The sequence below is a fragment of the Sceloporus undulatus genome, chromosome 3 (assembly GCF_019175285.1).
Source record: "Sceloporus undulatus isolate JIND9_A2432 ecotype Alabama chromosome 3, SceUnd_v1.1, whole genome shotgun sequence".
In the NCBI taxonomy this organism is placed as follows: Eukaryota; Metazoa; Chordata; class Lepidosauria; order Squamata; family Phrynosomatidae; genus Sceloporus; species Sceloporus undulatus.
Genome location: NC_056524.1, coordinates 189,501,405 through 189,573,493, shown reverse-complemented (window position 1 = coordinate 189,573,493; position 72,089 = coordinate 189,501,405). Strand labels below are relative to the sequence as shown.

Genomic DNA, 72,089 nt, shown 5'->3' with positions numbered 1-72,089 from the left:
GCTCCTCATAAAGCATGGTTTCCCAGTCTTTCGCCATTTTGTTTGCCCCACTCTGGACACACTCCAGCTTGTCAATATCCTTGCTGAATTGCGATCCCCAGGACTAAACACAGTATTTCAGGTGACATCTGACCAAAGCAGAATAGTGTAGTCTAGACACTACACTCCTACAGATGCAGCCTAGGATCATATTAGCTTTTTTAGCTGCCACATCACACTGTTGACTCATGTTCAGCTTGTAGTCTATTAAGACTTCCAGATCTCTTTCACATGTACTACTGTCAAGGAGGTGTTCCCCATCCTATATCTGAGCCTTTCATTTTTTCTGCCTAAGTGTAGTACCTTATATTTCTTTCTGTTGAAATTCATTTTGTTAGTTTTGGCCCAATTCTCTAATCTGTTAAGGTCATTTTGAATTCTCATGCTGTCCTCTGGGTCCCAACAATATGACTTGACCATGGCCCATTACCTTGATTAAGAATGGCTGGCCTTAAAATCATCTCCACCTGCTTTTCCTGCTACTGTAATGAGATAAAGTTGTGGCCAAGTGTTTTAACCCTAAAGATCCCAGTCTTTCTTTCTCATTTTGTCAGGCATGAAAGTGCATTGTGCTGAAGGTGCTTTCAAGTCTTCTCATAAAAAAGTGTTGTAAAAATGTAAGTTTATTGTTATTAATAATTATTTGGACATGAAATCCCTTGCACAGCACTAAGCAGTGACATTTAGAATTTTCCACAGGAATAAATTGATTTTGTAGATATTACTCTGGATGAGTTTTACTTCTCTCTAGCCCGAAGGTACTTTCAAAGAGAGAAGAGACTGATTATTGTCTCAGTGAGATGTTTGTTTTATTGATTGTAATTTGTAATTTCTGATGGATTTGGGTGGTTGCGTTAAGATTGCCTTCAAGTTATTTATTTTAAAGCAATGTGAAGTCACAGAAGGAGGCCAAAGAAAATTTATATTTCCCAGCATTTCTTAATAAGTACAAAATATTGGGAGAAAATAAGATAGTGATCAGTCAAACACATCTACCATCTTTTACACAAGCGTTATCCTATATTAGTCGAATTAATAATTCATAACATTAATAAACTGCCTTTCTTTTTCTCCCTATGTATGCAATTGCTTTGTACTTTTGATAGGCATGTTGCATGAAAAATCATTATGCAAAAACAATCACACCATATAAACAGGCTTGTGATCACTCTTGAAAAATAATTCATGAACATGGAATAATAAACTTGGGGTTGGAAGAAATCCTCCTGACACTTAACACTAATATTTAACAGCTTTAATTATAATTGACATAAAATGAATTTTAATTGTTCAGTGCATCACTACAGCAAACAATAACAAGGGGGAGTAGTTAAGCAATCAAAGAAACCAACAGACAAGTCACACAGCCAGACAGAGAGAGAGACTGAGAAAGGGGAGAGAGGGAGTTTAAGTGAACAAAGTTTTGGACCAGGTTCAAACCCTAAATGAATCATTGGCGCGTTACAAAGTGCCGAAAAGCGGCGTTCTGCCTGCGCTGTCATTAGCTGCGCTGAGAAGCCCCAGCGGCCAAACTGCGAGGCTTCCTGGTGCAGCTAAAAAGAAGCGCCAAAATGGGGCTTAATTCTTGCGTCGCGGAAATGACGTGACAAGGCGCCAATGGCGCACTCGACGTGTCATTTTCGTGACGCTACGTGTGGACGCTAAGCATCCAGCACATAAAAATGGCCACGCCCATTTGTATAGGGCGCAGCCATTTTTACGCCCCCGTCACATGCTAGGGGTGAGGCCGATATGGACGCTAGGTCCTCGGCCAACCCCTAGCACGTGACGGGGGCGCCGCAAAGGCCCATGTGGAACGGGCCTTTGTGAAACCTTCGGCCAGTTACTCCTTTTCCAACTCACCTCCCTCACAAGGAGGATAAAGATACGGATACATTTAAGAGATGCTGTGTATGCCATCTTGACCTCACTATGAGAAAGGTGAGATGCAAATATAGCAAATCAATAAATCAATAAAAATCAGTTTGTTAAGGGAAGCTGCTTTGTTAAGAGCAAAATAAAAAGGACTGCTCTTTTTCTATGTTTTCCACTATGTTTGCATGCATGTAAACAAAAAAGAAACAAAAAAGAGGAAAGAAAGACATAATAAGCATGAAACAATCATACTTATACATATGGAAGAACCCTGGTGGTGCAGTGCTTAAATGCCTGTACTGCAGCCACTCACCCACAAATCGTAAGGTTGTGAGTTCAATACCAGCCAGGACTCAGGCTCAACTCAGCCTTGCATCCTTTTGAGGTGGCTGAAATGAGTACCCAGCTTGTTGGGGGCAATTAACGTATACACTGTAAACTGCTTAGGGGATGCTTAGGTGCACATGATTGTGTATGTCCTTTCAAGTCACATGTAGACTCATGGCAGCCCCATGAATTTCATGGAAAATTCCCACTCTGACTTGATAGCACAGAAAATTGACGACGATTTGGCTTTTTTAGTGATTGGTAGTAATATTGTTGTTGTTTTACCAACTGTATTTTTAGATAATATTGTATTTTACATTGTATTGTGGTTTTTATTCTTTGCTGTAATCCCACCTCGATCCGCAGGGAGAAGGAGGAAATACAAATAAAATTATTATTTATTATAAGTTTATCTTATGCAAGAAATACTCAGGTGCTGTTTGGCCAGTTGTTTCCTCTGAAAAGCAGCACCTGGTATTCATTGGCAGTTTCGCATCCAAATACTAACCAGAGCTGGCCCTGCTTAGCTTCCAAGATCAGATAGGATCTGGTGATGTTAGGACATTTAGGCCAATGGATTAATGTACACAGATCATATTCCAAAAAGGGTTCTAAACCACTGTCAGCTAAACTTTGAGAAGTCATGAGAATGATGAGACTGTTGAGTGATAGATGCTGTCTCTCTTTCCAATGCTGAAGCATGTGTCTCTTTGACACTATAAGGACTCTGTCTCTTTATAAAACTCCACATTTCAGGAATGTAATTTACACACCATTTTAAACAAACAAAATCAATAAAACCAATCTAATATAGTTAGTCATATGTTACTTGAGAAGCCAGTGTGGTGTAATGGGAATTGGACTGTGACTCAGGACACCAGGGTTCAAATCCCCACACAACTATGGAAACCTACTGGGTGACCTTGGGCAAGTCATATGCTCCCAGCTTCAGAGGAAGGCAAAGACAAACTCCCTCAGAATAAATCCTGCCAAGAAAACCTCATGATAGGTTTGCCTTAGGGATGCCATCAATTGGAAATGACTTGAATGCACACAACAACAACAAAAAATTAACTCAGTGCATGAACACTCAGGAAGAATAATCTTTGAAAGACAACGTGAATACGAATAACAATTTCTAATCTAAAATTTCTATTCCATCACATCTTTAATATATATGGCCAAACTAAAATATGTTCCTTAAGAAGTGTTATGATAGCTAATAAGCCCCCAATATTAATTTTTTTCCTAAACAAATCTCAATTTTAACATGGAAACTGAGAGTGCATTCCATTGATTATGTTATATAAGACATACCACATCTCATTCAAATCTAAACCCTTGAATGCCCAATTTACTACATTCCAACATTTTTAGACATGCATTGTTGGTTAAGATTTCTCTAAAGATCCAGTTATTACCTGTAACAGTACAAGAGATGATGAGGTGCTCAAAGTTGATGGCCCATAAATGGAAACTAAAATGTGCTATACCTGTAACTGCAAATTCTACAATTGAGTCCTGGTGGGTAAATTGTATATAAATTGTCTTGAACCTATTAGCTGGTCTAAGTTTCAATCCCATGTCCAACACATTTTTTTTCTATTAAAAAAAGTACTGCTTTTCTAGTTTCAGGTCTGGGTTATCCCAGAAAACATGTAAGATCTTTATAAGACCCTAAAATTAACTTCAGTTCAATCCTATACATGTTTACTTAAATATATTTGTTGCTTGTTGTGTGCCTTCAAGTCATTTTTGACTTACTGTATGGTGACTCTAGAGTGAACCTATCATGGGGTTTTCTTAGCAAGTTTCTTCAGAGAAAGTTTGCCATTGCCATCCTCTGAGGTTGAGAGAGTGTGAATTGCCCAGGGTCCCCCAGTGAGTTTCATGGCTGACTAGGGATTAGAATCTTGTTCTCCAGAATCATAACACAGTGCCCAAACCACTACATCACATTGGCTCTTACACCACAGTTATAGTTGTTTTATACAATTTTAATGGCTCCATCCTATGAAATCCTGAGGTGTGAGGTTTGCTTAGGTACTTTGACTTCTGCTGAAGAACACTAATGAACACCCTTGAACTACACCACTCAAACTCTCCTTAGGACTGGAGCGCGGCTTTTGCATGGCTTCCGACCTCTTAGGATGCATGCATCATTTAAACAGCATACCTCCAAAGTGACCTGAAGCAGCTTTATTTTGGCCTGTCTGTTTGGGCCCATAGATAGATAACCTGTCTCACTGATTGTGTGCATTATGACACTCCCCAGAAAGTGGGATTAGGAATACTGTCTTTTGGGGTGTAATTATGGGTGGGGAGGGGCAAAATGAGGGCTTTGCTTCCAAATGAAAGTCCTGCCTCCCTGCTATGCATTTTTCGAGCAATCCCCAATTTTCTAGCATTGCAGACAGTGATACATGAAAAGGCGTTCACCCTGAGAATTTTTTTTATTTTCTGTGCCTTGTTTATGGACTGTTCTCCTTAGCTTTTATGTAGTTGATCCAGCTGCAACTTTTATGCAGCATAGTGATCCAGTCATTCTTCTGATGTTTGGACTTCAGTCCCCAGAAGCCTTAACTATCTTGACCAATATTCCAGGATTCTGGGAGCTGAAATCCAAAACACCTGGAAGGCCAGAGTTTGGGAATCACTACACCATGCTGTCTCTGTCATTACAGAGAGTCAGTCTTAAACCTGCCTTGTAGGTGATAAAACCAGTTCTACATGCAATTGATAGAAAGATTGGTGGCTGCTGAGATGTATATCTGATAGATATATGTATCTCCTTTCCCCTTTTAATTATAATGCAGAATGGTTCAATACTATCTCTTGTTCTTTAATTGACCTCTAATGTCTCCCTATAACAACCCAAGTGCCTTTCTAGAACTTAACTCATTCCAATGCATTCTCCTTTTTCTATCTTAAAAGCCATTCCATAGATTACTTAGCAGTGAGCCTGGGTTGGCAGCATACACCTGACTGAATGTCGCAGCCAATTAAGGCTCTTTGATGAGTGGATCATAAAAATTAAAAATTAATCACATTTCTTCCCCACCTTTTCTATAATGGACTTGTGTAATGCAAGGCTCTCCTCCTTTCCCTCCGTATTTTTACAACAAGCCTGTGGGTCAGGTTCAGATGCGAGTGGTGCCTGGCTACTCTACAAGTTTTGTGGCTCAGTCAGTCTTGAACCTGGGTCTCTCAAATCCCAATTAAATGCTCTAACCACTGCACATCAACAGTCCTTTTGTTTTTAGCCTCCGTTTGGTTTATAGGCATTTTAAGCTTTTAGAGGTCCACTTTGTAAAATGTTAGGTATACACCTAAAAATGCAATGCATGGAAAGGCTCTGTGCCTTTATATTAACAGCTATTGTGTGTTTGTGTTTGCCTTCAAGTTTTCTCGGCAAGTTTCTTCAGAGGGGGTTTGGTATTGCCATCCTCTGAGGCTGAGGCTTGCCCCAGGTCACCCAGTGGGTTTTCATGACCAAGCGGGGATTCAAACCCTGCTCTGCACATGCACAAAGCTATTTAGCTCAGTGCTATGTGAGTTTGGTGTAGTGGTTAGAATATCATATCTGGACTGGAGAGACCTGGGTTCAAATCCATGCATTCAGCCACAAATCTTGCAGGGTAACATTACATTTGTCACTATCTTCATCTACTTCATAGAGTTGCCATATAAATAAAACTGGAGATGTGGATTTCTTTAGTGGAAAGACAGCATAAAGAAATCTAGTAAAATATAAATAAATCAAAAGAAAAGGAGTAACTGTAGCATCAGATTATTGTCAATAGAATTTACAAATGCTGAAACTTCACTCCCATTCTTAGTAGATTCATGTAGCAGGTTTTCCTTTCCCCTCTGGCTAAAAGGTGGAAGGAAAGGAAAAGAATCATTTCAGGTCAGCGTAGGATGGTGTCTCTTTCCCCAGCAGGCATCAAACAGCAATCGTTCATTGTGTGATTGCCAGCAGAAGGTCATTTCTCGAAGAAAATATGAGATTAAAGTTATTTTAAATTTAGCCACAGCAATTGACCACAGGAACAGGAGAACTATGTCAACATCAGTTGCAGCAAAAGAAGAGAATTTGATTTAAATAGCAGTCTTGGGTATGGGAATTAACCAAGCAGATGACAAGCCGGATTGCTGGAATTACAGCCACTCAGGCACAGGAAGATGAATCAGTGAAATCAAAGAGTAATGGGCAGAGCGGAAGAACAGGAGGGCAGAAGTAATACAGCAGGCCAGCTTTTTTAGTGGTTCGAATGTAACTCTGGAAGACCAGGCTTCAAATCTCTGTTCAGCGATGGTAACCTACTGGGTTACTTTAGACAGGTCACACTCCATTAGAAGAAGGCAATGGCAAAGCTCCTCTGACAAAAACCCCTATGACAGCGTTACCAAAGGTTGGAGCTGACTTGAAAAAATAAAACTTCTTCTTCTTCTTCTTCTTCTTCTTCTTCTTCCTCCTCTTCCTCTTCCTCTTCTTCTTTTTCTTCCTCTTCCTCTTCTTCTTTTATTTACTTATATCCCATCTTTCTCACAATATAGGGGTTCAAGGTGACTAACAGCAATTCCATTTGGTGGGGTACAAAATTATTATGGGGGAGAATCTCTTCATTTTGCCCCCTCATCAGTGAAGAATGTTAGGAGTTACAATTGGAGGGGGTTGCCCAATTCCCACCCTTAATGTATGCAAAACTATTTGATGTTATCTAGAGATGTGAATTAACTGGAGATATTAATTGGAAATACTGTATTTCAACCTCCATTCAGTTGCACAGGGCAGGCTTCAAATGCAGCCCCATTTAGCCCATTATGTGTGTGCCTTCGAGTCATCTGTTGACTTATAGTGATCCCATGAATTCTATAGGGTTTTCATAGGCAAAGAATACTCTCAGGTGGTTTTGCCAATTCTTCCCTCTGAAATATAGCCCACAGCACCTTGTTTTTACTGGCAGTCTCCCACCCAAGTACTAACCAGTGTTGACTATTAAGCTTATTGCACAGGCCCTTGAGAACGCAACCGGAGCGGAATGGAAGGGAGCAGGAAGGGAACAGAATGGGGAAATAATGCATATCACCACACGGGAGAACACCGCTGATGCTGCCAGAAGTCCCTGATCAATTCCCCATCCATCCCACAGCAGCTGATTTTCAAGAACTGTTCAGAATTGTTCTTGAAAATCGGCTGCTGTGGGACGGATCGGGAACGGATCGGGGACTTCTGATGGCATCGGGGGAGTACTCCCACATGGTAATATGTGTTATTTCCCCATTGCATTTCCTTCCCACTTCTTCCGTTCTGCTCCAGTTGCATTCCCCAGGGCCTGTGCAATAAACTTATATGTTTAGCTCCACAGATCAGATACTATCTGGTGCCTTTAGGGTATTTATAAAAGTCTAATTGGGAGGTTACCACTGCATGAACTATGTGGCTAGGTTATTTGTGACCAGGAAAAGCCATAGCTGATGCCAAGTACTCCAAGGCACAGTGACAATGACATCTTTGCCTTTGCCTTTATCTTTTATTGGTTTAGGTCCTTTATACTGGAAGTGGGTGACTATAGTGGGTTTAGGACGGTCCTGCAACTCATTTGAAAAAGTTAATACTGTTGGAGTCTTCCAGGAGAGACCTCTAACTTCCCTTTTGTAAGAAAAAGGTAACCTGAGGAATTTAGAGGGCTTGAAGTTTACAAAAATAGTTTTGGGGGCCACATGCAGGACTTGCCTTATGTTCAAATGACCATATATCAAAGTGTTGAAGGAAAATAATTGCACAGAATAGAACTAGCTAAGAATAGACTCCTGGTGTGTTTCCATTCAGAAAATCAAAACAGATCCCAAATAAATCCCATAGCAATAGAAAGATGAACACAATTATGGTATCAACATTTTGTGGAAGACATTCTACTTCATTGGCAGTATCTATCCCTCCAATTGCCTGGAGGGAATGCAGCCCCACAATTCCTGACATTTGTCTGCCTCTGGTGTAAATATATGCAAAGGCAGTAGAGTGACTATTTTGAAATGGATCATTTCAGGATTGGCAAGTAAATTAACCATTTCTGTATTGGGAATTGTCTCTTTTCAAATCCAAATGCAGTGAATCAAATTTTTAAACATTTCTCTCCCCCCCCCCATTTTCTCTTTCTCCTTTTTGCTCTGGAGTCTCCCTCGGAAATTCCTCTATAAGAAAAGGGCAGCTATGCAGGGTTGCAGGCTAGTACTGCTTTCAACAGAGCCACATCAAAGTTGTAACAGCATGTCCTATGTAATTCAAATGAATTTTGAAATATCTCCAGATCTGATGTTGGAATTTTGACTGCTGATCCTTTTTTCTTGACACTGACCTGCTGTCTGTATGGAGATGACAGAAGGGTGCTGCTGGCAGGTGACTAAATATGCTGGAAGATGAGCAGATGCAGTTGATGTGAATAGTGTTGCCAAGACAGATATGAGGGACAGAGTTGGCATCTGCAAAGTTTCTAAATCAGACATGAAGCCCAGTTCTGTACAACAGTACCAACAGCACAAATGAAAGAACAGAGATGAACATTCTTTTTTATGTATTGCATTCTTGGCAGCCAATATTTTATATTTCAACCAGTGGCAGACAATGGTTTTCATATCAGTGGGTCCGTGAATCTGTTCCAGGTTTTAGTTTTAAGATACTGAATCCAATCCATAAAATAGTTCTTTAAAAAGTTCAGACTAGAACATGGAATGGATTTACCATCCCACAGACAAGGAAGACAGCAATTGGCACTAATTTCAATCAATTATTTATCACTCTAGATGTGCAGCATATTTTAGCCAGGATTTATTATCATCATTGTCATCATATGGTCATTTCATAGAATCACAGTGTTGGAAGAGATCACAAGGGCTGTCCACTCCAACTCCCCAGCCATACCAGTAATCAGTAGCATCATGGGGGTGGTGGTGCAGGGTGTGTGGGCTGCACTGGGTGACATCTCAGAAGAGGGGTGACACAAAAGAATAGGGTGTGACACCCAGTCGGTCAGCCACCCTGCGCAGGGCCTTTCCAGGGCCTTGGGTGCCTTGTCCAGGCCACCTCGAGGCCTTGGGTGCCCCCTCTGGGCCACCGTGAGGCCTCGCATGCCACCTCCTGGCCACCTTGTGCGCCACCCCATCTGGCTTGGGGGTGGCATCAGGGCACGTGCCATCCAAACACCATCACCCCATGCCACCCCCCCAAACCAGCACTTACTGCTGGTCTGTACAGCCTGTCAGTGGCTGTTACCACCCGCTGGAACTCCTTCCCTGTTTTCTTTTCACCAGCAAGCAAAGACCTTTTTGTTTAAGTCGACTTTTAAGGAATAAGCAGGGAAGCTGTTTTACTGGGATGTTTTATCTTTTATTTTAAACCTTGCATGGCTTTTAATTAATTGTATACTGTTTTATGTGATGATTTTAATTGTTTTTTAAATATTGATTGTAACGACTTTTTAGTGATTCTGAGAGCTGCCTTGGATCCCACTTTGCATAAATAAATAAATAAATACATAGAGGAAGGCATAACATGTCAGACTGGTTGTCAGGCCTCCCCCAAAGGAACTGAGCCCTTCCCAGAAAGGCATCTGGTCCATCTGGCCTCTGAGGGAGAGAGTGGGGTGGGCCAATCCATCAGAGCCTCCCCAAAGGAACTGAGCCAGGCATCTGGCTCCATCCTCCACTCCCTTCCCCTTTTGTGTCATGTCTTTTTAGATTGTAAGCCTGAGGGCAGGGAACCGTCTAATTAAAAGATTGTATGTACAGTGCTGTGTAAATTTACAGCGCTATATAAATAAAGTTTAATAATAATAATAATAATAATAATAATAATAATAATAACAACACTGCAACATTTTGTTGTGGCTTCCATTGGTTTTAAACGTACACTTTCCACTCTAAAACTGAGGTTTGATTTCTTCCCTACCATGTGAAGACTATCCATTCAGAGTATCCCTTTGCAGTGATATGTTGTCCTGTACTTCTACATGAGAGGGCAAGCATCCCAGATTTATTGGAGAGAGCTGTTACTTTAAAGTTGTATTAGACTAATTCATCACTACAGTTAGCTGTTGCTCTAATGATATATTAGTGTAATAATCTGAGCCAGGCACATTGATGATATATTACTGAAAATATGGCACCATGTACAGAAGTGAGGTTCCAGGAAACTATTCAGTATAATTACAGGCTGTTGGCTGACTTTTACTGGAATTAAAGTCAGCCAATACACATGGTATAATGGCATCTGCTTTCCCAAAATGGGAATGTGACAATAATATAACACATTTTCAGTACTGTTGGACTTCCATAGAAAGAGGCTGAGCTGTTTTCCTTCTGCAGAAACAGACCTGGGTATTGGTCAGGAAACAAACTAGATTACAGCTCCTTCTAGCTGTGTTTCCCACACAAATAATTCTCCTTTACATCCATCATCTCTCCCTCTGTTATGCCCACCTCAGAAGCTGTTAATACTAAGGGGAAAAAATGTTTTGCATCATATCTTTATAGGGCTAGCCATAATGTTGGGCAGAGTAAAGTGGCTGCCTCAGGCACCTCCATGAAATAGCAGCTTATTGTTAGTTATTTACTTTGTAATGTTTATACTTTCAGAAATGGAGAGAGTCGATGGTGGAATTTGATGCCTTGCATGCCAGAATAATTTGGCTGGCTTTATGACACTATGTGCTTTGACTTGATTGGGCGAAGTTGCCATTTTCTGCTTTGGCTTGGTCAGCAAAATATCTCAGGGCCTCTCTTGGATCATTAATTATCCTGTGTTGTGTTGAAAAGTGTGTTGGAATGGTATGGAAAACTTGCTTTGCAATCCATGAACATCTCAGTCACAGCAGTGATAGTGGGTAGTTTCCATGTCACTGGGGCACTGAATTTGTTTTGGGGTTTTAACTTGAACATTAAGGGAGATGTTCAATATGCTGACCTTACTCCCACACCACCTTCAGCAATTCCTTAAAAGTTCAGTTTAAAACCCAGAGAAGATTCTCTGCCCCACTATCATGGGAACCACTAGCCACCATTTAATAAAAATCTCCCACCATTGGAAGCAATGGCAGCCCAACTCTGACTGACAATGATTAAAAACAGATTTCTTTGGTTCCTGACAGGTATCTATCCAAGGACGTAGCTAGGATTTTAGGAAGGGGGGTGTCCAGACTAAGTGCCACCATTATAATGGGGCTTGGGTGCGGCGGCGCAGAAGCACACACCATTCATTTTTCTAATGGAAGGGGGGGTCCCGGACCCCAAGAACCCCCCCCCTTGGCTACGTCCCTGATTTATCACCCCACCTTCCACGAGATACCATGAATTAAGCCTACATCCAAAGCACCTATTCTGTCACTGAAGAGTGCCACTCTTCTGCCAGAAGTAAGCCAACTATTCCAGCATTTCGTATGCTTCTGTTATTGGAAGGCCAAAGGTACTTAGCCATTAAGGACATAACTGGTCATACAACACTCAAAATCCTCTTTCTCCACTGCTAAGGAATACCTGTGATCTTGGAGAACAATTTTTGGGAGAACAGGAGAGGAGTGCTTCCATTTTGTCTTTTATTTTAGAGCCAGCATGACTAGTACTGTTTGAACAAAAGCTGAGAGATAAATGTAACAGATAAAAAAAAATTAAATATCACCACATTCTTCTATAACAGGAAATGGAATAATAAAGGATGACAGCTGAGGTTCTTTCCACTTTTCCCCTCCAATGGCCCACTTCTAAGCAATTGGTTTCATTTTGTTTGCACTGATTAATGGATGGAATGGAGACTTCCCATTTCCTAGTCTAATTTTACTTCAATTATGCACTGAATGGCATTCCATGCTGGTTTCCCCCCTTGAGGTAGAAATGATCATACCATGATGTAGCTTAACACATTTCTTTGTACAAGTAATATGAGCACAAATGTTGATGGAAAGAATGTTATTTCAGGGAGGGAAATGTGTGTGTTTTATTTTGTTTTCAAGGAGCAAAGTAATCATTCTAGGTACTAAGAAGTTTTAGAAGTAATTTGGATCCTTGCTTGTGCCCCAGAACATTGCTGGAAAAACACACATTTGTAGGCCTCCAATGGACAGAGGCCATGTTAGCAACATCAGCAACATGGTGCAGGACACCATGACGGAGAGTGTGGGAAGGGAAGCCAGAATCTTTAAAGGCTCCTAGCACCCCCTCCTCTTCCTTTTTTGGATCTTCATCATTGGAGCAAGTGGATATTGAAGACTGAAGTGAGTGAGCAATGTGGAGAGTTTCACTGAATGGTCTGAAGCATTTGGGCCTGGTGGCGTTGCGGCATTGCTACACTCGGTTCTGCCACATGATCCAGCTCATTCTGATTTTATTTTAAATAAAAAAATATTTCAATTGAATTGCTTTACTTTCATTCATTTGGCTGGGGGGACATTTGGCTATTGGGACAGGCACTTGGTTGCCCGCCCTTTGCACATCTCAAAGGTTTAAACTTAAATAGGTTGATGGGTTAAATAAAGTAGCCATATTCAACCCAAATTTTATGTGTTGTCTCATTATTCCTTGTTTGGAAAAGAAAAGGTTTGTTACATGTAAACACATGCCTTTAACTAACCATCTACCTAACCATCTATCTGTCTGTCCATCCCTCTCTCAGTCTGTAATGACTCTGCTGCTATTTCATAGTGCCTCATTAATCGAAAGACTTGGTATAAAAAAGTATTCAGTAATATACAAGGCTATGGTTTGTCATTAGTTGATGTGCTCAATGAATGTGTGAGATAAACTTTAACTTCATGCAGTACTGCAGCTTTCATGGAGAGAATTACAAATTACCAGATGCATCAAATTAAAGTGCTATCTCAAACTGGGTTATATATGCTTACAATTTGTAATGAGAAGCCTTGAGACTCAATGCTGGAACAAGTTTTAGATTTATTTTATTGATTTTGATAGGAAATTGGAAGTTATAAAACATTTATTGTAATGAACAATAAAAAGACAAGAAATTAGTCTGATAGCCATAACTTGTTGCAAGATGTAATCTGTGAAGTCAGTGGCAATGTAATCTCAAATAACTAATAAACACGAGCAAAAAGGGGATGTGTGCGTGTGTGTGTGTGTGTGTGTGTGTGAGAGAGAGAGAGAGAGAGAGAGAGAGAGAGAGAGAGAGAGAGAATCAATGGGAGCAGACAGGGTTGGCATTGAAATCTGGTTTCCTTTGAAAGGGATACCAGAACAGAGAGATTCCACATTGACAGGCAGGTAGTTACCAAGTTAGCCTACTTTCGGGTACTTGAAGGGATGGATTAACTTTTCTTCCCATCCATTATAATTCAATCCTCCTTAAATTGCAACCACAATGTGTTAATAATACTAATAATAATAATATGTTTTATTTATATACCGCTATTCCAAAGATCATAGCGGTGAACAGCAAGTAAGCTAATTAGCAAGTAAGCTAATTTGCCCCCAACAGTCTGGGTACTCATTTTAGCCACCTCGGAAGGATGCAAGCCTAATAGAAGTGTCTTCCGTGTGTTGAATATAGCTTACTCCCAAGTTAGGGTCCATAGGATAAATTCCAGGCAGCCATTATTATGCCTGTGAGGGCCCAATGACAATCTCTGTCTTAGTACAGTGGTACCCCGGGATACGAAATCACCGCGTTACGAAATTTCCGGGATACGAAAAAAATAAATAGGAAAAAACTGTTTCGGGTTACGGTTTTTTTTTTCGGCTTACGAAAAAAATTTTGGTGCTTTTCGGCGCTTTTTCGCATGAAATCGCGGCTTTCAGCGCTAGCGGCTATGGCTTTTTCGGCTAGCGAAATCTTTCGGGTTACGAACGGCGCCGCGGAACGAATTACATTCGTAACCCGGGGTACCACTGTAATGTTTTAGTGCTTGATCATTTAGTACATTTCCAGTTGATAATTCTTGTGGAGGTTTAACTACATTGGAGTCTTGGTGGTCCAGTTTTCCCAGATCATTTCAGGGGTAGGGGCTCGGCCAGCCTAGCCTAGTCGTAAGAGGGGCTCAAGCCTCATCTGCTCTCATGCTCTGGAGCTCATGTCTTTGGGCAGCTGCCAGTGTCCCAACAGAATCCACCATTGATACTTTTCCTGGGTTGTTCTTTGTTGACATTTCAATGAGTGATAGGGTATATTGGAACCAGCATTAATATTTCTTAAATGGTCACGAAGAGTCTGCAGTGCAGCATCACTCTAGGACTCCAGATGATTCTCTTACTGGGCAGGGTACCATTTACATTTCCCACAGTGCTGCATTTTTGGCATTCACAGTCATGCAGGAATTTTAAATGACATCTTGAAACCCTTTGTGCTGTTGGTTACTGCCAGGTAAGTCCTGCGAAGTTCCCAAGGGAGGCAAAGAAGAGTTATTAGGCAATGTCCTTTTTTTAATTCTTGGGATAAATCCACAATGAATAATTGACATGAATGTGTTAATTGCATTTGACTTCATGCATGACATTGTTCCTTCAAACAGAATACCAAAATCAGTGGATGTTCAAGTCCCATTATATCCAATGGCATAGAAATGGTGCCCATTACACACACACACACACACACACACACACACACACACACTATGGGTGGTTGAATCCATGGATAAGGAATCAATAGATATGGGGAGGATGACTGTACATTGAAGAGTCATGATTTCCTTAGGGGTGAGTAGTCCCTGTACTGAAGAAGATTGCAACTGTTCTACACTATAATATTCTGAATTGCTTTGGACAATACATCACTTGTGGTCAATGGCCTGGTTGGTAAAATTTACATTACTACATACATGAGCAGAGGTTCCATTCTAATTCCAAGGATGCTAGCAGAACAATGTATGTCATTTGCCCAGACATACTTAATAGATTCAAGCTACTGTGCTGATTTAAAATGTTACCCCCCCCCCGATCTGTGGAGCCTCGGTACCTGCAAGTGTTACACCCTGGGATGTAACACTTGCAGGTACAAGTTCTGGTCCAGTTCACTGTGGGTCCTCAAATACTCCCCCAATCCCCAGACCATTATAAACTGGTCACTCCACCCAAGATTAAACTTAAAGGTTCTTTTTCTCTCATTATGGTGTGTTATTTGTTGATAGGTCAGTGACACATTTAAATTCATTTCTTTTTCTAGATCATTTTATGCAAGTAAATGCTTGTGTGAGCTTTTCCTCATTTTTGTTAAACGTAATAATTTACTTTCCCTGTCTGACCTGCATGCACATGTGTACTTGTGAAATCCTTCTCATTCTTCTGGTTTGATCTAATATCACCACTATCCCAGTTCATGCACCACTAAAAACAATACTAGGCATTCACTTTGGCTGAAGTAACATATTGGGGAAAACAGTGCCAGGCCCAAGTTTGCATGAATTGGCGAGACGAAGCAGTCAACACCAACTGTCTCTTTCTTTGAACATTTCAAAAGAACAGTGATTATTTTTTTAATTGAACCTTGCAGGTGCTGAATATGCAAGCCTCTGGAAGAAACTATATATAATTTGCAGAGTCACTGCTTCCTTCTCCAGGGTCTGATATTGTTTCATGTTTCATCCAAAGGTGTGGGGGGGAAATTACAACCATTTTAGTTTTCCCAACAGAAGTAAAAAGGAGGAATGATAATCTGGCTCTCCAAAGTAAGATCCAGATCTAGAGTCTAGATTGGATTTATGCCAGTCAGGAAAAATGCCAAACTATTGGTTCCGGGGACTAAGTATAACACCATTTTCTGTGTTTCAAATAGGAACATGCCTGTTAAATCACTGCATCTCATTTTGCCATTTGAAGCTACTCAGTTAAAATGTTGCTAGCTCCTTCTCAGGGAATGGGGCTCGTTTTGTTTTCAGTGCACATGCATGGCAATGATGCTGCGGCAACACTTTGTCATTTAAAACCTGACATCTGCCAAGATCTGCTTTAAAAATGCTGCTAATATAACATATTAACAACTACATTTATAATAATTATGCTTTCTACTGCTTGCACTCTTTTTCTTGCATACCTTTAAGTGAAAGAACAAATGCCTTCACTGAAGGACAGACCAGTGCAGAATAAATGAATACCATTTACAACATGCAGGACAGAGCCTGTAGCTATCGATAACAGCAAACAGGTTGGCACAGTGATCCTTTCTATGAGAAGGGGATGGTACAAGCATGTCCCCCTTTTCATCTGTGACATGCTGGAGGCTAAATCACTTGATGTGGGACATCAGAAGTGCCTTTGTGCCACCTTGATACCAGCAGGGCATCTGTGTGCCTTGTCATAGAAGCCAGAGCAGCTTCAGCATCTGTCCAAATTTGTCCAGCTCTTCCCAGGACAGCTGGAATTTCTGTCTCAACATCATATTATAGAAGAAAATGCTGTATTTATACAGTCAAATAATGTGCACAATGGAGACATTTGGCAGAAATTCACCGCAAAACCTTCAGGAATACCTTGCTTTCAAAACCTACTCCAGGAAAATATGCATTAGAAGGAGCTGTAGAAATACTGTAAAATTTACAATATTGTTGCTAAACACTGTGCCTAGAAAGACATAGTGAAAGAGTTCTGTGTGTTGCATATGTATTTTTGAAGGGATGAGGAGTTGTATCTATAAGTGCAAGAAATAATAGGAGTCCTACAAATCACCATATGAAGCATTTTGTACATATAATCTGATTTGGTCAAACATTCAAAGCTACCTTTAAAAGGGCAAATGGAAGGTTACCTCCCCCCCCACAAAGAGCTGTTTTTGTGTGACCGCAGACACTTTGGTGCTTTCTGCACCGGCATTTGGGACGTCCGGAGGACGTCCTATTTTAAAAAAGGGGCATCTCTTTTAGACGCCCCTGGGCCTAGTACGGACTCCGTCTGTACAAGATGGCGCCGGCCCTTCTACATGGCCGGTGCCATCTTTGCGTATCGGACGCTGAGCGTCCGTACGCATCGCGTCCCTTGTGACGTAGCAAGTGCGCCCCTGGCACCTCGCTACGTCGCAAACGCGACGGAAAAAGAAGCTCCATTTTGGAGCTTCTTTTTCAGTCCGCAGGGGAGCCGCGCCGTGTGGAGGCTCCGGCTCCCCCACGGACTAGCCGGCGGCGGCGGCAGACCACCGCAAAGCGGCGGTCTATACCCCATCTTTGTAACATTAATGCCTCAGCTCAGAAGGGGTTCACACACACTTGGCTTTTTAAGTAACCTCTTTGTATGATAGCAAAGTATGCCCTTTACACTTAGATCCATACGCCTAAGCCTTATGCATACTTATTTCACTCCTTCCCCTTCAGGAGGAAGTAAACAAAATAAAACTTGATCCATATATTGATTTAGAAGGAGCTTGAAAACATTACTGTAAGAAGCGCTAATGTATTTTAACACCAAATCATGAAAGAAAATTAAATGATTAATGTTAAACCACTAAAAGGAATTTATAATATTAATTTGTGGATAGGTTTGTTAATTGAGCCATTAAACTGTTAAATTAAAAATCATTTAAAGATGCCTGCACTGGCCAACTTAATTCAGAAAAGTTTGTTCAATGCAATAACATCATTAAGTGTTACTCAAAAATAACTTTTGCCACTAAAAGAATCATTTTTTTAAATCATTGTTCAAATTTTTAATGGATGGCAACAAATTAATATATTATCTGCATGCTCTGGTTAGAGGGAAGTAATGCACCAGATGTTTGTGAACATAAGTATGGTCATTATATAAGCTGTGATCAGATTATCCTCCTCCTCATTTATTTCTTAATGTAGCACTATCAGTGAACATCAATATAGTTAATAGAAAAACAATAACAAAGACAAGCAGCCCTGCCAAAGATGTACAATCTAAAACGTGTGTGTGTGAAGGAAGGAGTGATACTCTAATCTCTTGTTTAGACTTCTGCAATGCACTCTACATGGGGCTACCTTTGTACCAAGTTCAGAAGCTTCAGCTGGTTCAAAATGCAGGATCTAGATTGGTCACCCTAGGCCCCATTTCCACTGGGCATATAAAGTGATGTATATCACTGCGAGTCTGGATCAGATCAAGTTTCCAAGTCATGTTCGAATCAGGTCCATCATTCCCATTACAAAAGGGAGCAAACGGACTCGGTTTTTCTTGACCCACATTCTTATTCCCATTGATATTTCTCCATTGTATTTTGACACAGGTTTTTTTGTTTCCCGTTCCCATTGCCTTTCTGGAACCGTTTTTTTAAGCTGTCAATCAAGCGCTTAGGCAACTAGACATCACAGTGATGTCTAATCCCCCCCTTATTCTTCATACCACCCCAATATGCAGCAGACAGCCACCCCTTTTCTGTCTCAAAAAAGGAAACAAGGCTGGATGCAGGAGCCAAGTTCAAGGTTTTGAGGGTTTTTTCTCTCTCTCTTTTTCCTTTCTGCTCACAAAAAGTTTTCGCCAGCCTCCCTTTCTCCATATCCCTTCTCCTCTTTCCTTTCTTTCTCCCTCTCTCTCCAAAAAACCCAGTTTAACTTTCTTCTTTTACACACCACTGGGGAAAGGCTACGTGAACGGGGGGGAAATGGCACTGGGAATGCCAGGAAAGAACAAAGAAGGTGACACCACCAGGACAGCCCCTTGAAGATTGCTCCTCCCCCAATTCATTCATTCCCTTCAGTTTGCCACGCTTCCAACACGGCAGCTGCAAAAAAAAGCCGCTGGAAAAGTGGTGTCAGGATAACCCGGGTTATCCACCACTGATTCAGGTTTTAGCTAGAGAAATCAATCAAAGTTGGATCAAACGCAGATCCAAATAGAAACAATTTTCTTTAAAGAAGGATTGAACGCGAGTTCAAATGGGAATGATGTTCCTATAATCCGATTCTTGATTCGATTTATAGCCCAGTGGGAATGGGGCCTAGGTCTGACCATATAACACCAATATTAAAATCTCTTCATTGGCTGTCAATTAGTTTCTGGGCCCATTACAAAGTGTTGGTTATTACCTTTAAAGCCCTATATGGCTTGGGCCTGAGTTACTTGAGGGGACGCCTCTCCCTACACAATCCACCCCGCACTCTCAGAACATCGGGGAAGAAATCATTAGACTACGTAAAAACTAGGCTAAAAACAACTTCCCACAGAGCATTTTCTGCCATAGCCCCCAAGTTATGGAATTATTTGCCGGAGGAGATCCGCCTTATTACCACCTTAGATGCTTTCAAGAAAGCACTGAAGATGGATCTCTTTCGGCAAGCCTGTCCACCAAACCTGCTGTAAAATATCTCACCTCTGTTAGTGTTGCATGTTTTTATGAAGAGCCAATCAATTGTATTGTATTAATAATAATGTTATTGTTTTATTGTATATCGCTGATATGTTTTATTGTTAAAAATTTTGATTGCTGTAATCCCACCTCAATCCGCAGGGAGAGGCTGGAAATAGAAATAAAATGTATTATTATTATTATTATTATTATTATTATTATTATTATTATTCCAATACAATTTCATGGAGAGGGGAAGAATTCTTATTTGGAGGAGAATGCTTACATTTTGCCCTTCCCCTGGGTAAAAGCTATGCCCCATATGGATCCATATTTCTACATATAGAACATAAATGTACAAGCAGAAGCACATAGAGAAAAAGATACATGTGTATACACACACACAATCCACTGTATTCTAGGTGAAATCCACACTTTGTGGGCATCAGAAACACCTCTGCCAGAAAGAAAATATGACTTGACTGAAGACAGTTCTTGCATCGAAGTCTGGATTCTGTTACCACAACATCATATATCTTCAAATCAAAACTTATTTGTAAGAGAAAGAGAAAAAAGCATGGAATGCATGCAGATATGTTTGCTGGAGAAGTTATACTTCTATTTCATCTTTAGCCTAAACAAGGCTCGCATTTCCTTCCTAGTCACGTAAGTGATTAGTCAGGACAAAGCGATGCTCGATGGCCTTAAAAATAATAGAAATCCATCATCTTTCATCCCACTGCAGTTCTACAGCACACCAGTCTGTTTGAACTTTGCAAAGTGTTGAAAACCTTTCAGCGGCCGTTTAATCATTTATAGAGCCTGTGTGAGAGAAAGATTGAGTTACCAAGTGATGGAGAGATCTGCGCACCACTCTAGTTGCATCCCTTTATGTGAGATGTCCTTTGCCGCTTGCGTGATTCTTCAGCTGGTTTAGTCAAGAGCTCAGTAAGTTGTTCCACCTGCTCCCTCAAGGCAGAGAGAGGTGTCAATTCATTCTCTCTTTCTTTCCTCTGCCCTCCAGCACAGGAAGCTTTTCTGAAAGTCCTTCACCTTAACGGAGTGGGTTTTTTCCACCCATATGATGGCTCCTGATGACACTCCAGTGCCTGAGAATTACAGCACCTTCTAGCACTCTGTCACAAACACTTGGCTATACACATATTTTGCTTTACACAAATGATTCCCTTGTTATTTAACCTTGTAAAACAATCCTCAAGTTGAGAGGTGGGGAGGCCTTGATTTAACAAGCTTGCTCCCGACAAACTACAAAGAACCATCCCTAGAAGAGGCTATCAAGTGGCTTTTACTTCTTCATCTTGAATTACTTACTTGTATTTCAATCAATAGACCATGCTTTGAATTGTTGCCCACTTCTACTCAAACTTTCTGTAATTAACTTTGGGAGAGGAATGATGTTTACAGTGACAATAGCAGCTACTGCAATGGCTTACTTCAGCCATCCTTTCAAACTATAACTTTTAATTATATCCAATCCAATATTTAGCATTTATTTATTTTATTTCTATCCCACATTTTTCCCAGCACATGATTCTGGCGCTGTATTTGCACTGCAGAAATACTGCAGTGTTACACTGTTTTAACTGCCATGGCTTGATGCTATGGGATCCAGGGATTAGCAGTTTGTTGTGGCACCAGAGCTCTCTGACAGAGGCTAAATATCTCACAAAACTACAAATCACAGAATTCCATAGCATTGAACTGTGGCAGTTAAAATGGTGTCAAATGGCATCAATTCTGCAGTGCAGATGTAGCCAAGACTGCTTATAACCATTTATAACCACAACATACAACTAAAACCCGTTAATATAAAAGTTTAAAATATCAGTTAGAGTACAATTGGCTGAAATTGTACCACTATGGTGAGAAGGATTAGAGTGAAATGGAATGCAGAAACAGGACTGGTTGGGACACACAAGGTAGGTCTATATAAGGTCCGCCTCAATCCTTGTCAGAGGAAGCTTTCTCTTAAAGAGTTCTGGGTTCCTGTGATATCTCAAAGCTCATAAGACTCTCATAAGAACTTAAACCCTAGGAAATCTTTAAATGGGAGGTCAGCACCCCATCATGAGAGATGGGATTTTACTTTCATCTGGCCAGGTTCACTGCTTGGCCTATAGTGGAAAAAATGGGTGCCAGCCACTTTCACAACAGCACCAACATTATCTCCGCTTAGCCATGGAAACCCATTAGGTAACCTTGGGCAAGTCACATTCTTTTAGCCTCAAAGGAAGGCAAAGGCACCACCACCACCACCACCCCCGAACAAATCTTGCCAAGAAAACCGTGTTATAGGGTTGCCTTAGGGTCTACATAAATGAAAAATTTCTTGAAGGTACACAACAACAACTTTGTTTTTCAAAGTTTTTGTAGTCTGGGAAAGTAAAACCTTAACAGTTTTAAGGAAATGTTATTAATAATAATTGAAAATGCATTAAAAGAATATTCAGACTGGTGTAAATAGAGTAATTTATTTAGAAAGGTTCAGTTCCATTGGAAAGTTAAATTACATGTAATCACAGGTAGTTTGAGACATTTTGCAACCTGTGATGGAACAGGATACGGTTCTCCATACCTAGTCAAATCCAGTTATGTAGCATCTACAACCAGTGAAATTACTTTGGTGCGTAAAGAACAAAAGTCATAGAATAATAGAGTTGGAAGAGACCATAAGGGCCATCCAAATCCAACCCTTTGCCATGCAGTGTCAGCACCCCTGACAGACGGTGATCCAGCCTCTGTTTAAAAGCCTCCAAAGAATGAGATGCCACTACACTCCGAGGGAGTGTGTTCTACTGCTGAACAGCTCTTACTGTCAAGAAGTTTTTCCTAATGTTTAGGTGGAATGTTTTTTCTTGTAGCATACATCCATTGTTTCATGTCCTAGTCTCCATCTTCAACATGATATCCCTTCAAATAGTTAAACCTGCTTATCATATCACTTCTTAACCTTCTCTTCTCCATGTCACAAGAGACTCTTCCCTACTTGGCAATTAAAATATAATTAGAAATTATATGAATGTTTTCTTTTCTATCACAGCATTTGACACTATCTAACTAAGAAGGACAGCTCCCTTTACCTGTTGGTAGGCTAGCCCTAGATGGACATGCACTCAGTGGATATAAAATGTCCACAGCCCACATGTGACCCCAAGGTCATGATGCGGGACACTAGAGTCCTCACATGATTCTCTCCCAAGTATTTTGCACAAAAACTGGAACAATTATACCTCTCAAAGCATCATTTGAACTTGCCTAGAATTTGAGATCCTCAAGAGCAACCTGTTGCATATGGCACAACCTAGAGGCCAGGTTGGTGTGAGTACAAGAGGCAGGGCTTTCTCAGCAGCAGCACCTTGGTTGTGAAACTGCATCCCAAGAGAAATCAGTCTGACTCTATCTTTTAGGAGCTTCCAGCAGGCAGCCAAACGCTGTGTGGCTTTGTCTGCCCTTTGTTCTATAAAACTTGGATTGGTTTTAATAATGTGTGTATGTGTGTTAAAATTGTTTGTTACAAAATTCTTTGGGTGTCTTTTTAAATAGTATTTTTTTTTTTTGCAGGGTGGCGGATGTTACCTGTTGTGCACCACCTTGGAGGATCTGGCAAACTTAGAACTGATAAATAAACAATTTAATAAATACTCCCCCCTCCCCAGAGAATGATCGGCAAGGGCTCTGGTGGAAGAATGGTCCCCAGACTCTCCAAAGTGGCTTACTCTTGTGCAAGAATTATGGCAACAATATTTTTGAAAGGAAGATGTGTCCTCTAGTAACTGGACAGGCTATCACAAGAATGTTTGTTCCAGCTTTTTTATTGTAGTTTAAATAAACAAGGACAGACACACAATCTAATAGGGATGTTACTTCTAGTGCATTTCACGCCTCTTCTCCCCTGCTGTTTGTCACTGTATGTATCATGTACAGACTAAAGGAGATATTTCCATATCTTTGCAGACATCTCTTGATGAAATTACTGTATATACTTGACTATAGGTCGAAAAATTTATGCCCCAGAATTTATCCTAAAATCCTGGGTTGATTTATATACAGGTCAATACAGTAATACAGCTCAGAAGAAGAAGCATCGCCGCAATGCCCCATTCTTTGTGCATCAGCAGTCATTTCTGAAAGAGCTGCCAAGACAGGGAGAGAGAGAGAGAGAGAGTAAAAGAGGTGATTCCCTTCTCAATCTGATGTTAAAACCTTCTCTCCCAATCTTCCTCCTCTCTGCTGCCTACTAAACATCCCTTTTCCTGCACTTCCTTCCCTTTCAGTTTGATGTCAGAACCTTCTCGTCTTTTAAGTTTTACCCACAACTTATCCATGGGTCATATCAAAATCCATGATTTTGTCCCTAAAGTCTTCCCTCAACTTATACAGTAAATGAGGTTGACTTGTACACAAGTATTTTCCCCCCCAATACACAGATTTGTTTGAGGGACAGGACTTCAAAATGGTGCTAGAACTTGTAATGGTAAAACAAAAAGCCTAATTTGTTTAAAAAACTTTTATGGGACCTTAAAATTTAGTTTAGTTTATGTAAATGCAAGGGAGAGGGAAATAATCCATTACATTAACTGTGAAGTGATCATTAATATTAAAGGAAGCCTTAAGAGAAAATGTCATTGCCCCCTAGTGGCACATTTTGTTGTTTGCTTCTTCATTGTTTTCAGTTCCCTTCCCTTCCCCAGCCCGTCACCTGTTACCTTCCCCAATCATATGCACTACATTACAGATTTCACATTTTGCTGGTTGGCTGGTTAGCTGGCTGACTGGCTGGCTGAGGATCTTGAAATCTGTAGTTGAACTTGTATGGAAAATAGTACTTTATCGAAAACATGACATACTGTTCAGCATTTCCCTTCCTTACTTTCCATATTACCCTGCTGATCACTGGACCTTTTTTTCACACCAGAACTTACGACATCATCTTCTGGAATACAAAAGCAACTGACACACTCTTTGCTCCTGCAAATGAATAAGGTGCTAATGAGGTTTCCAAATTGTACTATTGTTTGTGACAGATAAAATAAGAATATGTCAGGGAATAACACCTCAGCAGAAGCTGAATACCTCTTTCCTTTAGGCTCCTGCTTCACTCTCTAGCAGTTAAAATGATAACACTTCTCTGAAAGATTGTTCACATTTCTGGTTTTCCCCTCTGTTTTTTAATGAATCATTGAAGCACAGTCACCCTATGTTGCAGTTTTTAACATATTCTCAAACCAACAAAAACCCAGATATTGATTACTGTAATAGAACCTGAAATAAATAAGCATGAATACAAATACCTTAGCAGAGTTCAGAAATTATCAATAGCCATTTAGTGCAGAACACCATTCCAGACACTTAGATGTGACCTTGAAGGAGAAATGAAATCTACATTGTGGTTAATTTAATCAATAAAAGGGTACCAAACCATGTCAAACTTATTCATTTTCTTAAAACCCTGAATGGTAGATGAAATATTTTTTCATTGGTATTATATTCTAAATACAGCTATCTGATAAATTACAGGTTTTGGCTAAGTGAAGATATTTTGTGAAACCTTATTTTGCTCTAGCAGGGGCTAGCAAGCTTTGAAGGGATGAGGGCCAATGGTTTGCCCCAAAACATAAAACAGCCCTGGCAAGTGCACTCAAAAGAAGAGTGGGCAGCCAGTAGTCCACTTACAATCTTGCATAACTGGGTAGTTTGCCAGGTCAGATTGCCCCAGGCCCAAAGGATTTCGGGGCAAAAACCTGAGACTTAGGTGTGAATCCTTGTAACGTCTTGGTGGCAGCCTCAACCCCTGATGATATCATGAAGCATGATACATTAAGCATCAACCACACATGTATGCTGTTCAAATAATAAAAAAGTACCAAGTCTGACAAATGATATCCACACACATACGTGCACACACTTTTCAAAACAGTGCTCTCACCCTGAGATTTATTCCCCTTGCCCTGAAGACAAGAGAAGAGGGACCAGGCTCCAAGATCTAAGAATCTCACTTTGAAGTGAGGAGGAGAGGAAATGTGCAGCAGGCTGTGCTTTGTTTTTAAGGAAAACTATTCATTCTTTGTCCAAATCAATTCCTTTTTATATGGAGCCGGGGGGGATCTGGCACCACAGCCTGCAAAAACTCACCCAACATGAAGCCATTGAGTCCAACTATGTCTGCTTCTGTCATGTGCAAATTTAATTTTTGCAGAAAGCATAACCAAATTCAATGGCACTTATTCCCATGTCTCTAGGCACAGGATTGTGGTCATGCCCTGCAAACTGGACTATGAGGTTTTACAACTAGTTTGCTTGTTTGTTTTGATGGCTATGTTATGGCAGAATTTTAAGCTATGTTAGTTTCTCTGAGTAGAAGTCACAGAATAATAGAGTTGGAAGAGACCTCAAGAGCCATCCAGTCTAATCCCACTGTCATGCAGGAACTCACAATCACACTCAATAGATGGCCATTCAGCCTCTGTTTAAAGATCTCCAAAGAAGGAGACTCTACTACCCTCTCAGGGAGTGTGAAAGTAAAAGTATTTGTGTTTGTGAAAGTAGGCCTTCTCTGCCTACTATCCTTCTATTATTCTAGGAGTTTAGGAACTCTTTGTTTTATTTGATGGGATTTCTGTTTTGGGACTTTACCATTTTCAATTAATTACATTTCAATTAATTTTTCTATCATTTTAATTTTATAAAATTTAGTATGATTTTAATCTTAAGGTTTTGAACTACTTTGGCAAAATATTCCCAACATCAACCTCTTAGTGGCTGCTGGAACAGAAAATTTCCTGTTCCTACTCCATACTGTCTCCCAATTATCAAATAAGGTTGTGAGATAAGGCCTTCTAGCCATTGGCTGGGATCCGAAAGATTTCTACAGGCAAGCTTAAGGGCATGAGTACATCCAGTGGGATTTCCCCCCATATCTTTGAATGGCAAAGTCATGTTATGACACATCTAAACATTGTGTTTCAAAATTCAGTTTCAAACTGTTTTTACAGGGGGCAGGGAGTAGTAGTGGTGTGTGTGTGTGTGTGTGTGTGTGTGTGTGTGTGTGTGTGATCTGATGAACATAAAGTACAGAGTGGTCCCCTGGGTAAATAAAAGTTCTTTTGTTCCAGGGATGAACACCTGAGATGCTTCACCTCCAGAAACTTTGTACTTAACTTGGTTCAGCAGGGGAAAAGTCCACTAGATGTCACTCTAATCAAACAATTTAGAAATGGCACTGATGTTTAACTCTACACTACTTCTTAAACAAACAAACAAATGTAGTCTTCTAAATAAAGAATTCCACATTTGTAGATAAACTGTGGTCTAGCACTGAATAAAGGATTATTTAAAATCATGGCACTGCTTTTCCTGTTCGTAATAACTTTAGCTATCATGTGCATTACAAGCTTTCCTCAAAGGGACTCATATAGTAAGGATATGTAGCATCTGTGGATTTGTTTGATTGTTTTTCTCCAGTCAGTATGCGTGGCATAAAAGCATTACTTTTTATTCTTAGAAAGATAAGATGAAGGGTTTTGTTTTTTTAAAAGGAGAGGGAAAAGAGAACTAAATCTCAGTTCAGATCCATGTTTAGTGGTTTAGGCATAGTGGTTTGAGCACTGGACTAGGATTCTGGAGGCCAGGGTTCAAATCCCAGTTTGGCCATGGAAACCCACTGGGTGACTTTGGCCAAGTCACACTCTCTCAGCCTCAGAGGATGGCAATGGCAAATCCCCGCTGAAGAAACTTGCCAAGAAAACCCCAAGATAGGTTTGATTTAGAAACCTTTAAGTCAGAAACAATTTGAGAGGCACACAAAAACAACAAATTACAGAAAGTCGATATGGTGCAGTGTTTTAAGGGGGAGGGTGGTTCTGGAGGTTCAAAGACAAATATTGCCCCCCACAAGACCCCCACCCCCAGGCTGTACCAGCAAACTAACAACAACAACAACATACAACTATACAACAGTCCAGAATTCCACTTAGGGAGTTGAAATTTAATCTTTGGAAGAAATAAAACAAAGTTCAGAAAATCCCATACATTATTTGTAGGCAAAAGATGGTGGGGTGGGGAGGAACCGTTTTTTAAAAGATAGGTAGGTTTCCTGCAGGCCACATGAAGAAATCACCCTTAGGTTTTTTCAAGTCTGAATAGCAGTAATGAAAATCAATCAAACCCTTTCTAAGGCAGGATAAAGCAACTGAGATGGGTCTAGGGCTTTTTTGGGGGGATCTTCAGAGAGATGCACTCTGACAGGAGTACCATCCGAATGAGGAAAAACAAAACTGTGTTTGGAAGTCCACCTGGTTTTGAAAAACAGGATTTTAAAACAGTGTTAAACATGCACAGGGATGCCCTGCAACCTATTTCACAAGTAAATTGCCACCACTGGTAGATTCCAAAAGAAGGCATTCTTTAACACTTCAATATAAACTTGGTCAGTCAGAAGAAAAGTGCTTTCTTTTATTGTGGTCACTAGAGGCAGAGGAGAAAAATAATGTCTTATTACTGTTGCTGATGTGTTTTTTTTAACCCACAGGTTAAAAGAAAACAAGTAGAGCAGATAGAACAGCAGACAAAGGATGGCCTGGAAAAGCACCTTGCCCAGCACCCCTCAAAACTGGAACTCAGCACCTGCTTAATTCCATGAAAGGCTGCGTACATTTTAGATGGTGCTAATAAAATGGTCAAAGTAACTCAAACTAGTGCTAAAAATACTATGTGTGTATGTGTCTTCAAGTAACTCCTGTTGATCTATGGCGATCCCATTAATTTCATCGAATTTTCTTAGGCAAGGAATATTCAAATATGGTTTTGTCAGTTTTTTCCTCTGAAATATAGCCTACTGTACCTGGTATTTGTTGGTGGTCTCCCATCCAAGTATTTACTAGGACTGACCATGCTTAGCTTCCAAGATCAGACAAGATAAAATATTACTAGATTGTATTTCAACCTACCTGTCCTTAGTTTCAACAATACATTTAATTAACAACCCAGTCTATACATACTGTGAAATAGGTAACACTGAGTCTAATGGGTATTATCCCCTAGTAAGCATATATTTTAAGACTGTCCCTTAGTATGTATACAGGACAGCATCATACACATGTATGTTTAGCAATAAACCCAGTGCAGTTCATGGTGTCATACTGCAAATTAAGTTTCATAGAATTGCTCTTCTCTAATACTTGATCCTGGTCCAGAATTTCTCCAGTCGAGTTTTTGTATCTATGAACTGATCACTTCTGCACTGCAAATTGGCTTAGGTAAAAACAACAATACTTTGATATATGAAATGTGGGCAAAAGAAAATGAAAATGGAAGGCAGTCACTGTTATTTACTTAGGAACATCTAACATTAACAGCCTCTCTACAAGGCTGGTGGTGATGTGAATGTAACTTATGATTTAACCTGAACTAAGAGCTCCTTATCTAGACTAGAGTACTGTAGTCACATAAATCTTGACACCTCACGCTGGTTTACATAGGGAAGACACTTGGCAACTGTCAGCAGGATAGTATTTATGCTCTGTCAGGGGCAATATTAGCACCATTTATTTGGTGAAAGGATGTACAAGCAAGGATTTTGCTATGAACACTTTATAGTTCCCCAAAATCATGCTGCTTTTAAAAGCGTCATTTTTATATATGTAGCTGACAGCACACTGTAAGTTTATTTAGATGAAAGCCTTGTTGCTTTCAATGTGGCTTATTCCTAGGTAAGTGGCTTAAATGGCTGGAAGACAGTTTACTCAGTGAAAAAGGAAGCCTGTTTGAACTCTAAAAATAGGATCCTTTCTAGAACTTACTAAAATCCCAAGGACCACAACCTACTATAATCGTTATGGGAAGGTAAGCATGCACCAAAAGAATGTTGTTCTGTTGTTTTTACTTCTGTTAGTTTCAGTTAGTGAAGGCCTCATTAATGTTTATCTTCATTTGTTCAAACCACATCACTTTATAAGTTACTTGTGAAATTGGTGTATCAATATTATTTGATATTTCATGTGTGTTTCAGACAAACAGAATACAGCTTGAAGCTGATTTTGTCACTACTTACCTGCTTCCTGCTTGCTGCTGTTTGAGTTCTCTAGAGACAGTCACTCATTCAATTGCATTCTGACAAAAGCAGAAACTGCTGCCACAAAAATGGCAGCATAATTATATTTTCCCAGAATGCCCTGGATGGATGCAATGATTTATTTTGGGATCTGGGCACCAAGAGGCAGCCACCAAAATTCAACTCCAGCTTTTCTTGTCCCCACTGAGCAACCCATGGATACCAAAGAAATGATGATCAACAAAGTCCATTCCTATCTGTTAATTACACAAGATGGTTGTTTTCTAAGAAAAGAAAATTATAGGGAATTTGTCTTATTTTGACTCCATTTGTCATGAGACAAATACACACACTCACACACACACACACACACACATATACTCCCAAATGCCTCTGATTCCTTAATCTCCATGAATATTTATTCAAACATTAAAATTTAAAAAGACTCATGATCACACCCTTTGGATCTTTGGTTCCTAATAATCTTATTTATTTATTTATTTATTTTCTATTCTATTCTTTTCTTGTCTTGTTTGATCATCCTTTGATTGTGAGATTTTCTTAGTGAAGATTTGTTTTTTTTTTAAATGTCTTTAATAGCAACAACATATTACTTGCCAGACTCTGTAACAAAAGGGAACAAATTATTTTCAAAAAGTAACTTTCGAAGCCCTAGAACAGGTACTAGCAGTAGTGGTTTCCAGGTCAGTGGGGTACTCAATCCACTTGAGTTTTAATCTGCATTTTAAGGTGGTATCTAGCCCTTTTTGGAGATAGAACTGGATAATTCCTTAAAAGTCTGAATGTAAAGCCAAAATATATTCGCTACCCCACTGACATGGAAGCCAAGTAGTAGCATGGCTTTAGATTTGGACCACAATGTAGAATGAAAGAAAGCATACATTTAAAAAACAATCAAGTTACAGTCATCCCTCTATATCCATGGATTTGTTATCCATGGATTCAACCATCCACAGTTTGAAAATATTGTTTTTGAAATATAAATTCCAAAAGGTAAACCTTGAATTGGCATTTTATATAAGGCATACCATTTTATTATGCTATAATATTTAATGGGACTTGAGCATCCATAATTTTTTGTATTCAGAGTCCTGGAATCAAACCCCACCAGATACCAAGGGCCCACTGTAGTTAGCAATAGGAAGTACATTTCTGTACCACTTAACAATGTACTATGTGGTCTACAAAGTGTAAACTAATTGCCCCCAATAAGCTGGGTACTCATTTTAGCGACCTACAGAAGGATAACAGCCCCTGACTGGTAGTGAACTCACAACCTTGTGTTTTGTGTGAGTGGCTGCAGTACAAGCATTTAACCACTGCACCATTAGTTCCTCAAATCAGACCAAGAGGCTACATACTGTATTTTTCTGTTGCTTGTAAGCTTATTTGACTTCTACAGTCACTGGGAGTCATATATATCTCAAAAATATAAAGCACTTGTTGTCTATAAGCCTGTCATTCCTTCCCCACTCACTTGGAGGCTCTTTTTGAGACTAGTGGTAGCTCAACACTTTTGAATGACATTCCACAAGAGTAACACCATCTTAGAAAGAGCCTTTCTCTCTTACATATCCTTTCCTCCTCTCATTCTAATAATCCATCCTCATTGTAGAAGGCAAAAACATTACCTGTGTGCAGCTTGTACCATAAAACTGCAACCTTCTACACACTGAGTAGTAGAAAGTTCTATTAAACTTAATAAAGCTTGCCTCTGATAGACATGCATAAGATTGCACTGTAAATGGACTAATAGATGAATGGATCCTGGAATCAGGGACAAGGGGGCTTAAGCCCTGCTAAGGGGGTAAGGCCCCCCAAAATGATTAGCCTGTAAAGATCCGGGCCATCAAAACTCCTCTCTAACTGGGCCTCCTGAGGAATTACCCATCAGAACTGTCCTAGCCTTTGGCCATTTGGAATTGGCAAAATAAGGTCTTCTATATTTTCCCCTTTCCTTGATACGTTAATTGTATGCTTTAAACAATTTTATAATAGTTCATTTATTATTTTGTCTTTGCCTTCGGAGTGGTCATATTGCTTTAGTGGGTGGTTTTGTTCTTATTATTCTTATCCCATGTATTCTATGTTTTTATTGTTTTCTAAAAATATACATGCAAGTATGCAACATTCATAATGACCTGCTTACCAGTCTTGAGCCCACCACCTTAAAACAGTTTTGGTTTCTCTGAATAGATGTATTTTCATTTTCCTCTCACAGAATAGATCTGATCAAGTACCTTACTCTATAATGCCAGCAGATGGCAGTTGAGAGAAACAGATACGCAAAAAGTAAATTCAGTGTAATCCTCTCCCTGATATCCCACTTCTCTTTTATATACTATCTCTGATCTATTTTGTTCGTCCAAGACATCATCTAGCATGTCTTGCTTCTCTAACAAAGGAAGGTGCAAATAATAACATTCTCTGATGTTTCAGGATACTGGCTATGGGATTTTGCACACACTTTTATTAAATCACTAAAACAAGCAATTGCATAGCCAGAATAAATACAGAAAGGAATGCAAAGACATGACACCTACTCTAAAACACCACAGTATCAAAGATGAGTAAAAGAGATCATTTTCTTTTCACTGTTTGGCAAGAAGAAGAAGAGGTAGTGGTGGTGTGCTTACAAGTTACTACTAATGTCTTTTCAGCTCATTTAGAAGTTTGTAGCTTCCCTGCAATGGTCAAGATAGATATGACAGTTAAGAGTGCTTGTTATCAGCTTCGGCTGATGATCCAACTGCACCCCTTCCTAGAATCAGAGAACCTAACAATGGTAGGGCACATGCTGGTAAACTCAAGGTTGGACTTCTGCAGTGCACTGTACATTGGGCTACCTTTGTACCAAGTCCAGAAACTCCAACTGATTCAGAATATGGCAGCTAGATTGATTATGGATACATCCAGGAGCTGGCATGTTACACCAATCTTAAAATCCCTCCAATGGCTGCCAATTAGTTTCCAGGCAAAGTACAAAGTGTTTCTTATTACCTTTAAAGCACTACCCGGTTTGGGTTCAGGTTATCTACAGAATCGCCTTCTCCCATACAGTCCACCTTGTACACTCAGGCCTTCTGGGAACTGTTTACCCCCAACTGGTCAGGACTAGACTGGCAGTGGTTTCCCAGAGGACCTTTTTGCCTGCTGCCCCCAGACTGTGGAATGACCTGCCAGAAGAGATACAACAGCTGAAAACAATGACTGCATTTAAAACAGCAATAAAGGCATATCTTTTCCAGGAGACTTACCCAGTCAATTTTAAAACCATGACTTTTTAATTTGTATATATGCTCTTATGAGTTTAATGGTTTTATATTATTGTATTTTAACTGAGAGTTTGTGTGTTTTAATTGTGTTTTTGTATTTTAATATGCTGTATCCCACCTTGAGCCTTAAAGAGAAGGAAGAAACAAATACAGTTTGTTATTGTTGCTGCTGCTAAAAAGAACTTCTTTGTTAGAAGCTTTGTTAGCTGAGGTTTGAAATATGCACATTTATCTTGGTACAGCTTTCAGAGGTGCAGGCTTTGGTGAGATGATGATGATGATGATGATGATGATGATGATGATTCAGAAGCATCTGCAGCTGCCTGTCAATGTAAGAATTCCACAGAGAGTCTGCCCTATGGACAGTCCAGGGACTGTGGATTGAGGCTATTTCCCTGCCTGAAATTAGACTCCTCACACCTTCTTAAGCAGATTCTTGTTACATAACTAGCAACCAGATGCCTCAGAAGGAACCTGCCTCATTTATGACAAAATTATAAATCAAACGAACAAAAACAAAATGGTAGAAAAGGAGTTTTGGAAATGAATAAAACAAGTTGTGAAAGAGGAGGTGTGAAAAAACCACTCACAAGCAGGCCATTGAGATGCCTGGGGATGTGATTACATACACAAGTCAATTACAATTAGTGACTGCTGTACTGTGAAAAGAAAAGAAAAACACTTGGTCATTGTTGTCCTTAAATACAGCATTGTTTTCTGAAAAGCTTCATCTTTGATGTCAGCTATATGCCTTCCAAATTTTATCTTTTGCTCCAGTTCAGAAACATTTACAAACTGTAATGAGCTTTGATAATTAAAATGGATGTTTGTGTTGCAAAGGTGCAAAGAACAAAGCATCTTGTATAATGCAAATTTTATACCAAACTGCAACGCCAATACATTCACACACACACCCCTCAGGCTTGCACAAATCCCTGATAATTTTATCAAATTGTATGTGTTCAGATCTGGAAAACTTTGAGATCTTTTTGAAGTTCAAATGCATTATAAACTATACTTGTATTAAAATAGCTACCCATTTTCAGTACCCAACATCATTCCAGACTATCTTAACCCCTATTCTTTCTGTACAGTCTGCTGCCAGGTAAAAGCTACACAATCTCATCATCACTACTATTGTCCTCACTTCACCATCTTGTCCTATAATCAGAGTTTGGAGTGCTACTTTTAAGAAGAAGGAATATAATGTCATGCTTGAGCCATCCATCACAAAGTAGTAGTAAAATGATGCCCAGAGCATTGTCCTACTGTAGCTCAGTTATGGATAGCTTTGATGTGACATTATATTCTCTCCTTTTTTCTCTCTCTCTTAGTGGAAACTTCTTGTATATCAAGCTCTATTCCTATGTGGGGCACATGAAGATCTCCAGATCTTGTTAGATTTCATTTTTCATTCGTGACAGCCACACTGCCCAATGGTAAGAGATAATGGACACTGTCATTCAGCATCATCTGGAGGACCATGGGCTTCCCACTCCATAGACTCGTGTATGAATAAAAGAGAGAAGGACTCTGCTGTTGACCTTACCCTCGACATCAAACTCATATGTTCAATTCCTCTCTTTTTGGTAACTTCAACGTACTCAGGAAAAGTCTGAAGGAAGAGCCAGCTGTATTCATGTAAATGTGTAGATAAGGCTAAGTAGAGGTGGCCAGTTCCCCTTCAGATCTTCATGCAGATCAGAGGCCAGAACCATGTGATCACGTCATTCTCTGGGTTAGGACCAAGAAATGTTAGCTGGTTTACTGTCTACATGTTAATCCTCCACATGGAGGAGGCTTCCACTAGTGTTCCTAAGTTTTGTTTTTGTTGGCAGGATGCTAGTATAGCCAGCATGGTGTAGTTGTTTTACTGCGACTCTGGAGATCAGAGTTTGCTTTTCTACTCAACCATGGTAATCTATCTACTGTGTGACCTTGGCCAAGTCACACACTCTCAGCCCCAGAAAACCCTGTGATAGGATCACTTTAGGGTTGCTATAAGCTGGAAACAAGTTGAAGGCACACAGCAACAATGTTGCTGAGAAAAACTGTTAGCTCTACAAACAGCATGGCTACAACTGAAGTCCTTTACTATAGCAGTTGCCCTGGACTCTAACCGTCATCCTTGTTGCCAGCATAACCAACTAGGCGATCTAGATTTTCTTACTGATCCTCTTGTAATGGATGTCACCCACCCTCAAGGTATTAGTAAGAGTTGGGAAGACAGTTTCCATAAAAAGTTCCCATTAGAGAATGGAGGAGGAAAGAAGGTAAAGCAACAGATAGGTAGGTCTCTCTTCTCTTCAATTTTTAATTATATTTTTGCAGGGGCTAAAACTAACGAAGGGAGAACAAATGTGGCTATTTTGTATAGGGCTCCTTAGGGCTTTGCTCCCTATCCTATTTCCAAAGAATTTTACTAATGGATTTATTTCTTTATTTTTGGCAAGGCCATATGAAACATGGTGTGAGCGGTCATGGTGAGGATTCTCCCGTTTTCAATAAATGAATGATTTACTAAAATCAAAACAATAAATAAATAAATAAGCAGCAGACAAAGATGAAGAGAACACGGAGAACATCAGTAGGGCAGCATTGCAGGGATGGATCAACTCTTCCTCTGATGCCATTTTCCATATTAAATAGCATCTCCCAAAAGTTGTTCATTTGGTCCATGAATTTGTATAGCATTTATCAAAGCACTCTTTGTAAGCATTGTCACATAGGCAAAAGGGTCCGTCTTCCTCTCTTTCTCTTTCTCATTGGCGGGTTACAGACCGGCACTTTAGTGCGTGACGAGCACGCACTAGGGTTACAAAAGGGTGGTGCTTCCGCACCGCCCTAACCCTAGTGCGTGCTCGTCATGCACTAAACGGCAGCGGCCCTTCCATACGGCTGCCGCCGTGAGGACGTCATGGCCGCGCCGCCTCTAGACGGGGCGGCACGGACGTGACATCCTTGCTCCGCGCCAGGGCGCTTAGTGCGCCCTGAACACGGAGCAGGAAGGAGCTCCGTTTCGGAGCTCCTTCCTGGTTTAGTCCGCTGGGTGCAGCTTTCAGACGGCTGCGCCCAGCGGACTAAAAGAGAAAGGGGTCAAGTGGCCCCTTTCTCTTCTCCCCGCCGCCGCGGGGTGTCCTTGGGGCTTGAAGCCCCAAGGACACCCCTTTTCAGGCTGCGGGGAAGCGGCGTTTTGCTGCTTCCCCGCAGCCTGAAAAGCGGCAGATCGGGGCCTCAGCGGCTGCCGCTCTGCACGCCGAGGCCCCGATACCCCGGGGAAAGGGGCGGGTGCAGACCGCCCCAAATGGGCGGTCTATAACCCGCCATTCTCTTTCTTTCCTTTTGGTGGGTGGTGTCATGGCCAGCCAAGATCAGCTCTCGGAGGATGAGGAGGAGGATGAGCCTCCTCCAGAGCAAGGGCTGATTGAGGCAACGCCAGGTGTTAGTTCTGCTCTGCCAGGCCCCAGCTGTGCTTCCCCAACCCCAGAGCAGGAGGTCCAACCAGGTCCTAGTGCTGAGGAAAGGCCTTCTATGGTGCCACAGCCTAGTGGTGATTCAGGAGATGAGGCATGCCTGCAAGTACCTTCTTATCAAGAGAGAAGGGCCGAGAGTGCTTGCAGGCGCAGATCCAGGAGGATTGCAGAAAGACAGTTAGCAAACCAGCCTCAGGTGGCTCGAGGGAGCGCTTCCCTGATTTAAGTGGAAGAGAGGCTTGAGTTTGTTGCTAGAGTTTATTGCATGAGCCCTTGGTGTGATTGCTGTCGCTCTAGCTCCAGACACCTTGTTACCTTGCTACCTTGACCTCGGACCGGACCTTTGTTATCTCTTGGCTATTGTGACCTCGGACTGTTTTGACCACGCTGCTTTCTGGCTTCCTGACTTCGGCTCGTCTTTCGGCACGCTTGACTTTCTGCAACCCCGACACCGGCTTGTTTCCTCGGCTTGCTCTTTGACTGCTTCTCCACAAGGTTTGTTTTGCCTACACGTGTTGGCTGCAAGCTTGGTTATCAGCATAAGTAAGAGATTGCTGGCAGCAATCCCGGACAGGTGGGAGAAGGCATTCTTTGGAAAATGACAGGAGGGGACTCTGATTTACATTTAATCATTTTGTTATTAGGGGACACCGAAACAAGTATCTCTGAAAAGGTAGCCTGTTTGGCTTTTAAAGCATCAATTTGAGCAGGAGGAAGCACTGTAAAGACAATGGTTGGGTTACAGCAGGGGTAGGCAACCTTTTTGAGCCGGGGGCCGGGTTGCTGTCCCTCAGACAACTGGGGGGCCGAAGCCAAAAAATAAATAATTAAAAAAATTTTTTTAAAAAAATTAAATATATAAATAAACCAGGACAAATGTAGGACAAAATTTTCAAATGGAAGACACTTTTTTTAAAAAAATGGAGGACACGTGAAAAAAATTACTGATTCTTTAAAAAATGTTAATATAAATGCATGTTTCTGAGGCTTCTATAGACAATTGCCCCCCTAAGGCCCCAGCGGCAATCGGTGGCAGGACCAGGCTGGGGGCCGGTCCCAAGGCCTTGCCGGGCCGCATCCGGCCCGCGGGCCGCAGGTTGCCTACCCCTGGGTTACAGGATAGATCTGAATCTCTACTATCCCTGAATATTCCCAGCTCTGTAATTCAACCATAGATAGTCTCAGTGTATCTGGTTCTTACGCCTATCTAGATTTATCTGGGCCCTCATTTTTGTCTCTGCTTTTCTCTGCAATATTCTGTTTTAAAGATGACTTTAACTTTGTAGGCAATGTATTTGTTTATAATGTATTTGATGTGTTTGATGTGCTATTTTATTATTTCTTTATGTTTTTATGGATTTTACAATGTATTGATGTTGTATTTTTTGATGGATTGCTTTCTTTTTGTAATGGTGTACGTTACACAAATAAACTTATTTACTTACTTATTAACAGGAGGGGATGGGTTGAAAGAAACCAGTTTCTTTGGGACCATGATCCTTAACTTAATATTTAAATAGGAGAAATATTAATCACAGGTTCCTCGCATGCATATCATGACTTCCTTGCCACTCACTCCTGCTTAGGTGGTTCATTCCTAATACCTGGAAATTCATTCCACATATGAAAGGTTCTCCTTTACACCTGATCTCTCTGGTGTTCACTTTCTAAACCAGGAGTGGAGGATTTGTTGGAATGAAACTCCCACTTTACTTTGACTAAGTCCAGCTAGGTGCAGTCCTGGGATATCTGGAAATTTCCCTGATTCCCTTCTAAAGCCTTCCCTTTCTTCCTGTTCATATGATGTCATATAATTCAGAAGTCTAGTCCATCACCCTGTATTAAAAACCTATTCTCAGGGTAGGCTTGGGAGAGTAGGTTAAACAGTATATGGGAAGAGAGAGGGCCAGAGGTCTTCAGGGTTACCAAAGGCAGGCTTTCTAGGTGAAACTGGTGAAACCAAGGACAGAGATGGAGAAAGCCTCATCTGTTGAATTTCTAACATCTCTGACATCTCCAGTTGTATTTCCCCCCTCCTGTTTCCTTTGTAATATCTTGCCTGATGAAGAAGCCCATGGAGCTTTGAAAGCTTGCAACAAGTATATTGTGCTTTTTGCTTGGCCAATAAAGGTATCCCTGATGGAATTTTGTTTGCATTTGTTAAATGGGCAACCCCTGCAAGTTTTCTGCTGAATTTCGGTTTGTCTGTCAATGTTAAAGAAATGGGTGGAGGAGAGTTTTCTAACTCTACCCATTTTATGGGATTTATTATGAGGATCTGATGTTAATTTTGTGGATTTGCAAGTAGATCCACTGGATTTTAAATCAGAGTTCTTTCCTGTCCTTCGGGGAAGAAGGCAAGGGCAAAGCAGGGAAGGGTGGCCTAGGAAAAGGAGGATGTCTCTGGTCAGCGTCTCCTATCCACTGTATTCTGCTCTGGTCAGGCCCCACCTGGAAGAATATTGTGTCCAGTTCTGGGCACCACAATTCAGAAACTGGAGCATGTCCAAAGGAGGGCAACTAAAATGGTGAAGGGTCTGGAAACCATGCCTTATGAGGAATGAATGACTTAGGGAGCTGGGTATGTTTAGCCTGGAGAAGAGAAGGTTAAGGGGTGATATGATAGCCCTGTTTAAATATTTGAAGGGATGTCATACTGAGGAGGGAGCAAGCTTGTTTTCTGCAGCTCCAGAGAACAGGACCCGGAACAATGGATGCAAGCTGCAGGAGAAGAGATTCCACCTCAACATTAGGAGGAACTTTCTGACAGTAAGGGCTGTTGGACAGTGGAACACACTCCTTCCTCGGAGTGTAGTGGAGTCTCCCTCCTTGGAGGTCTTCAAGCACAGGTTGGATGGCCATCTGTCAATGGGGATGCTTTGAGTGAGACTTCCTGCATGGCAGAATGGGGTTGGACGGGATGGCCCTTGCGGTCTCTTCCAAATCTATGATCCCTCTATTTGCTTCTTAGCCCTGCTTTCGGGAACCCTGTCAGGACCCAAGGTGCCAATGGAGGACAGGTCCTGGGGAATGAGGGGGAAGGGACGAGGCCGGAGGGGGAGACCTTCCTTCCTCTTGGGGGGGGGGGCCTCTGGGGCGGCGCTGTCCCTCTGCCTGCCTCCTCCTCCTGGGCGGCACCTGTTCTGGGTGCCCTGCTCGGGTCCAGCGCTCCATGTTGTGCCTCTCTGCCTCTGGGAGGAGGAGGGAGACGATGAACCCTTTGGAGGGCCCCCCTCCGCCTCGCGTCCTCCTCCGGCGCGAGAGCTGCTGCTGGACTCCGACGCCTCCGCCGCCGTCTATGGAGAGCCCCGGAGCCTGCTCTTCCCCGTCGGGGCTTGCTATGGCGGGGAGCCTGCTCTGATGGGGAGCCCAGGAGCAGGAGGGGGAGTCGGAGGGGGCAGCCAGCCTGCTCCCTGCCTGTGGCCCTCCTCCTCCTCCTCGGGGCCCTCGCCGCTGCCCTTCCTGGCTGCCGCCCCGTCTGCTCCGGAGCTGGGCTGCTGGCTCTCCCGCCCTCCCTACTCCTACTCGGCCCTGATCGCCCTGGCCCTGCAGAGCGCCCCCTCCAGGAAGATGACCCTCAGCCAGATCTACCAGTTCGTGGCCGGGCGATTCCCCTTCTACCGCCGCAGCAGCCACGCCGGCGGATGGCAGAACTCCATCCGACACAACCTCTCCCTCAACGACTGCTTCACCAAGGTCCCCCGGCACCAGGACGACCCCGGTAAGCCTCGCAGGGGGACTCTCGGGAAGGCCCGCTTCTTTGGCTGCATCCGCACTGCAGAAATCATGTGGTGTGACACCGCTTTAACTGCAGGGCTCAATGCGGTGGGATTTGGGGAATTGTAGTTTGTTTGGGGCACCAGGGCTCTCTGACAGAGAAGGCTAAATGGCTCACAAAACTGCAGTCCCCAGAAATCCATAGCACTGAGCCATGGCAGTTAAAAGTGGTATCAAACTGGGTTATTTCTGCAGTGCGGATGCAGCAACTGGAAAGTAGGAAATTTGCATTGTCGCAGGGCGGCCCCTCAAATTCCCTCAGCCACTGTGCTGAGGGAGGATTCTGGGAGTTGTAGTCCCATCCTGTCCCCCAAAGGTAACTTTCCTGATGTCTGTTTGTGTAGCTCAAGCCAAAGGAGGTTTGAGTTACTTCTGTAAGCTGTTGTCCTGTGCTTTCAAGTCATTTCCAGTTTAGGGCCACTCTGAGGCAGTGAACCTCTCATGGGGTTTCTTGGCAAGTTTCTTCAGAGAGGGTTTTTTTTTTGCCCTGGCCATCCTCAGAGGCTGAGAGAGTGTGACTGGCCCAGTGAGTCACCCAGGGGGTTTCCATGGCCCAGCTGGGATTTGAACCCAGGTCTCCAGAGTCCTAGTCCAACGCAGAAACCACTAGACCACCCTGACTCTGCCTTGAGGCTAGAGGCTGCATAAAGGGAGGGAGCCCCTTTTTGGAGACATGTCGTCCACCTCCTGTTCCAGGTGCATTTTAAATAGCTTGTCATATCCCAAGAAAGAAAGGAAAGGAAAGGAAAGGAAGAATGTAGAAACCTGTAGTTCTTCCTCTGTAAACAATCAGAGCAGGGTTTTTTTTTAAAGGTAGAGAAGTATGGAAAGTAGGGAATTTTATCTATTTAAAATCCTGCCTTTCTCCTGGCATGGGACCCAAGGGATGAATGAACACAGAGCACAAAGGTTTCCTTGCATGTACTGTACATTAATCGTCCCAGTTCTGTACTCTGAGCAACTAGTTAGGAGACCTGGAGAAAGTTTGTTTTTTGGGGATTGCAACTCCCAGTATCCCCCAGCCAGCCTATTTTAATTCAAAAAGCAAATGTTTCTATTAGTCTGCTAAGCAGCATTGGAACGTAAACACATGGGCTCACTTTAGCTAGATTATCCTGCAGGATCCCACTTTCTCCTTCCTTTAACATTGTGCTTAATTTAGCAACGTTAAGTCTTTCAATGCCTTTTCTTTTAGCATCCACACATATTCCTATCTGAGAGCCATCCTTGTTAAGAGCATTGTCTTTGAGACTGGGTCACCCTAGCATTTATATATATCTAATGAACAGTTCAGAACTAGCTTAATGTAGTGGTTTACGTATTGGACTAGGGCCCTAGGAGGCCAGAGTTCGAAACCCCGCTCAACAGGGATGGCCCAACCAAAATGCAAACTTTAGGCTTCCTTCTGAACTCTGAGGTTTTCCTGCAGGCAGGGCCCTTTGCTTAAAACATTGTCTCTTTGAAGATAAGGCACATGCCATGCCCAGCTAGAACCCATGGGGCTGCCTTTCTTAATACACTCATGACTTAAATACACCCATCTGACACAGTGGGACCTACTTGAGTATAAAGGAGAGCAATGCAATCAAGTCATTTCTAACTTATGCCAACTCTAAAGCAACCCTATCACATGGTTTTCATGTCAAAATGTCAAAAATACGTAGTATGATTTTACATAGGATTTGTGCTACATTAAAACAGCAAAGACAAACATCACTTAAGTAAAAGAAACATTCAGTATTAAATAACCAAAATTTGTTCAGAGGGGATTTGTCCTTGCTTTCCCTCCGAGGCTGAGAGTGTGTGACTTACCTGATTGTCATCAATATTACATGTGCCTCAGCAGTGAGGATTCCAAATGCATTACATTGAAATAAATCCCCATCGAAATCAAATTTCCAGTATATAATGGGATACAAAAAAGGATTCCCACTGATTTGTTTTTTCTTGGCAGGGGGAGCTATGTAGTGACGTGCCCAAGATCACATTGGGTTTGCATGGTTGAGTTCGGATTCGAACCCTGGTCTCCCCCAGTGTCTTTATCCAATACTTAAACCACTACACCGAACTGGCTCTAAACGGTGCAGTAGAAGAATACAAATGGTGAACCAGTCCAGAAAGTACAATGACATCCAAAATCCACAAAACAATTTGTGGGCCAAGCAAAATGCACAAAATACATGTTGGAAGCTTCCGTTGTATCCTGATCCCTCATGGATTTTCAAGAATGTTGCAGCGGCCTTGAATCCCATCCTTGGCAAAAAGGCAGGATATAAAGGTGGATCGATCAGCCTTGCTTGGCTTCCAGTGTCCACTAAAGTCAATGGGGATACTGTATTCCTGTTGAGGACAGTGCAGCAAGCCTATCTATGGCTTGTTGGAGACTTGGGAGTTTATCACATGGGAGGAATTTCTCTTAATTTCAAGTGAAAAGAAAGTGGGGCCAGAATGCATTCATATGAATTCTCTAGTTCAGTGAATTTACGTGAATTCAAATTGCGTTTGAACTTCCCATTGCCCGAAAATAGCTTGCCATTGCCTGAAATTGCTTGTGGTAGTCTATCACGCAAATGTGAAACCCCATGATTGCGTTCAGACTGACTTCCCATTGCCCAAAAATTGCGTATGGTAATCTATCACACAATAATGTTAAACCCCATGATTGCGTTCGGATTGCCATTGGATTATACTTCCATTTTCCCTTGTCTGATAAACTTTTTGAATGCAAGACAAGTCTGCAGTGCAAAAGGCTTTACATCCACTCCTTTCAATGCATAATAATCTACTCCCACCTCCATTTCCACAGTAAATACTGTTTTGTTCACACAGTTTGAGTGAGTACTTCCATCCTCCTAAGTGAGAAGAAAACAAGGGATTGTATACACTATAATCTCTTGAATCAAATAGTGGAATAGGAGGAAACTGCTGCTTTGAAAACATGCCATACCCAATTTAGATTTGTACAGCAAGATTAAAGTTACTTCCCTTTACATATGATGTTAACCTGCCTAGAAGCACTAGTGATGCGCTCTATTATTTCTGTGCATGTGGGAATGCTGCCTGCATGGTCAAAAGAGGGAGTTGACAGGTATCATTTTTGTATGTGACTCCAAGGATCCATTTACACTACAAAAATAATCTGGTTTGACACCACTTTAACTGTCATGGCTCAAAGCTGTGGATTTTGGGGGATAGTAGTTGGTTGTGGCTCCTCTCTGGGGCCACTACCAACTACAATTCCCAGAAATCTATAGCACTGAGCCATGGCAGTTAAATCGGTGCCAGACCAGATTATTTCTGCAGTGCAGATGCTTGCCATGTCAGTGTAATACTTTAGTTTGGACTTTAAAACACAGGGAAGGCAACAAGTATATTTCCAGCAAAATCACTACACAATCCAGCCATTGTCAAATATAAAACTATTCTTTGTTCCAGATCCCCTTTTTTCAGAACAGTTGTCTCCCCAAGGACACTGTAACTCATGATGGGTTTCCCCAGAACAGGTTAACATTAAACTTTACTATTGACAAGAAGAGTGAGTTGTATAGCTGTAGAAGCATTGCATTTGGCCATCTCAGCAGTAACCTACAGCTGAAGTAGTGAGGTGTGCCATGTATGTGTATGTGCCTTCAAGTCACCTGTCAATCTGTGGCAACACCATGAATTTCATAGGCTCTTCTTAGGCAAGGAATACTCAGGTGTTTTTGCCAGTTCCTCTGAAATATAGCCTACAGCAGTTGGTATTATAATATTTGTTGGCAGTCTACACATTGGGGATTTGGCTCTGCCTTGCATTCCACAGGACAGGTGGCCTCAAGCAACACAGTATCTCCTAGCCTGTCTTCTCCAAGCACATCGGCAATATGGGAAAATAATAATGATTTACCTTATAAGGTTTTTCCCACCTAAGAAGGCAACCAAATAGCACATCAAACAGGAGAGGCGGGATACAAATGAATCATCATCATCATCATCATCATGTAAAGCAGGGGTAGGGAAGCTTTGACTTCTTAGATCAGGGGTAGGCAACCTGCGGCCCGCGGGCCGGATGCGGCCCAGCGAGGCCTTGGGACCAGCCCCAGCCTGGTCCTGCTGCCGATTGCTGCTGGGGCCTTTGGCGTCTCGCACGAGGGGCATGGTGGGACAATTGTATATAGAAGCCTCAGAAACATGCATTTATCTTAATATTTTTTAAAAAATCAGCAAATTTTTTCGTGTGTCTGCCATTTTTTATTTTAAAAGTGTCCTCCATTTGAAAATTTTGTCCTACATTTGTCCCGGTTTATTTATTTATTTAATTTTTTTAAAAAAATATTTAATTATTTATTTTTTGGCTTCGGCCCCCCCAGTTGTCTGAGGGACATCAACCCGGCCCCCGGTTCAAAAGGGTTGCCTACCCCTGTCTTAGATGGATCCACTCTCACAACTGGCCATGTTGGGAGAAGTTAATGGGGATCATAGACTAAAATATTTGGAGGACCAAAGCACTCCCATCCCTTGAATTTATCAGATGTATTAAGTATTATGCATGGGGTGTATTATGAAAGCACCAAACAAATGTTTGTTGTTAGACTGAAAAAACAAAACAAAGCTATTGCCATTCTTGGTTATTTGGTCCCATGAGTAGTCTTGCACTGACATGATTACCTGATTGTTATCAATATTACATATGCCTCGGCAATTATGATTCCAAGGTGTTTACTAGCAATAGCAAAGTCTGGTATCTCTGTTTTGAATGCATTCTGTTGAAATAAGTCTCTATTAAAATCAAACTTCCAGTATCTTCTCAAGAAATCCCCATGATAGGTTTGCATTAGGGTTGCCATAAATTGGAAACAACTTGAAAGCACACAACACACACACACACAATGGAATACAAAAAAGGTTCTCCCACTAAATTTTTTTGGTAGGGGGAGCTATATAGTAATATGTGGATATTGTTACTCTCCCCTTGCGTTGTCTTTGTGTATGTGTTTGTGTGCACACATGCTTTAATTCTTAGAGTCACATTTAATGGCTTTTAAAAGAATACAAATAATGGAGTTTCTCACAGGGGAAGAATTTCTCTTAATTTCGAAGGAAAAGAAAGTGGGGCCAGAACACATTCACGTGAATTCGCTAGTTCAGAGAATGTATGTGAATTCGAATTGCATTCGAACTGACTTCCCATTGTCTGAAAGTAGCTTGCCATTGCCCGAAATTGTGTGTGGTAGTCTTTCATGCAATAACGTGAAACCCCATGATTGCATTCGGACTGACTTCCCATTGCCCGAAATTGTCTGATAAACTCCAAAGGGAGGGAAATCAGCAGAACTTGAAACCTGACACCCATAATGCAGGACAAAAGAAATATAATGAACATTAACAAAGGTTTTTGTGGCATGGGGGGGCATTAAACACCCTTAGGAAGAAGAGGGGATGGATACCTAAATAAAATGGTACTTAAGAATGCATTAGTTATTTTCTTACATCACTGAACTTACATTGAGAATTTCACAAAATTTGCAGGGAAGTTTAAAATGGTTTAAAATAATCTCCTCTGTCTGGGAAACATTGGTGAACGCTCAGAACACTGCAGATTAACAGCAGGGTCTTGCAGATATTATCATTCACAGGAAGAAGAAAAATTGTATGGTTTAATCAGTGTTGGGGATTCTAGAAGAGCCTCAAGTTTTAATTTTACTTTTCACATTGTTATCCACCACTTTTTACTACAAGTATATGAGTTATGAGCTGTACTAATGTTCTTTTGGAACTACACATTTTGTGTCTGAAACAAAATAGTTTCAGAGAGGTACCATTTCAATAGCCTGGGTACGAAATCCCTCAAGATATGTAGACCTCACCTCAAATCTATACTAGATTTACTTCTGTTGTTTTCTAGTGAGCAGAACTGATGTTAAGAATATATATTTCCACCTGAAGCTGCTATTTTCAATTTCTTCCCTGGTCCTCTTCCTTGGCTTTTTATCCCTTCCATTGCTCTGCTTTTATAACCTATTTCCCCATCCCACCCCTGTCTTTTCTACAAATAGTCAATACACCGGGAAACTGAGCCACAACACAGGACTACACTACAGGGTTCTTGTATAGCACACTAACTTCCCACAACAAAATAGATATAACAACACTTGGCTATTTTGCCAGGCTGATGTAACTCACAGTCTCTCGACCACAGTCTTGCCTGCTGCAATACAGGTGTAATAATGATGGATTGTATATCAGAGCTAAGATTTATGAAAATATATATACCACCAGGTTCATGTTTTCATTGTATTTCTAAGCTTTACAGAAGTGGCTAAAAAAAACCCCTGCCAAAACAGCATCATTAGATCAGAATTCATTTGATCTGCCTACTGGCCCAAAGAGTTTCTCCTCCAGAACACAGCAAAATGCAGATCTGGCAGCCTGACCGCCCATAGAGGTGAACTGAGAGATCGCCTCTTGCTGACTAGCTAGATGTGCATCTGTCTACATAAAATAAGTAAATGAATTTAAGTTTTCTGGGAGGGGAGTATCATCCCTTCTTCCTTATGTGGATGCCCATGGGTATGAATTGTTTCAAAAACCTTGCAAGTTTTGGAACAAAGTTTATCATTCACCATCAAGGTAACAAAATCAATCCAAATCATGGATAACAAAATCAATTAGATTAAATATTGGAATGAGAGAGATTTCAAATAGATAGCATCTATTATGAGGGCAATCTTCTTTGCAAGGCACAATATCATATCCATTCACTAAATGTGTGGCCTGTATCTGCCTTCAGATCTCCTGTCAGCTTGTGGCAACCAGATAAATCTAATAGGGTTTACTTAGGCCAGGAACGCTTAAGAGAGGATTTTGCCAGTTCGTTTCTCTGAAATATCGCCTATAGCTTCTAGGAGTCATTGGTGATCTCCCATCCAAGTACTAACCAAGGCTGATGCTGCTTAGCTTCTAAGATTGGATGGGCTCTGGTGCCTTTAAGGTATTTAGACCCACTAAACATACTTACTTGGAAATAAAGTTTCATTTCTTTCAGTACAGCTTTCTACCATGGGTTATATCATCAGACTATACAATCCAAATTGTGTGATTCCCACAAATTTAAATTTCTTTCTCAGGTGTCTTAAGACAGACAACAGGGATAAGACAGAATATAAATACTTGTAAACTAAACATTTAGTGTTCTAATTAAGTTTATATCACTCTTTTCTTCAGCAAGTGTTAGTGAGAGTACTTAGCTTTCCTCATTCTCTACTTTATTCTGACAACAGTCTTGTGAAGTAGCATGGGAGGTTTGTGGTCACTCAGTTTCATAGCCTGTTGGGGGCTTGAGTAAATTACAGAGTATTTCCTAAACCTCTGTGAGGGACATCTTAGAGAATCTATATTGGGGCAGAAGCAATCCTCTAGTGCTGGGGAAGAAGTCTGCTGTCAGAGCAGCCCATCCAGTCTGGAGGCCACAGTCATCCTTACATAGAGCTGCATTAACACAGGAATACTGCCAGCATTAAATGTGAAATGCTTATAGGATGTGAGAAGAGCATACCAGGAGTCTGTTGGGAGCAACCTTGGATCCAATATATATCCAAAGCCTTCTTTTTCACTTGAAAGACTGGGACTGGTCCTATGCATTTCCTTGCCACTGAAACCAATATCACTGAGAGAAAGGAGATCTGATACAACAAAGTTAAAAACAAACATCAATGCCCCTGCCTCCCAAATCCATCTGGAATAAGTCTGCAGGGGTTTGGAAGTGGTGGCTCATCCTTCACTTCGAATCCCACTCCTCCCAGTAGGAAAGACCTATTTATTATGCTTATTTATACCCTGCCTGTCATTCAGTTAAATCAAAGCAGGAGATAAGACTCTCTTTTTCCTCACTTTGTCCTTACAATAAACCTGTGAAATAGGTGAAGCTGGAAAGGACTGGGGCCTAGAATTTGAATCCCTCAAATCCACCTTGAACTTTAACCATTGTACCCCACTGGAATAATGCTGAAGCCGTGACTAAGTATTTGGCCAATAGATTTCCATGTGACTCATGTTCAGCTAGCATAGGAAAGATTCAGCCCATTCTGTGACACAAAAGGTGGTGGCAGGGGGATACCTTCCCATCAAAATCAGTGTCTCTAAATTGCTTGGTTGTCATGCAAGAAAGTAGATTTGCATTCATCTGATGCTGTCTCTTAACTCTGCTGCCTGTCTTGGGCCCCATCTGTTTAGAAATGCCTCACTTTCAGGATTTTCTCTGCCTGCCCCAATTAAATCTTCATGTTCTTGGTTGGTTCATAGGTAAAGGCAATTATTGGACCCTGGATCCAAACTGTGAGAAGATGTTTGACAACGGCAACTTCAGAAGGAAAAGGAAAAGACGATCTGACGCTGGCAATGGACCCGGAGCACCCAGCAAAGTGGAGGATAAAAGCAGCAGTTGTGCAGTCCCACAAGCCCTTGAACCCCACAACTTGGGCTCAGTTCCTCTGCGATGCTCTCCAGGTCTGATGACTGACTGCAAATCCCCCAGCCTGAGCTCCAGTCGTTGTTTCTCCACATTTGTTTCTGCCATGAATGCCGTAGCCCATAGTCGGAATGGTTTTTCCAGGCAGTTTTTTGGTGGTCCAGGGTCTGAATTTATACCTGGCAGGCAGAATGGGCCTGGCCTGAGTTCTTGTTCTGTTTCCCACAGCAGCCCACCCACAGGATTCGAACTCAGTTCTCAGTCCAACACTAGGATGAATTACTATGCAGGCACTAGTGGACAGTCGAATTGCCTCAGCACCCCGGGCCTGAGTACCTTCAGTGTGAACAATCTGATCTATAGCAGAGAAGGGACAGAGGTCTGAAATGATGGCAGTATAGCCTTTGTTTGAAGAATACTACACAAGCAGCCCTTTGTTCAGTGCCTAGATATTTGCCTTATGTCCAATAGGCTATCTATCTCCGGTTTTTTTATTGTAACTTTATCCCCAATGTGCACCATGAGTACAGAGCTTGAAAAATTGTTTTCTTTGGATTACAACTCTTCAAATTCTCCAACTAGCATCTTCTTCAAACTCTGCCTGATCCCCCTCTTAACGGTGTTCTTCTAGTCTCAGTGTTTCTTCTCCCTTTAGCCTTCTCTCCTCTTTCTTTCTTTCTTTCTTTCTTTCTTTCTTTCTTTCTTCTTCACTCTTTAATCCTGCTTCATCCATCTATTGATTTTCCGCTTCTGTCTTTTTTTCTCTTCTAAAAAATCCTGAACAAAAAGAAATGTTGCAAATACCACTGCTGAGACCTTAGACAGGGGTGCCCCTCAGTTGTATGGGATCTGCTGCAACAAGGTGAAGAACAAGGAAGAGTCATTCCTTATCAGGGGCAATCTCCTCAGGTGGCATATTTGGGCACCCTTCAGATTTGGATACAAATAGATTTGACCCACAGAACATACTTTTTGAAAAGTTCTCCAACCCCTGCCTGCAGAAGAACCTCCTGGTTGGGAGGTTAGTTTCAGTGTGGGAATTGTGCAGCTTTCCAGTGTCAAATTCCAGCAGTTGTAGCTAGGTAAACCATAGGAGAGGAATGCTGGGACTTGCAATTCAGTAAAATCCCGAGGGCTTCTCAGTCCTCAACCTGTTGTTGGGGGCAGAATGTGCCACCTGCATTTTCGACTTCTCACACCACTTGGGCTTCACCTGCACTGCAGAAGTAATCCAATTTGACATCACCTTAATTACCATGGCTCAATGTCTAGTTTGTTGTGTCACGGAGCTCTCTGACAGAGAAACTAAATGTACCACAAAACCGCAGTTCCCAGAATCCCATAGTATTGAGCCATGGCAGTTAAAGTAGAGTCAAACTGTTATTTGTGCAATGCAGATGCAGTCTAGGGTTTGCTTCTAGAACAGTGTTTTCTGCACCATGGAAGAGTAGGCTTGCTACACGTTAAAATAACAACTAATTAGTGTAGACTCAAATTGCTTCTAACCAAGTGGTAAAACCCATCCTTCCTTTAATATGTTTATTTGAATGCATCTCCCACTGTGGTACAATCCATCCTTCCTGTTAATATGTTTATTTGAATGCATCTCCCACTGACTTCAGTCAGTAACACTTTGTTCAAGAAACTGTTAAGAACTGTCGCGTGCACACAAAAAGCCTATTGGTCTTGGTCTCTTCTCTGCTTTGTTTACAGTTTCAGTACTAAGGCCTTAGCTTCTTTTTTAATTTTGATTTTTAAACAAATGCACTAATCTACAGCATAGGAATATTTTGGAATTTGTATATAATAGCAGTATGTTTCAAGTAGAAAGATATAGATGTATTTTGGAAAAATATCAGAGGCTTCTTTTAGAGTTTTTAACTAAATGTGTATTACTGATGTGTTACTGATCTATGCAATGAATAAAATAAAATGCCGCCCTTTGATTTGTCTTAAAATTCTAACTCAACGCTCAACTGTTGTGTTCCTGTTATATTTTAGAGTGCACCTCTAAAAAGAAGATATATTATCAAGATGTATATTGAACCAAGGATCACCATTATTTAGAACCCCTGAATTTTGATCAGTGGGAAAGTTGTCTTGGAATTTTGAAGTAACAATAAATACATATTTTTATAAAAAGTTAATAGAATCATGCAGAATGGATTTAGGATTTTGTTGTAACCATAAATTCTTGGGGATAAAATCCCAGATTACAATCAGATTATGAGAAAATATATATCCACTCATTTTATAACTGAACTGCCAGCCTTAGTTCTTGTATATTTGGAATGGGAAATAAAGACACACAGTACAGAAGGCAGGTCTTCAGTTAGGCTCAAAACTACTTTTGATTGAAAAAATTTAGTCCTGGGTGGGGATGTTTAAGTGAGTAAATTAGGCTACAGAGTGGGCGGTGTTAAAACTGAAATCTAAATACTTCCTGCCAAGTTACAAGACATTTTTTGTTCTTTCTCCAGACAAACAAGTGAAGAAATAACTTGAGTATATAAGAAAGCAGCAGCAAAATTACTATTCTCAAATGGCTTGGAATAAATTGTGTTGTCATCAAAGAGAACTGCTGGCAAATTGTATTTTAGGATATAGGTGTGCGAGCAATTAATCTTCACAGATTTTTAAAACTCATTTGCAACCAAAAATATTGGTATTTTTGCAAAAGCTTTCATCTGTGCATTTGAAAATTCATCAGTAGATAAGTAGGATCATATACTGGTTTAAGCCAAGGTTGTATTTGAAAATTAAAAGTATGTCTGTGTGTGTACGTGTGTGTGTGAATTTCTTTGCAACCCAGGGAAACAAACATCCTTCTCTATACTGTATAAGTAAACCAATTAAGGCAAAATCTTGTACTCACTTTCCTGAGAGTATGCATGCTGAACTCAGCAGGACTGTCTTCGGAGTAGATGTGTGAGTTTTCCAATAGAGGCTGATTGGAGTGAATCAAAGGAACTATTTTGCTACACACACAAAAACAGGACAAAGTTCCACCACTGGGAGGCTAAAAGGCCAGTTAAACCCCCTTTTTGGCTTGTGGTGTCATAGGATGACTTGTGGTATAGTATTGGAGCCTGTGCTACAATAACCATCATTCATAAATGTCAGTAGCTTTCCATCTTTAGAAATAATGATGACTAAAAGGCCGTGATCCAATGCACAATGTTGGCTAATGAAACTCTGCCACCTGATTCTGTGAAAAGTAATTTGAGAACAGCACTCACTGCTTTCAAAGTGGAGCTAGTTACTGAGACCTGATCCTGAAAAAGGCAGGTGACTTCCTCTTAACTTCTGGCCCCATTTTTATCCCTTAGTTGAAAGCAAAATCCAGCAGATTTGGGCACAGGAGTTTACTTCTGAAGGCTTAAATCCTCCACTCGGCCATGGCAACCCACTGGGTGACCTTGGTCAAGTCACACACTCTCAGCCTCAAAGACATAGCTGTGTTAGTCTGGAAAAGCAGTATTCCAAGGGATCTAGCAGCACCTTTGAGACTGTTATAAGTCTCAAAGGTGCTACTAGATCCCTTTGTTTATGCTTAGCCTCAGAGGAAGGCAAAGACAAACCACCTCTGAACAAATCTTGCCAGGAAAACCCTGTGATGATGTTGCATGCTGTGTGCCTTCAAGTCATTTCTGACTTATGGTAACCCTAAGGTGGAACCTATCATGGCCTATTCTTGGCAAGTTTCTTCAGAAGGGGTTTAGCCCTCATCTAAGGCTGAGAGAATGTGACTTGCCCAGGATTAACTACTGCGTTTCATGGCCAAGTGCGGATCTGAAGCCTGGTCTCTAGAGTTCTAGTCCAACACTTAGACCACTACACCACAATGGCTTTCTCCTTCATGGCTTAGTTGTAAGCCCCAGCTAAGTCGTGGAAAAAATACTGGGTGACACTCTCTCAGCCTCAAAGGATGGCAATGGCAATCCCTTTCTGAACAAATCTTACCAAGCAAACCCCATTATAAGGTCACCATAAGTCAGAAATGAATTGAAGGCACACAATAACAGGCAACCCTATCACAGGGTTTTCCAGGCAAGGTTTGTTCAGAGAAGGATTCCTTTGGCTTCCTCAGGCTGAGAGAGTATGCCAAGTTTTGCTTTAGGGTCGCCATAAGTCAGGAGTGACTTGAAGGCCCACAACAACAACAAGCCCACTCTGAACCCAAGCAGGCTCCCTCCCAAGGCAAGTGGGCTGAGGAGGCCTGAAAAGCATTAGGTAGTTGAGCTTCAGGTGGGATTGAACTGCAACTCCCATCATCCCTACTGCTGGGAGTTGGAATCCCACCTTAGACAAGACTAGACTGTCCCATCCTGTTGCCATAAGTCAGAAATGACTTGAAGGCCCACAACAAGAAGTCCCATCTGAACTCAAGCAGGCTTCCTCCCAAGGCAGCGGGCATGAAGACACCTGCAAATCTAAGGTGGTTAAATTTCAGGTGGGATTGAACTGCAAGTCCCATCATCTTTGCTGCTAGGAGTTGGAGTCTGGCCCAGGGATGCATAATTCATGTCATATGATAGACTAGATTAGACAGTCCCATCCTGTTGCCATAAGTTGGAAAGGACTTGAAGGCCCACAACAATGACAAGTCCCCTGTGAACTCAAGCAGGCTTCCTCCCAAAGCGCATGGGCTGAGGAAGCCTGCGTAGAATAATAACTAAATACTAATTTACAGTATATAAATGGTTGAACTTGAAGTGGGGATGAACTGCAACTCTCATCATTGATGCTGGGAGTTAGTGTCCCATCTTAGACTAGAGTAGATAGTCCCCTTGCATTGCCAAGTCAGAAAGGACTTGAAGGCCCACAGCAACAAGTGCACTCTGAACCTAAGCTGCAAATCTTAAGGTGACCAAACTTCAGGTGAGGTTGAACTGCAACTCCCATCATCTTGGTGGTGGGAGTTGGAGTCTTAGACTAGTCACCTCCCATTGCCATAAGTCGGAAAGGACATGAAGGCCTCCAGCAACAAGCCCATTGTGAATCTAAGCTGAGGATGCCTGCAAAACATTAGTTGGTTGAACTTTAGGCGGGATTGAACTGCAACTCTCATCACCTCTGCTGCTGGGAGTTGGTGTCCCATCTTAGACTAGACTATAGACAGTCCTCTTCCACTGCCATAAGTCAGGAAGGACTTGGAGGCACACGTGAAGAAGAAGGTGTCGCTGACTCCCTCTGAAGGGAAGGGAATCACAAAATGGCGGAGGTTGCAGTGGGCGGGAAGGCCATCAGGTGTCGGCTGCCTTGAAGAGGCTTCTCTGGGTGCCGAAGGGACAGTCGGCCGTCGCCCTCCTTGTTTACAGTCCAGAGGAAAGCAAAAGCCCTCCGTCTCCTCCTGTTTTCACACTCTGTAGTACTATGGGGCAGGTTCGCGTGTGTGTGTCGAGCACCCCTCGGCAAGTTTGTAAATAAAAACTCTTTTCTTTGGGGCCGACACAAAAGATCATCTTTGTCTCCACCCGGGGAGCTGGACAATAATTTATAGGAAGAATTTGGGGATTTAATCGAGCGTCCAAAATTAATCCGGATCCCTGCTGAGGAGCCCTTTAATTACTCGTTTCCTGCATGCTAACCTCCTTTTCGTGAGAGAAAGAAAGAAAAGAAAGAAAGAAATAGAGGAGGAGGAGGAAAAGAAAGAAGCCCTCGCCGTCGGAAGGTTGTGGTTATTGGGTCCGTAGAAATGGGTCACACGCTAAAAGATTTTTATGCTTTTATGTTTCAAGAGAAAGAGGGAGTCAAACCCAGAACCGGTTTACTAAGTCTTACTACGACATGTCCTTGGAAGAACTGTTGCAGCTCAAAGGAACCCCAAAGTAGTTATTGGGGTTAAAATTGAGACTTTCCTACTGTATAGGACATGATTCATCAGCCCTCCAGACTCCAGCTCTCAACAACAGTGGCTCTGTTGTAGGGGGATGATGGGAATTGCAGTTGGAGCACACCTAAAGGTCAACCACATTATGAATCGCTTGGATCACTGTGACCAGATGTGCTAACTACAAAGGAAGACAAGGCCCTGTAAAACGTGGGACATTCAAAGACAAAATGGAGGACATTACAAAATAAAAGGCTCAGAACACTCATATAAGTATAAATTCATGCATTTTAGGCCTGCTCAAAATGGAGGACATTTTGGAATTCCTCCTGGACTGGTTGAAATGTAGGACATGAAAAGGAGGTCACTCTGGCTTGGGTTCAGTGTGGACTTACACCCAAGTAAGGTCCAAAACACACTGCAAAAATAATAATCCAATTTTTTGAGACCACTTTTAACTGCTCTGTCTCAATGTTAGGAAATTCTGGGAACTGTAGTTTTGTGGGACATTTAGCCTCTGTCAGAGAGGCTCTGGTGCCATAATAAACTAAAGTTTCCAGGATTCCCTAGCACTGAGCCAGGGCAGTCAAAGTGGTCTCAGACTGGACTGTTTCTGTAGTGTGTTTTGGACCTAAGACATACATGAGAGTGACAGTATGGTGTAGTGGTTTGAGGATTGAACTAGGACTCTGGAGAAATAGGGTCGGCTGTGGGCACCTTGGGTCAGTCACACTGTCTCAGAAACTTGCCAAGGAAACCCCCTGATACGTTCGCCATAGATTTGCCATAAGTCAGAATGGACTTGAAGGCACAACAACAACAACAACAACAAAAGCTATGCTGGAGGCATGTTTACAGCTGCAGCTGTAGGGTTTTTAAAAAGACTCCAAAATAGCATCCAGCTAGTTCCTAATTTGTGCAAAATTTCAACAACCACAGCCAAATTGCAGCTGTGAAGTGCCCTGGAGCCAATTCTGTCTCACTTAATCCTTTGAGATACCTTGAACTACCTTCCCTCAAATGGTGCCAGCTGATTTGGACTGCGGCTCCATGATTTCTGGCCATGAAGTTTGTTTGGGTGCACAGAATAACAACTGAACACTGTAAATGAGTATCTGGGGCTGGAACTATAATAATAATAATAATAAAGTTTTTATTTTTATCCTGCTCCTTCCTACGATCAGGGCGGCTTACAACATGGGTTAAAAACAACAGTACCATAGAACAATATAAAATACAAACACATCAAAGCAGACCATACAATCAATAAAAAATAACAGGCTAAAAGCCCCATAGCCCAACCTCTTGGCCACGGAAGAGGAGGGAGGCCCACAGGATTTTAGTCGGGGAATGCCTGTTGGAACAGGAAGGTTTTCAAGTCCTTCCTGAATTGGGCCAGGGTGGTAGTCGAGCGGAGCTCAGTGGGCAGCGTATTCCAAAGGGCTGGGGCAGCTGTGGAAAATGTCCTCCGTGTAGTGGAGGATAATCTAGCCCCAGGCACCTTCAGTAATTGCTGCCCAGACGTTCTGAGGGTGCGAGGCGGAATGTACGGGGAGAGGCGGTCCTTTAGGTATCCTGGGCCCAAGCCATTTAGGGCTTTATAGGTAATCACCAACACCTTATATTGAGCCCGGAAGCGAATGGGCAGCCAATGGAGATCTTTCAGTACCGGTGTTATGTGGCTGGTCCTGGAAACACCAGTGACCAGCCGGGCTGCCATGTTCTGCACCATTTGCAGCTTCAGAGTTTGGTATAAGGGTTGCCCCATGTAGAGTACATTGCAGAAATCCAGTCTCGAGGTTACCAGAGCATGTACAACAGTTTCTAGGTCCCTCTGGGCCAGGTATGGGCGCAGCTGGTGAATAAGCCGAAGCTGATGACAGGTGCTCTTGACCGTCGCGTTCACCTGAGCAGTCAGGTGAAGCGACGAGTCAAGAAGCACCCCCAGACTGCGCACGGAGTCCTTCACGGGGAGCGTGACCCCGTTCAGGACAGGTGGAACCACCACCATTCCTGGACCAGGGGCACCTATCACTAGTACCTCCGTTTTCTCTGGATTCAACTTGAGTCGGTTTTCCGTCATCCAGCCCATTACTGACTCTAGGCAGGCCACGAGAGGAGAGACCCCATCCCCAGTCACTGCATCAGTCGGAGACATAGAGAAAATAATTTGGGTGTCATCAGCGTACTGATAACCCCGCGCCCCATGTCTCCGGATGATCTCTCCCAGCGGTTTCATGTAAATGTTAAATAGCATGGGAGACAGAATGGCTCCTTGAGGGACCCCAGTTTTAAGGGCCCGCTCATCGGAGCACACGTCTCCCAGCTGCACCATCTGGGACCTCCCAGAGAGGTAGGACCGGAACCACTGGAGCGCAGTGCCCCCGATCCCCACCTCTGCCAGGCGTCCTAGAAGGATACCATGGTCTATGGTATCGAAAGCCGCTGAGATGTCCAAGAGCACCAACAGGGACACGCTTCCCCTGTCGATGCCCAGACGGAGATCATCGACCAAGGCGACCATGGCCGTCTCAACCCCGTAACCCGCCCGGAAGCCAGTTTGAAATGGGTCCAGATAATCCGTTTCATCCAAGACCGCCTGAAGCTGGATTGCAACCGCCCTCTCGATCACCTTTCCCAAAAATGGTAGCAGCGAAACAGGCCGATAATTATTATGTACCAGGGGGTCGAGGGAGGGCTTTTTTAAGATAGGTTTTACAATGGCCAATTTCAGTTGTGATGGAAATTGCCCATCCCTCAAAGATGTATTAACTATCCGGCGTAACAATGTTGTTACCACCGGTCCCCCCTGGGCCGCTAGCCACGAGGGACAGGGATCGAGAAAGCAGGTTGTCTTCCGAACACTTCCGAGGATCTTGTCCACATCCTCGGTACTCACCGACTCAAACCGATCCAGTTTAATAAAGTCCACGGAGGCTCTGGACACTTCTACCCTAGGTTCTGCTAAAATGTCGGCGTTCAGAGCTTCACTTATCCGAGAGGTTTTATCCGCAAAAAAGTCGTTAAATAGGTCACAGCAGGCCTTAGTAGGTTCAAGGATCTGGTTCAGGGCGGGAGGGAGCTGAGTTAGCTCTCTGACCACCCTGAACAACTCTGCCGGACGCGACTCTGCGGACGCAATACGAGCACCATAGAATGAGTTCTTAGCTGCTCGCATTGCCTCTCCGTAGTCCTCTAACAGTTGGTCTAGGAGAGCCTTGTCGTCTAAGCAAAGGTGTTTCTGCCAACGGTACTCTAGCCGTCGCAGTGCCCGCTTCCTTGCCCGGAGGTCTTCCGTGTACCAGGGCTTACACTTGGAAGCGGGCCTGAGAGGGCGCTTGGGAGCGATGCTGTATATAGCCCTAGAAAGACCGGTATTCCAAGTGACAATTTTAAGAGACCCCCAACCTCAAAATATGTATTATTCTAACATTACCATGAGCCTTATCACACTGAGGTTTTTGCAGCTTTTTGCAGCTTTTTGCAGCTCAGATCCGACATGACTGTGGGTCCAACCATGCGAATTCATGTTATAACATGAATGTGTTATCAGACACGATTCCTTTCTATGGGCGCTCCTTCCGTGGTGCTTCCACAGTGAATCCAAAGTGACTCCTCATTTTGATGAGTTCAGAAAATTTCACTCTGAATTGGTCTGGTGTGGAATGCAACTTTTCTCCTGCTCTGGTACACCACCGCAAATCCCCAGATTGCAGATTTCCCATGATGCAGTGCTGCAATTTCCCCCCATTTCCTTTCAGTGGTCCTTTCACTTTCTGGGCAACTTTCAGGGCAACTCATTTTTTGGGAATATATATATGTGTGTATGTGCATAAATATGAATATATAGATATGTCTGTCTGTCTGTCTGTCTGTCTGTCTCTGTGTTGAAATTGCTGAAATGGAAGGGAAAATAAAAAGGGGGCATGAAGAAGACACAGAAATATTCACAAGGCAAATATTCACGCAATCACGCAACAGGGAGGAAGAACTTGCGCCCCCTTTCACCCTGGAAACGTACAAGGTCACGATGCGTTCAGACCCCCACTGAGCATGCGCAAGGGTCCCAATTCGAACTGTTGAATCCCACTGGTATGGTAATACAATTTGCACCCACTCCTCTTTGCTTGAATCCGCATCACATGACTTGCCTTGGATTCGATTCCCCCTCGATTCAGAAGGGCAACCAACTGTGATAAAACATTTACGTTATAACGTGAATTGGCATAGCTGAACCAGGAGTCACATCGGATCTGAGCTGCAAAAACCTCCATGTGATAAACACCATGGACTCCCCCTCCAGTTTAGAGATTCTTCATAATTGAGATCCTAAACTAGTTTATTTAGTTTATTCATAAATCATATACTGTGAGTATCCACTGGATTAAATATCATCCATTGGACTTGCACCTTTGAACATGGAAGTAAATGGGATTTGTAGTCCCCCTAAAGCCAATCTGCTGTAGTGGTTTGAGTGTTGGAATAGGACTCTTGAGACCAGGGTTCGAACGAAACCTGGCTCAGCTATATAACCTTGGGTAAGTCACATTCTCTGAGCCTCAGAGGATGATAATGGCATACCTTCTCTGAAGAAGCCTGCTAAGAAAACCCCAGGATAGGTTCCCCTGAGGGTTGCCTTAAGTCGGAAATTATTTGAAGCCATGCAGACACACAATAACAACATAGTTTCAAAGAAATTTTTGAATGCAAATGTTCAGCACAGGTCTTGCTGTTAAGAGAAAAAGGCCATGTGAGTAATCTCTCAAGGTGATGCAGTTTACATCATGAATAAGGAAACGAACAAATGAAAATGGATATGTTAATTCACATTCACTGAGGTGCATGTTTGGCTCTAAAATGAAACACCTTTGGAACAGAAATCAATGAGACGGTCATAACTACTTTAAACATTGGGTCTACCATTGTGACTGCATCCACACTGCAGAAATCATCCAGTTTGATGCCTCTAACTGACCTGGCTCAATGCTATGGAATTCTGGGAATTGTAGCTCCACTCTGGGGCCACCACAAACTACAATTCCCTGAATTCCATAGCATTGAGCCAGGTCAGTTAGAGGCATCAAACCAGATTATTTCTGCAGCGTGGATGCACCCTATGTCTAGTTTAATTCACTGGGATCAGATGGTCCATCCTAGCCAGGGGGGATGGGATGGTCCAATCTTACTATCCACCTCTCCACCCTTGAATTCTGAATGATCAAATAAATATAGGAGGAGGAACTGTGGCCCTCCAGATGTTGGACTGCAATCCCAGCATTCGTTGCCATTAGCTTGCAAATGTGCTGTCTGATAATGTCTGGGATATATGATTCCCATCCCTAAAATAAAGAATTGGCTAAAAATCTCAGCTGGAACAGACCTAATGAATCAGTGGGGTTGACATATATCAGAGTTAATTTACCACAGAGTGGTTGATTCAAGAGGCTTATTTTAGCTGGGAGTAGTACTTGGGATTTATCCCTGTAGTGATTTGAAGATTGGACTATGTCTCTGGAGATTAAGGTTTGTTTCTTGGCATTTTAGCCTCAGTCAAGGTTCCAGGGGGTGAAGCAAAGCCAGCCTTGCATAAGCCCGGCAAGTGACCTGGAGACCCCAGAGGCCTAAAAATACCCTTGGTTTTATAACCCCTTCACTGTTCACACTATTTTCTTTTTTTAAGCATCTGAGTTCTTCCTTGCTGAAGGCCACCAAAAAAGGAAAATACACTCCTTGAACTCACATTTTCCTGACTGAGGAACACAATAAGATTATAATAAATCCACCTTGGGCTTTTAGAGAGGTGAATTTATCCATGCCTTTGTTGTTGTTGGTCCAAAACACATTGCAGAAATAATCCAGTTTCAGACTGTTTTAACTGCCTTGGCTCAGTGCTAGGGAATACTGGGAACTGTGGTTTTTCATGATACATGAAATCTCTGACAGAGAAGGCTAAATGTCTCATAAAACTACAGTTCCCAGAATTGAACAAGGGCAGTTAAAGCAGTCTCAAAGTGAATTATTTCTGCAGTATGTTTTAGACCATTGTTGTGTACCTTCGAGTCATTTCCAATTTATAGTGATCCTGTCATGGAGTTTTCTTGATAAATTTCTTCAAAGCTATGTTTGCCAAGACGATTAAGGCTCCCCATCTTTCTTTTTAAGTATTCATGCATAGAGATTACTACACCATTACTGAAAAATAGCAAACCTCACTGCATTCATTGATGTTTTGCCTCCAGGAAAATGGGCATAAGATTGTAGTGTAAAACAGAAATCCTGTGCATAGTTGGGTTCAGGTTGCCAACATGAAATGAGGATGTGAATCCCAATGAACTCAAGGAAGTGTAAAATGTAATGTCTTTGTGTACCTTCAGCATCTACACTGCAGAAAGAATGCAGCTTGGTAAAGTCCACTTGGTCAGCCCTGGTTGGTACTTGGATGGAAGATCACCAAGGAATACCCAGGTGTTGTAAGGCTATATTTCAGAGGAATGAGCTGGCAAAACCACCTCTGAGGATTCCTTGCCCAAACTGCAACCCAAAACTCACTTATTTGTTGCAAAGTGACATGTCCCTCTGGCTTTCTAGTAACAAACTCTGGCAAACTCTGTGCTGGGGCAACAGCACATGCGCCCACAGAGAGTGCCATAGGTTCACCATCACTGACCTAGGAAAATCCTATGAAATTTATGAGATCTCCATAAATTGACAGGTGACTTGAAGGCACAAACATTTAATTTTTTGCATATACGTACATGCTACTTTCAAAGAACTTTACTCCCTTATAGGATTTGTGCCTAACAATGCAATCCTATCATTTCAGATGTAAGGCCCAATTTCCATGGGATGCTCTCTACTAAATGTGCACAAAATCCAAGCCTTTCCCCAGGATCTGATGGCTATTTCCGACTCCGACTAGTGCTTTATGCCCCAGTATTCTCTCTTATTTCATATTCCAAGTGTATAAAGAACATAAAATGCTTTATTTCCCCTTCTTTCATGTTCCCACAGTATGGGGTTGTTTCCACTATAGTTTAAACTGGATCTCGATCCAGTTGAAACCATGATGGTTCCCACTTAATTCAAATCCCTGAAGCGATTCAGAAAGGGGGCCCCATGGTTTTTACCCATTTTTACCCATTTAACCCGCATCAAAAAGACACTGGTAAAATGGCGTGTTTGTTGAGCTGAATTGATTTATTTAGAAATAAATCGATTCAGCCCAAGTGGGATAGAATCGAATTCAAATCCGCTGTGGTTCCCACTGGCAGCAGCTTTCCCAGCCATACCTTCATGCTCCATCCTCAGTCCCCCGTCCTCCTGGCCTGCCTCTCTCCTTTCACCCTGGCCTCTCCTCCGCCCCCGGTATGGCCAGGAGGTTGGGGGGAGGCATGGGGGAAAGCCGCGGCTGTCACTTCCTGCACCTTGAAATCGGTGCAAATATAGTGGGAATCACACTGTTTGCTGAACTGGCTTTATGAATCGGTGCAGGAAGCAAATCAAGAGGCAAGTGGGAATAAGGCCTATATGTGCTGCTGTCTGATGGTGACCCTGTTATGGTGGAGTTGAAGACATTTAAATTCAATTAGTGTTAATGTTCCATGTTAGTCTGGAAAGTCAGTATGCAAAGGGATTGTGCACCCCCTTTGAGACTAACAGCCTTGACAGACCAGCCATTAAGGCTGGCATCAGGGTGGAGTGCAGGCATGGTGTCAACATGACGCACACCCTGACTCCACCCCATGCCGGTGTGACGGGTGGCATCACAGCGCTCCTCTGGCACTGCGTCCAGGACACAGCACCTAAGAAGTACCAAAAAGCCATGGTACCTGTGGCTATGGCTTATTGTGGTTCCTTTTTGGGCCATGGAAAGACCAAATATCGCCAAGAAATGCCCATGATGTTGCCCTGCATCCACATTGCTTTAGGATTGCCATAAGTCAGAAATAATTTGGAGGCACACAGCAGCAACAACAACAACAAAATGTATTAATACACTGACTGACAGTCTGATGGAATTGCAGACAAGAGGCTGGCCTGTTTGAGACGTCCAGATACAAAGGGCAGGCCATGCAGGTGCAAGAGGAATGCTTTCAAACTAAACCTGGAAAGAGCTGGGATTTGCTAGTTGATTTATTACATTTGTACTCCTTCTGCCTTTTGGAGGAGGGGAAGGGGGAGGCTAAAATTGGTTACTCAAAGCAGTTAACAAGAAATTGTAATTAAAGATTTTAAAGCACAAAAAATAATACATAGATAAAAAGAAGCAGAGTTTCATTCCTTTGGCCAGAGCCAAAAACCAGCCTAAATATGCCTTTTTAGTAGAATTAAAGATGGGGAAGGTGAACCTAGTTTCCCAAAGCAGGGAATTTCACCGACTGAAAGCAGTCACTGAAAATGTCTTTTCTTGTGTCCTCACAAAATGTACCTCCAAAGGCAGCTGGGTGGAGAGGAAGGGCTGCTCTGGAGGTGTTAAAATCCAGACAACTTTGTAAGAGAAACTGTGGTATTACAACCTGGTCCCAAGTTATATAGGGCTTTTTACACTCTCCTCTCTAGCAATGAGAATTTTAATATTCCCTCTGATCTGAAGCTCACTGGGTGACTGTCAACCTAACTTGCCTCACAGTGATCGAGCACTTATTGGAATTTTACTCTTATCATGTCATCATGCTCCACATTTGTTATCCTAGACTTAGAACCTAAAAAGAGTCCTAGCAGAGCAAAGCCTAATCTAATTTAATTTCCTTTCCCCCTAACTATCTAAAAATGCAAAAAGTAGTACTGGCAGATTTCTAGGCAATTTTTCCATTCCTGATGATTTAACATTTTCAAGAGAAAAAAGCTCCTCTCCTCCCCAACCCTGCCGAAATGTGACTATTGATTTAAAAAAAAATAGGTGGAAATCAGGATTGACTTTTTCTGTGTAAGGATTTTGACCTTTCTTTTAAAGCCAGGTCTTTTAGGCATAACTTTTTAGTGCTGCTTGATTTTATCTAGTTTTTAATATCTTTCTATCATTTTAAATTCTTCTGTTTTTAATAACAGCATATATTTTTAACACCTTTGCCAGATGAAGAAGCCAGTGGAGCTTGCAGCATGCATGTTGTGCACTTTGGTTGGTCTCATAAAGGTATCACTGTTTTTTGGATTTTGGATGTTCTTGTTCTTTGCTATATGGCCAACACAACTACCCCTGGATATGTTCACACTATATTATTTGTGTTTCTATTGCTCTTCTTTTTTTTTTTTTAAAATGGAAATCACCCTGGGAATTTTTTAAAAGGATGTTATAAGAATGAAGGTTATCGCATGGGGGCAAAACCGTCCCCCGATGTGTTCTAACGAGCATGAGCGCGGGCGCGCACGGAGCGTGATGGGAACCCGATGGGGCCCAGAACGCTAGTTTACTGCACGGTGTGTTCCAGGAGGCGCCATTTCTGAGAACAGTTTCAAAAGCGTTCCCAGAAATGGCGCCTCCTGGAACACATCGGGAACCCGATGGGAACGCCGGCGGCAGCGGCGGCATTCCACCATGCAGTAAATTAGCGTTCTGGGCCCCATCGGGTTCCCATCACGCTCCGTGCGTGCCCGCGCTTGTGCTCGTTAGAACACATCGGGGGACGGTTTTGCCCCCATGCGATAACCATATAATATCTTATATAAAATTCCTGAACTGAATATGCATGTAGAACCCCTTGCTCCAACTCTGACTATGGGGCAAAACAGACCAATAGTAAGCACTTGCTTGGGGATGGCATGTGGGTTTGGCGTTTAGATGATGGCATGTGCCTCCAAGCTGGTGTCATGCTGCCCACCTGACCAGACAGTGGGCAGTGTCATGGTGCTCCAGTGGTGCTGCATTCAGACGCCGCATGCTGGAGGAGCAAAGAAGAGTCACTGCTGCTTCCACACACAGAAAGGCAGCTGTCTGTACCAACCCTTTGTCTGCTCCCAAGTCCCTATAGGGCTGTCTGTACCCTATGTCTACTCCCAAGGCACCATTTTGTAGCTGGTTCCAATTGTTGGATCATAGGGTTCTAGGACAAAACATAGGAGATCTTCCCAATCTGACACCTCCTCTGGGATGAAGGAAATATTATCTAATTGATATTGAACTTCCTTTGTGTTCCACCTCCCCAAAACAGTAACTTTTTAAATAAAACATTACTGTTACCTGAGCTTGTGCTTTAGCTTTATGGTTTTGTCTTATTCCAAAAATTTCTGGGTCTAGTTGGATATCTCAGCCACCTGCCCCTAGGCAATTGGTGCTGTGTGATTTCCAGTTTATGGGGACTTTCAAGCGAACCTATCCTAGAATTTTCTGGGCTGAGAGTGTGTGACATACCCAAGGTCACCCAGTGGATTTCCATGGCAGAGCGGAGAATCATACTGGGGATGGAGCAAGCTTGTTTTCTGCTGTTCCAGACAGCAGGACACAGAACAATGGATTCAAGCTACAGGAAAAGAGGCCCTACCTAATCTTTAGGAAGAACTTCCTGACAGCAAGAGGAGTGCGGTGGCCTCTTTTTCTTTGAAAGTTTTGAAACAGAGGCTGGATGGTCATTTGTTGGGGGTGCTTTGTTTGTGTCTTTCTCATCAGCAAGAGGTTGGACTGGGTGCAGTGGAGTCACTAGAGTTGGTGTCATCTGGTGCAGTAGCTTATGGTGGCATCTCCTCATTAACCTCCTCCCATAACATACCCATACAGAATGTCTTTTGTAACGTTTTTATACTAATTTACTTTTAAATCCTAACTCCTATATTTCAGTGAATCTAATAGTAGTAGTTGTAACATAAACAACTGGCAAAATTAGAATTATCTTTAAATTACAATATCATATGCACAGAATAAATGTGTTTACATATACATAGTTTCATGTGAAAATTTGGTAAAATGTGATGTTTTAAAAGATTAACCTAAAAGAAGTGTAGGCAGGGCATGTTTAACTCTCCCCTTGCCCCACGTTTTTATTCTCACAGAATGGTCCACAATCGCACCAGAGGAGCAGTGAGTATGGGTGATGGAAAAAATGCAGCCAGTAAGCAACAAGGCCATAAATAGTGAAGCATGACCATTTCCATTCAGAAAATCACCCTCTCCCAAAATTGTTGGTTTTTAAATATTTGCATGGTAAGTAAAGCGTAGCTTGCCCCTGAGTCCCACAATATTTCAGTGGTGAAGAGAGATGCAGCCAACTCACTGATGTAGTTGTGTGCGAATGGTGGACCTGGGCCTTAGCTTTGCAACATGTTTGCCAACTACAGTGAGTCACTGTCTTACTGCCTTGGCTTTTGGGACTGTATCACAGATTGCTTGGATATAAGTTTCCATTGAAGCAATACATCTAAGGATATTTAATTATCTAGTTTGTGGAACTGTTTTCAAAAATTGTTTAAAAGGGAGTAAATATGGTATTACTTTTATTACTATGAAATTTTAAGAGAAGCCAGGTACAATTACAACACAGACACTGCCTGATAAAATAAAATAAAGGAAGTGTCAGAGATTCAGAAATATCAGGAAAAGTATATATACAATTAATTGGGTCACTTATTGTGGATGTTGAAACCAAGACAGAAGTGTGAGACTGAAACCAGCCCATGTAATTAAAAGAGAGAATGAGAATGTTAAGTTCTTCCTAAGAACTGCTGGTGACATATAATCATGATTGTTGTTCCTGTGGTGAGCTTTGCATTGCATTAGGTTTCACTTATGGTAATTTATCACCTTTACTCTGACTTTTCACTCTTGAATGCTCCAGTGCTCTTCACCTGCCTTAAGGCGTGCATTAACTCCAGCATGTGAGCCAAAGTATCTCTGGCTGTTTGATTGACTAAATCTTGGGGGTTTGGTGGGAAATGTCTTTGCTATGATAAGCCTCAGGGCCAATTTGTTTGGATTGCAGTGAAGGTGGAAACTGCCTGAAGAGGGAGTATATTTAATACTTTAATTGAAGGTTTCAGATTCACAGTAGCAATTTGAAATTAAAATTACACAGCCTGGGAATGTTTCCTTTGCCATCTGCACCTGCTGGAATGAAATAAAAATTAGATTGCTTTAAGAGCAGAAAGATTGTTAAGCAGTTTCTGAAATTCTCTTGTATTATTGACAACCATCCTTTCCCTGCCCAGTGCAGGGGAGGGAAGAATCATGTTGTAGATATTACTACAATAGCTCCTTCTTGTAAATGTTTATGTAGGATTCCGTGTGCTGGAAGCAAATTGGCAAATGGATCACTTTAGAGATTTGCTGGTACCAAATCCCTGTCTGCAATAATTGCCTGAATAATCCTAAATGAACACAGTGGCTATAAATATAAAAATCTGGCAATATTAGAAGTATGGAAAGGTCTCTCTAAGCCAGCATGTTTCCCCCCCTTCCAATTGCTGTGAAGATGTCTCTGGGAAACTTAGAAATAGGCAGAATGACAGGACTGCCTCAGATTTTGGGTGTCATGTTGTTCACTTGAGTGGAGAGAGACCATTTGCTGCTTTGCCTCAGGCAGATAGCAAAATGTCTTGGGCTAGCTCTGCTTATGGGTGTGCAGAAAACCTTCCCTCATTGCTTGTAGGCTTGATAAGAATCTCATCTGGTCCTTTTTTCTTTCTTTTTAAAAGAACTTCCTGGCATTCTCAGATTTCTTTGCAAACAAGATGGACAGATTTTGAGGGTTTTTTGTTTTTAATTGAATATATGAGGGGGGGAAATTAGAGAGCTAGTGTAGTGTAGTGATTTAAGCACTGGACTTGAATCCTTGCTCAACCATGGAAACCTTGGGCACATCACACACTCTCAGCCTCAGAGGAAGGTAAAGACACACACACACCAAACAAATCTTGCCAAAACACCCTTGTGGCAGGGTCGCCTAGGGTCGCCATAAGTCAGGAATAACTTGAAGGCACACAACAACAAGGAAAGCAATGTGAAAAATTGCCTAGTTCACCTGTACCACCCAGAACCCACCTGCCATTGTCTGCTTTCAGAAACTAAATAGCATTGGGCCTGATTAATATTTGTATGGGGGACCACCCAGGAACATAAGGAATGTCCTGGTCGGGTTAGGGAAGACTTTTGCCTGAAACCAGATCCGCTGTATTGTCCTAGATGGACCAGTTATAAAGCAGTTTCATGTGTTTATCCAGGCAGAATATGACTATGCAAATCTGCACCTATGACTACAACAACATCATTTTTCTTCCCTAAGTATGATCACTTGTCAAAATGTGCTAACTTCTCCTTAAATGAGATGTCCAAAGAGCTTGAGGTGATAAAGAAAAATGGAGAAAGTAAAACGGATAGATTTTTCTGTTCCTAGATGTTTGGTCCCAACCCCTGCCATTCCCAAGTACACACTGCCACTGAGCATACATGACATCAGTGAGGTACATTAAGGGAACCAATTCATATCCAAAAGCTATATCAAGGGATCAAAATTCTTGTCCCAAAGGCCAAACCAAGACTTCATAGAGACCCAGCACAGTCCAGACCTGTAGCATTAGTCCAGTATGTTTGGTTATCCCACTGTGAATTGAAACAAATCTATATCCTTTATCTTTATCTCCTTCTCCATTTCTGTATTTCCTTGCCTTTCTCCTGTGATGACTTTTAGGTCATACAGTTGCCCCTCCATTTTCATAGACTTCAGATCCGCGACCCTAGCTCACTCACGAGAGGATTAAAATGGGGCGTGTGCCTGTGGCTGCTTGCATTCACATATACCCATTCAAGCCTATGGGACTTGAATATCTGTGAGTTTCTGTTTTGATGGAGAGGGGGGATCTGGAACAGAAACGGAGAGCTGACTCTATTTTCTTCTTGTTGCTTACCTCTGTTCTCTAAAGGTAAATGTAAAGGTAGGACCTTGACATGAATGTCTAGTCACAACCAACTGCAGGGAGTGGTGCTCATCTCCGATACTAAGCAGAAGAGTCAGCATTGTCCAAGGACTACTCTGCAGCACTGAATGCTGTTATTTTCCCATCAAAGTGGTACCTATTGATCTACTTGCATTTGCATGCTTTCAAACTGCTATGTTGGCAGAAGCTGGGACTAAGTGACAGGAGCTCACCCCATCATGCAGCACTTGGGCCTCAAACTCCCAGTCTTCCGATCTTCCAGTCATTAGAATAGGCATCATAACCACTAAGCCACCACATCCCTTTTCTTTAATTACAATGTAATTGTTAATTACAATGTATTTGATAACCTCTGTTCTCTAATACATTGTTATTATAGTTATATTTATTTATAAAAATAATCATATATTCTTATGGTTTTTTTTAAAATGACTGTGTTATTAACAGCATGATATAATGGTTTGTTGTTGTGTGCCTTTAAGTAATTTCCAACTTATGGAACACATAAGGTGAACCTATTATGTAGTGTTTTGGGGTGGGGGTAAGATTTGTTCAGAAGGGGATTGCCACTGCCTTCCTCTGAGGCTGAGAGAGTGTGACTTGGCCAAAGTCAGCCAGTTGTTTCCAGGGCTGAGTGGGGATTCAAACCTTGGTCTTGAGACTGACTTGACTCGCAAACCACTATGCTGACTCTTTAACATAGTGGTATAATGTAACTTTTTTTAGAGAAGGTCATCAGGACTTGCATATTATTTCCCCCCAACTAAGATTTTCAATGCTTATATAAACTCTTCAGTTAATGTGTTCACAGCACAAGAAAGTAACAGTAAGATGATAAATGAATAGCTCTTTACCATTCAACTAAAACAGTTCTCCATAGGTCCACATGTAATCATGGAGAGGATGCAAACATCCCACTGTTATTGATGAAATTAGTATAAATATTGAGATGTTATTGGACTGCAACTCCCATCACCCCTAGTCAGCAAAAGGAGTGGTAAGGAACACTGGGAGTTGATCCAACATCTGAAGGGATGCTTTCTGCTATATATTACTTGTGAGCTCATTTTCTGAATAGCAGTATGTAGACAAAACATTACTGTGCACAAGAGCCCCCTTCAGGAAACTAAAAGATTTGCAGAAATACAAGACAGGAAGGATTAAGAGTTAGGAACCCAAAACAGTTCAATAAATACTGAGCATCTGGGAGTGGGAATATACCATTCATGATGTAACATGGGATAGAACAACAGATTTTTCTCACAGTGTTCACAGATTTGATCATTCTGGTATTTCAGAAATTTCAGCTATTTCGAATTACTACCTAAAGTGCAGATATTGCATTCCTTCACCAAAACATCGCTGTCATTAGGGAAAATATAATTTAAATGTGTATGTTTGTTTATTATATTTTAATTGTATTGATTTGGGTTTTGGCTGCATAGCTGAATGAGGAGTACTCTGCAGGTCCTACTTGTAAACTGTAAAGTAACAAACAAGATCAGACTTTTACTGGTAAATAATAGATAAAAATAAGGTATGTGAATACTGTGATCTGTCCCAAACATCTCCAAAGTGATGTTTCCTTTCACAGGGCAAGGCTCACGGAATCTGTCTTGTTTACATTGATGACTGGTGGCTTCCATATCAGTGGAATGAGGAATCTGTTCCAGGCCTGAATTTAAAATTCTCCAAGGTACTGAAATTTACTTGCAAAGTTTAGCACTTTAGATAGCTCCTTTAAATTTCAGTGTGGAATTGCAGCCCCACCAATAATGTTGTAAGTTTCATATCAGTCTCCCAAATAGGAAGCAGTCCCTAGACTTGAGAGAAACATATCTGAAGAATTATCCCAAGGAAACTTTATTAACCCCAAGTCTACACCACCAAGGTTGTTGCCTCAAGCTGAAAACTCCAGTGGAAGTATGTGGAGGAAAAGAAATTATTTATTAGCGTACTTCTGCATAATTTTAGAGATTCTCAGTTCTGTCAGCTGAATAGAAATCACAAGGAATCGACCCATTAGTAAAGTGGGTGGGTGAGAGAAGTGTGGGTATGCTCTGGGCTGAAAGACCCACATAGGTGTATCTGACAGAGAAGTTACCCTTGTTGGACTTTATTTTTCAAGAAAACCCAAATCAATACAATTAAAATATAATAAACAAATAAACAAAGGATTCTTCTTGTCAGGGGCTTTGAATACTTTCAAATATTCTTTCCATCACTATTCCAGAGGTGTTAGACTTCAATTTCCACCATTCCTAGCCAACATTTCTAGCCATCGTACCTCAAATCCACAAGCAGCCTTGAGTCTCAAATTTGGGGAAAACATGAGGTATAATGAATTAATACAATTCACTACTTCTATCAGGCACCAGCTTCAGAATATCTACATTAAACAACGCAAGGATGATTCACCCTGTCTTTGCCACCTTCAGACCTTTTCTGTTTTTTCATATGTCTACAGGGTATATAAAAACTGAAGACGGGCCTTCTGATTTCAGCACTAAATTCAGCTGCCACTGTTACTGATTCAGCAAAGCAAAACTCACATCCAGTCAAACTCATGTGTTCCATGAGAGAAAGAAATTCAACCTGTTGCATCTATTAACTCTTATATTTGCCAACTCACATCATTCCCAGCATTGTCGTGACATGAAGAAACAGCTGCTACAGGCGAAACATCCTTCTTTAACATTAAATGGGCCATATCCAGCAGACATAGTACTCACATTGCTTTAATGTTACACTCTGGGCTAGCTTTGTAATCCAATAGTGCTGCAATGTTTTGACAGCTTGCTCTGAGATTAACACTTATGGAGCTCCTAGCAGGCCTATCATTGTGACTCCTGTGTTTGGATGCAGGAGGAATGCATATACCACTGAGCCCTACTGCTAAATAAAGCATTATGGCTATTATGTGAGGTATTTAATGGTTAAAATGGGATTTCCTCTGTCCTTTATGTATTCCTTTGTCCTGTATGTGGTGTGCTGGGAGAGTCACTTCTCTGTGTCTCCCAGACAAGTGTCTTTTTTTAAATGGTGGTTAAAATACAGGGAGTGTGGTTTTCAAGGTAACTTCTTTAAGATTCCAGCATATTCTTCCATAGTTGTAGTTCACTTTACAAAGTGAAGAACCATTTGTTCATTCAATTTTTATGGAGTATCGAAACGATGACTGTGTCAAGCACATATCATCTGATGTAGCTCATCTGTGCCAAAACATCTGATAAATAAGACTTTGCTGAGCAATTTGAATAAGACTGCATGCACCTTGTTCTTTAATACACACCCATAACTTAAACTCTTTTGCACAGTGGCGTGCCTTGTTTAAACTGGCTTGCTTCTTTGAAATGTATATTTATAGTTGTTAAGAAGATGGGTCTACTACTAAGTAATTTTCTGATTTTCTGGCTAATCTACTGACAGCGGTAGCTGTGTATAATGCCATTGGGCAGAATGGTAGTGAGTCTCTGGGAAGAAGCCAGCTTTGTAGAACTCAGATTTTCTTTCCGGTAAAACTTTGCTCTTGCCCTGCCAGTTGAATTTGAGGCCAAGGTAAACTGTCTCAGAACAATGCAGTGAAATGTGCTCTACAACAATTTTTCTTTAAAAATCCTCTGCTTAAGTAGGTAATATATTGCTATTGTGTGCCTTCATGTCCTTTCTGACTTATGACAATCCTATAGCAATAGCAAGTACATTTCTATACCGTTTATCGGTACACTTAAGCATTCCCTAAGTGGTTTACAAAGTGTAAGCTAACTGCCCCCAACAATTTGGGTACTCATTTTAGCTACCTAGGAAGGATGCAAGCCTGAGTCGAGCTTGAGCCCTTTTGCTGGTATTGAACTC

The 72,089-nt window shown here is 41.8% G+C and overlaps 1 protein-coding gene across 1 annotated transcript; it reads left to right on the top strand.

The window, feature by feature from the left end:
- Positions 1-39,327: 39,327 nt before the first annotated feature.
- Positions 39,328-48,926, top strand: FOXI2 (forkhead box I2). Its single transcript, XM_042458474.1, has 2 exons — positions 39,328-40,039; positions 48,376-48,926. The coding sequence occupies exons 1-2, from the start codon at positions 39,328-39,330 to the stop codon at positions 48,924-48,926; spliced, it is 1,263 nt and encodes a 420-aa protein (XP_042314408.1).
- Positions 48,927-72,089: the final 23,163 nt, after the last annotated feature.

What these genes read in the sequence shown, in the direction of transcription:
- FOXI2 (XM_042458474.1), top strand. Translation starts at nt 39,328, where the DNA reads ATGGAGGACAGGTCCTGGGGAATGAGGGGGAAGGGACGAGGCCGGAGG. An exon ending in CCGGCACCAGGACGACCCCG is followed by an intron (nt 40,040 to 48,375) that starts GTAAGCCTCGCA and finishes GTTGGTTCATAG; the next exon opens with GTAAAGGCAATTATTGGACC.